Below are 72,089 nucleotides of genomic sequence, written 5' to 3'. Positions count from 1 at the left end.
TGATTTCGGATCGAGCCCAAAACTTGGGCAACATCATAATATGGTGGGAGGAGTCGTTTGGTGAGTTTTGGGTGAAATCCAATCGCTAGAAGTGTGCAATACACCAACCACTCTAATTAGGAACGAACTGCCGTTGAACTTGAATTGTCCAATTTGGAACACCTATTGATTTCGGATCGAGCCCAAAACTTGGGCAACATCATAATATTGTGGGAGGAGTCATTTTGAGAGTTGTGATTGAAATCCAATCGCTAGAAGTATGGAATACACCAACCACTCCAATTAGGAACGAACTGCCGTTGAACTTGAATTGTCCAATATCTCACACCTATTGATTTCGGATCGAGCCCAAAACTTGGGCAACCTCATAATACGGTGGGAGGAGTCATTTGGTGAGTTTTGAGTGAAATCCAATCGCTAGAAGTATGGAATACACAAACCACTCCAATTAGGAACGAACTGCCGTTGAACTTGAATTGTCCAATTTGGAACAAATATTGATTTCGGATCGAGCCCAAAACTTGGGCAACAACATAATATGGTGGGAGGAGTCATTTGGTGAGTTTTGAGTGAAATCCAATCGCTAGAAGTATGGAATACACCAACCACTCCAATTAGGAACGAACTGCCGTTGAACTTGAATTGTCCAATTTCTCACATCTATTGATTTCGGATCGAGCCCAAAACTTGGGCAACATCATAATATGGTGGGAGGAGCCATTTGGTGAGTTTTGAGTGAAATCCAATTGCTAGAAGTATGGAATACACCAACCACTCCAATTAGGAACGAACTGCCGTTGAACTTGAATTGTCCAATTTCTCACACCTATTGATTTCGGATCGAGCCCAAAACTTGGGCAACATCATAATATGGTGGGAGGAGTCATTTGGTGAGTTTTAATTGAAATCCAATCGCTAGAAGTATGGAATACACCAACCACTCCAATTAGGAACGAACTGCCGTTGAATTTGAATTGTCCAATTTGGAACACCTATTGATTTCGGATCGAGCCCAAAACTTGGGCAACATCATAATATGGTGGGAGGAGTCATTTGGTGAGTTTTGAGTGAAATCCAATCGCTAGAAGTATGGAATACACCAACCACTCCAATTAGGAACGAAATGCCGTTGAAATTGAATTGACCAATTTCTCACACCTATTGATTTCGGATCGTGCCCAAAACTTGGGCAACATCATAATATGGTGGGAGGAGTCCTTTGGTGAGTTTTGAGTGAAATCCAATCGCTAGAAGTGTGGAATACACCAACCACTCCAATTAGGAACGAACTGCCGTCGAACTTGAATTGTCCAATTTCTCATACCTATTGATTTCGGATCGAGCCCAAAACTTGGGCAACATCATAATATGGTGGGAGGAGTCATTTGGTGAGTTTTGACTGAAATCCAATCGCTAGAAGTATGGAATACACCAACCACTCCAATTAGGAACGAACTGCCGTTGAACTTGAATTGTCCAATTTGGAACACCTATTGATTTCGGATCGAGCCCAAAACTTGGGCAACATCATAATATGGTGGGAGGAGTCATTTGGAGAGTTTTGATTGAAATCCAATCGCTAGAAGTATGGAATACACCAATCACTCCAATTAGGAACGAACTGCCGTTGAACTTGAATTGTCCAATATCTCACACCTATTGATTTCGGATCGAGCCCAAAACTTGGGCAACATCATAATACGGTGGGAGGAGTCATTTGGTGAGTTTTGAGTGAAATCCAATCGCTAGAAGTATGGAAAACACCAACCACTCCAATTAGGAACGAACTGCCGTTGAACTTGAATTGTCCAATTTGGAACAAATATTGATTTCGGATGGAGCCCAAAACTTGGGCAACAACATAATATGGTGGGAGGAGTCATTTGGTGAGTTTTGAGTGAAATCCAATCGCTAGAACTATGGAATACACCAACCACTCCAATTAGGAACGAACTGCCGTTGAACTTGAATTGTCCAATTTCTCACATCTATTGATTTCGGATCGAGCCCAAAACTTGGGCAACATCATAATATGGTGGGAGGAGCCATTTGGTGAGTTTTGAGTGAAATCCAATTGCTAGAAGTATGGAATACACCAACCACTCCAATTAGGAACGAACTGCCGTTCAACTTGAATTGTCCAATTGTGAACACCTATTGATTTCGGATCGAGCCCAAAACTTGGGCAACATCATAATATGGTGGGAGGAGTCGTTTGGTGAGTTTTGAGTGAAATCCAATCGCTAGAAGTATGGAAGACACCAACCACACCAATTTAGAACGAACTGCCGTTGAACTTGAATTGTCCAATTTGGAACACCTATTGATTTCGGATCGAGCCCAAAACTTGGGCAACATCGTAATATGGTGGGAGGAGTCATTTGGTGAGTTTTGAGTTAAATCCAATCGCTAGAAGTATGGAATACACCAACCACTCCAATTAGGAACGAACTACCGTTGAACTTGAATTGTCCAATTTGGAACACCTATTGATTTCGGATCGAGCCCAAAACTTGGGCAACATCATAATATGGTGGGAGGAGTCATTTGGTGAGTTTTGAGTGAAATCCAATCGCTAGAAGTATGGAATACACCAACCACTCCAATTAGGAACGAAATGCCGTTGAAATTGAATTGACCAATTTCTCACACCTATTGATTTCGGATCGAGCCCAAAGCTTGGGCAACATCATAATATGGTGGGAGGAGTCATTTGGTGAGTTTTGAGTGAAATCCAATCGCTAGAAGTATGGAATACACCAACCACTCCAATTAGGAACGAAATGCCGTTGAAATTGAATTGACCAATTTCTCACACCTATTGATTTCGGATCAAGCCCAAAACTTGGGCAACATCATAATATGGTGGGAGGAGTCATTTAGTGAGTTTTGAGTGAAATCCAATCGCTAGAAGTATGGAATACACCAACCACTCCAATTAGGAACGAACTGCCGTTGAACTTGAATTGTCCAATTTGGAACACCTATTGATTTCGGATCGAGCCCAAAACTTGGGCAACATCATAATATGGTGGGAGGAGTCATTTGGGGAGTTTTGAGTGAAATCCAATCGCTAGAAGTATGGAATACACCAACCACTCCAATTAGGAACGAACTGCCGTTGAAATTGAATTGTCCAATTTGGAACAAATATTGATTTCGGATCGAGCCCAAAACTTGGGCAACAACATAATATGGTGGGAGGAGTCATTTGGTGAGTTTTGAGTGAAATCCAATCGCTAGAAGTATGGAATACACCAACCACTCCAATTAGGAACGAACTGCCGTTGAACTTGAATTGTCCAATTTCTCACATCTATTGATTTCGGATCGAGCCCAAAACTTGGGCAACATCATAATATGGTGGGAGGAGCCATTTGGTGAGTTTTGAGTGAAATCCAATTGCTAGAAGTATGGAATACACCAACCACTCCAATTAGGAACGAACTGCCGTTGAACTTGAATTGTCCAATTTCTCACACCTATTGATTTCGGATCGAGCCCAAAACTTGGGCAACATCATAATATGGTGGGAGGAGTCATTTGGTGAGTTTTAATTGAAATCCAATCGCTAGAAGTATGGAATACACCAACCACTCCAATTAGGAACGAACTGCCGTTGAATTTGAATTGTCCAATTTGGAACACCTATTGATTTCGGATCGAGCCCAAAACTTGGGCAACATCATAATATGGTGGGAGGAGTCATTTGGTGAGTTTTGAGTGAAATCCAATCGCTAGAAGTATGGAATACACCAACCACTCCAATTAGGAACGAAATGCCGTTGAAATTGAATTGACCAATTTCTCACACCTATTGATTTCGGATCGTGCCCAAAACTTGGGCAACATCATAATATGGTGGGAGGAGTCCTTTGGTGAGTTTTGAGTGAAATCCAATCGCTAGAAGTGTGGAATACACCAACCACTCCAATTAGGAACGAACTGCCGTCGAACTTGAATTGTCCAATTTCTCATACCTATTGATTTCGGATCGAGCCCAAAACTTGGGCAACATCATAATATGGTGGGAGGAGTCATTTGGTGAGTTTTGACTGAAATCCAATCGCTAGAAGTATGGAATACACCAACCACTCCAATTAGGAACGAACTGCCGTTGAACTTGAATTGTCCAATTTGGAACACCTATTGATTTCGGATCGAGCCCAAAACTTGGGCAACATCATAATATGGTGGGAGGAGTCATTTGGAGAGTTTTGATTGAAATCCAATCGCTAGAAGTATGGAATACACCAATCACTCCAATTAGGAACGAACTGCCGTTGAACTTGAATTGTCCAATATCTCACACCTATTGATTTCGGATCGAGCCCAAAACTTGGGCAACATCATAATACGGTGGGAGGAGTCATTTGGTGAGTTTTGAGTGAAATCCAATCGCTAGAAGTATGGAAAACACCAACCACTCCAATTAGGAACGAACTGCCGTTGAACTTGAATTGTCCAATTTGGAACAAATATTGATTTCGGATGGAGCCCAAAACTTGGGCAACAACATAATATGGTGGGAGGAGTCATTTGGTGAGTTTTGAGTGAAATCCAATCGCTAGAACTATGGAATACACCAACCACTCCAATTAGGAACGAACTGCCGTTGAACTTGAATTGTCCAATTTCTCACATCTATTGATTTCGGATCGAGCCCAAAACTTGGGCAACATCATAATATGGTGGGAGGAGCCATTTGGTGAGTTTTGAGTGAAATCCAATTGCTAGAAGTATGGAATACACCAACCACTCCAATTAGGAACGAACTGCCGTTCAACTTGAATTGTCCAATTGTGAACACCTATTGATTTCGGATCGAGCCCAAAACTTGGGCAACATCATAATATGGTGGGAGGAGTCGTTTGGTGAGTTTTGAGTGAAATCCAATCGCTAGAAGTATGGAAGACACCAACCACACCAATTTAGAACGAACTGCCGTTGAACTTGAATTGTCCAATTTGGAACACCTATTGATTTCGGATCGAGCCCAAAACTTGGGCAACATCGTAATATGGTGGGAGGAGTCATTTGGTGAGTTTTGAGTTAAATCCAATCGCTAGAAGTATGGAATACACCAACCACTCCAATTAGGAACGAACTACCGTTGAACTTGAATTGTCCAATTTGGAACACCTATTGATTTCGGATCGAGCCCAAAACTTGGGCAACATCATAATATGGTGGGAGGAGTCATTTGGTGAGTTTTGAGTGAAATCCAATCGCTAGAAGTATGGAATACACCAACCACTCCAATTAGGAACGAAATGCCGTTGAAATTGAATTGACCAATTTCTCACACCTATTGATTTCGGATCGAGCCCAAAGCTTGGGCAACATCATAATATGGTGGGAGGAGTCATTTGGTGAGTTTTGAGTGAAATCCAATCGCTAGAAGTATGGAATACACCAACCACTCCAATTAGGAACGAAATGCCGTTGAAATTGAATTGACCAATTTCTCACACCTATTGATTTCGGATCGAGCCCAAAACTTGGGCAACATCATAATATGGTGGGAGGAGTCATTTAGTGAGTTTTGAGTGAAATCCAATCGCTAGAAGTATGGAATACACCAACCACTCCAATTAGGAACGAACTGCCGTTGAACTTGAATTGTCCAATTTGGAACACCTATTGATTTCGGATCGAGCCCAAAACTTGGGCAACATCATAATATGGTGGGAGGAGTCATTTGGGGAGTTTTGAGTGAAATCCAATCGCTAGAAGTATGGAATACACCAACCACTCCAATTAGGAACGAACTGCCGTTGAACTTGAATTGTCCAATTTGGAACACCTATTGATTTCGGATCGAGCCCAAAACTTGGGCAACATCATAATATGGTGGGAGGAGACATTTGGTGAGTTTTGAGTGAAATTCAATCGCTAGAAGTATGGAATACACCAACCACTCCAATTAGGAACGAATTGCCGTTGAACTTGAATTGTCCAATTTGGAACACCTATTGATTTCGGATCGAGCCCAAAACTTGGGCAACATCATAATATGGTGGGAGGAGTCATTTGGTGAGTTTCGATTTAAATCCAATCGCTAGAAGTACGGAATACACCAACCACTCCCATTAGGAACGAACTGCCGTTGAACTTGAATTGTCCAATTTGGAACACCTATTTATTTCGGATCGAGCCCAAAACTTGGGCAACATCATAATATGGTGGGATGAGTTATTTGTTGAGTTTTGAGTGAAATCCAATCGCTAGAAGTACGGAATACACCAACCACTCCAATTAGGAACGAACTGCCGTTGAACTTGAATTGTCCAACTTGGAACACCTATTGATTTCGGATCGAGCCCCAAACTTGGGCAACAACATAATATGGTGGGAGGAGTCATTTGGGGAGTTTTGCGTCAAATCCAATCGCTAGAAATACGGAATACACCAACCACTCCAATTAGGAACGAACTGCCGTTGAACTGGAATTGACCAAATTCTCACACCTATTGATTTCGGATCGAGCCCAAAACTTGGGCAACATCATAATATGGTGGGAGGAGTCGTTTGGTGAGTTTTGAGTGAAATCCAATCACTAGAAGTATGGAATACACCAACCACTCCAATTAAGAACGAACTGCCGTTGAACTTGAATTGTCCAATTTGGAACGCCTATTGATTTCGGATCGAGCCCAAAACTTGGCCAACATCATAATATGGTGGGAGGAGTCATTTGGGGAGTTTTGCGTCAAATCCGATCGCTAGAAATACGGAATACACCAACCACTCCAATTAGGAACGAACTGCCGTTGAACTTGAATTGACCAAATTCTCACACCTATTGATTTCGGATCGAGCCCAAAGCTTGGGCAACATCATAATATGGTGGGAGGAGTCATTTGGTGAGTTTTGAGGGAAATCCAATCGCTAGAAGTATGGAATACACCAACCACTCCAATTAGGAACGAACTGCCGTTGAACTTGAATTGTCCAATTTGGAACACCTATTGACTTCGGATCGAGCCCAAAACTTGGGCAACATCATAATATGGTGGGAGGAGTCATTTGGTGAGTTTTGAGTGAAATCCAATCGCTAGAAGTATGGTATACACCAACCACTCCAATTAGTAACGAACTGCCGTTCAACATGAATTGTCCAATTTTGAACACCTATTGATTTCGGATCGAGCCCAAAACTTGGGCAACATCATAATATGATGGGAGGAGTCGTTTGGTGAGTTTTGAGTGAAATCCAATCGCTAGAAGTATGGAATACACCAACCACTCCAATTAAGAACGAACTGCCGTTGAACTTGAATTGTCCAATTTGGAACACCTATTGATTTCGGATCGAGCCCAAAACTTGGGCAACATCATAATATGGTGGGAGGAGTCATTTAGTGAGTTTTGAGTGAAATCGAAACGCTAGAAGTATGGAAAACACCAACCACTGCAATTAGGAACGAACTGCCGTTGAACTTGAATTGTTCAATTTGGAACACCTATTGATTTCGGATCGAGCCCAAAACATGGGCAACATCATAATATGGTGGGAGGAGTCATTTGGTGAGTTTTGAGTGAAATCCAATCGCTAGAAGTATGGAATACACCAACCACCCCAATTAGGAACGAACTGCCATTGAACTTGAATTGTCCAATTTCTCGCACCTATTGATTTCGGATCGAGCCCAAAACTCGGGCAACATCATAATATGGTGGGAAGAGTCGTTTGGTTCGTTTTGAGAAAAATCCAATCGCTAGAAGTATGGAATACACCAACCACTCCAATTAGGAACGAACTGCCGTTGAACTTGAATTGTCCAATTTCTCACACCTATTGATTTCGGATCGAGCCCAAAACTCGGGCAACATCATAATATGGTGGGAGGAGTCTTTTGGTTCGTTTTGAGTGAAATCCAATCGCTAGAAGTATGGAATACACCAACCACTCCAATTAGGAACGAACTGCCGTTGAACTTGAATTGTCCAATTTCTCACACCTATTGATTTCGGATCGAGCCCAAAACTCGGGCAACATCATAATATGGTGGGAGGAGTCATTTGGTTCGTTTTGAGTGAAATCCAATCGCTAGAACTATGGAATACACCAACCACTCCAATTAGGAACGAACTGCCGTTGAACGTGAATTGTCCAATTTGGAACACCTATTGATTTCGGATCGAGCCCAAAACTTGGGCAACATTATAATATGGTGGGAGGAGTCATTTGGTGAGTTTTGAGAGAAATCCAATCGCTAGAAGTATGGAATACACCAACCCCTCCAATTAGGAACGAAATGCCGTTGAAATTGAATTGACCAATTTCTCACACCTATTGCTTTCAGATCGATCCCAAAACTTGGGCAACATCATAATATGGTGGGAGTAGTCATTTGGTGAGTTTTGAGTGAAATCCAAACGCTAGAAGTATGGAATACACCAACCACTCCAATTAGGAACGAACTGCCGTTGAACGTGAATTGTCCAATTTGGAACACCTATTGATTTCGGATCGAGCCCAAAACTTGGGCAACATCATAATATGGTGGGAGGAGTCATTTGGTGAGTTTTGAGTGAAATCCAATCGCAAGAAGTATGGAATACACCAACCACCCCAATTAGGAACAACATGCCGTTGAAATTGAATTGACCCATTTCTCACACCTATTGATTTCGGATCGATCCCAAAACTTGTGCAACATCATAATATGGTGGGAGGAGTCATTTGGTTCGTTTTGAGTGAAATCCAATCGCTAGAAGTATGGAATACACCAACCACTCCAATTAGGAACGAACTGCCGTTGAACTTGAATTGTCCAATTTGGAACACCTATTGATTTCGGATCGAGCCCAAAACTTGGGCAACATCATAATATGGTGGGAGGAGTCATTTGGTGAGTTTTGAGTGAAATCGAAACGCTAGAAGTATGGAAAACACCAACCACTGCAATTAGGAACGAACTGCCGTTGAACTTGAATTGTTCAATTTGGAACACCTATTGATTTAGGATCGAGCCCAAAACATGGGCAACATCATAATATGGTGGGAGGAGTCATTTGGTGAGTTTTGAGTGAAATCCAATCGCTAGAAGTTTGGAATACACCAACCACTCCAATTAGGAACGAACTGCCGTTGAACTTGAATTGTCCAATTTCTCACACCTATTGATTTCGGATCGAGCCCAAAACTTGGGCAACATCATAATATGGTGGGAGGAGTCATTTGGTGAGTTTTGAGTGAAATCCAATCGCTAGAAGTATGGAATACACCAACCACTCCAATTAGGAACGAACTGCCGTTGAACTTGAATTGTCCAATTTGGAACACCTATTGATTTCGGATCGAGCCCAAAACTTGGGCAACATCATAATATGGTGGGAGGAGTCATTTGGTGAGGTTTGAGTGAAATCGAAACGCTAGAAGTATGGAATACACCAACCACTGCAATTAGGAACGAACTGCCGTTGAACTTGAATTGTCCAATTTGGAACACCTATTGATTTCGGATCGAGCCCAAAACATGGGCAACATCATAATATGGTGGGAGGAGTCATTTGGTGAGTTTTGAGTGAAATCCAATGGCTAGAAGTATGGAATACACCAACCACTCCAATTAGGAACGAACTGTCGTTGAAGTTGAATTGTCCAATTTCTCACACCTATTGATTTCGGATCGAGCCCAAAACTTGGGCAACATCATAATATGGTGGGAGTCATTTGGTGAGTTTTAGGTGAAATCCAATCGATAGAAGTATGGAATACACCAAGCACTCCAATTTGGAACGAACTGCCGTTCAACTTGAATTGTCCAATTTCTCACACCTATTGATTTCGGATCGAGCCCAAAACTTGGGCAACAACATAATACGGTGGGAGGAGTCATTTGGTGAGTTTTGAATGAAATACAATCGCAAGAAGTAAGGAATACACCAACCACTCCAATTAGGAACGAACTGCCGTTGAACTTGAATTGTCCAATTTGGAACACCTATTGATTTCGGATCGAGCCCAAAACTTGGGCAGCAACATAATATGGTGGGAGGAGTCATTTGGTGAGTTTTGAGTGAAATCCAATCGCTAGAAGTCTGGAATACACTAACCACTCCAATTAGGAACGAACTGCCGTTGAACTTCAATTGTCCAATTTCTCACACATATTGATTTCGGATCGAGCCCCAAACTTGGGCAACATCATAATATGGTGGGAGGAGTCATTTGGTTAGTTTTGAGTGAAATCCAATCGCTAGAAGTATGGAATACACCAACCACTCCAATTAGGAACGAACTGCCGTTGAACTTGAATTGTCCAATTTCTCACACCTATTGATTTCGGATCGAGCCGAAAACTTGGGCAACATGATAATATGGTGGGAGGACTCATTTGGTTAGTTTTGAGTGAAATCCAATCACTAGAAGTATGGAATACACCAACCACTCCAATTAGGAACGAACTGCCGTTGAAATTGAATTGTCCAATTTCTCACACCTATTGATTTCGGATCGAGCCCAAAACTTGGGCAACATAATAATATGGTGGGAGGAGTCATTTGGTGAGTTTTGAGTGAAATCCAATCGCTAGAAGTATGGAATACACCAACCACTCCAATTAGGAACGAACAGTCGTTGAACTTGAATTGTCCAATTTGGAACACCTATTGATTTCGGTTCGAGCCCAAAACTTGGGCAACATCATAATATGGTGGGAGGAGTCATTTGGTGAGTTTTGAGTGAAATCCAATCGCCACCAACCACTGCAATTAGGAACGAACAGCCGTTGAACTTGAATTGTCCAATTTGGAACACCTATTGATTTCGGATCGAGCCCAAATCTTGGGCAACAACATAATATGGTGGGAGGAATCATTTCGTGAGTTTTGAGTGAAATCCAATCGCTAGAACTATGGAATACACCAACCACTCCAATTACGAACGAACTGCCGTTGAACTTGAATTGTCCAATTTCTCACACCTATTGATTTCGGATCGAGCCCAAAACTTGGGCAACACCATAATATGGTGGGAGGAGTCATTCGGTGAGTTTTGAGTGAAATCCAATCGCTAGAACTATGGAATACACCAACCACTCCAATTACGAACGAACTGCCGTTGAACTTGAATTGTCCAATTTGGAACACCTATTGATTTCGGATCGAGCCCAAATCTTGGGCAACATCATAATATGGTGGGAGGAATCATTTCGTGAGTTTTGAGTGAAATCCAAACGCTAGAAGTATGGAATACACCAACCACTCCAATTGGGAACGAACTGCCGTTGAACTTGAATTGTCCAATTTCTCACACCTATTGATTTCGGATCGAGCCCAAAACTTGGGCAACGTCATAATATGGTGGGAGGAGTCATTTGGTGAGTTTTGAGTGAAATCCAATCGCTAGAAGTATGGAATTCACCAGCCACTCCAATTAGGAACAAACTGCCGTTGAACTTGAATTGTCCAATTTTGAACACCTATTGATTTCGGATCGAGCCCAAAACTTGGGCAACATCATAATATGGTGGGAGGAGTCATTTGGTGAGTTTTGAGTGAAATCCAGTCGCTAGAAGTATGGAATACACTAACCACTCCAATTAGGAACGAACTGCCGTTGAACTTAAATTGTCCAATTTCTCACACCTATTGATTTCGGATCGAGCCCCAAACTTGGGCAACATCATAATATGGTGGGAGGAGTCATTTGGTTAGTTTTGAGTGAAATCTAATCGCTAGAAGTATGGAATACACCAACCACTCCAATTAGGAACGAACTGCCGTTGAACTTGAATTGTCCAATTTCTCACACCTATTGATTTCGGATCGAGCCCAAAACTTGGGCAACGTCATAATATGGTGGGAGGAGTCATTTGGTGAGTTTTGAGTGAAATCCAATCGCTATAAGTATGGAATCAACTAACCACTCCAATTAGGAACGAACTGCCGTTGAACTTGAATTGTCCAATTTCTCACACCTCTTGATTTCAGATCGAGCCCAAAACTTGGGCAACATCATAATATGGTGGGAGGAGTCATTTGGTGAGTTTTGAGTGAAATCCAATCGCTAGAAGTATGGAATACACCAACCACTCCAATTAGGAACGAACTGCCGTTGAACTTGAATTGTCCAATTTCTCACACCTATTGATTTCGGATCGAGCCCAAAACTTGGGCTACATATTAATATGGTAGGAGGAGTCATTTGGTGAGTTTTGAGTGAAATCCATTCGCTAGAAGTATGGAATACACCAACCACTCCAATTAGGAACGAACTGCCGTTTGGTAGTATAGCATATGTAAGTGCGAGGTCGATCCCACGAGGATTGGTGATTGAATGATCCAATTCATTTTTCCTACACAAAACAGAAATGAAAAAGAAAGGAAATAAATAAAACAAGGAAGAAAGAAATAACTAACTCAAGCAGATAAGTTCCCAAGTTCAATTAGATTAATGGATTGATTCTAGCTAAAGTATGATTAAGCCATGGTGTGTGGTCATAACCTTGTGTTCCTAATTCCCTAATTTGATCATTTGTTGTCTAACCTAAAATTAAGCATTAGGAACCCATTAAGCATAGAAGAACATTTTAAACAACCAAGTATGTATCTAATCCCTGTTGTTGAATGTCCATACATACTCTTCCTATTCATAGTTCAATTCGAATTAAAGCATGGTGTCTACTCTTAATTCAAACCAAGATAGCTAACATGCAAGCCTAAATGGTGATCAATCATTCAAACTAGCATATTAACTTATAAGCATAATGAATAAGAACAAAAACCATAATTGAAACTTGGAAACTAATCAAACTTGAAACTAAAGAAAAGAATTTACATAACAATGAAAATTAAGTAGAACTTGGAAAAACTTAAGGAGAATTTCAGCACAAAGATCTCATTATAACAATTGAAAACTAGAAAGAGAAACTAAGAGAATTTGAGGGAGAGAAGGGAAGGGAGCTCTAGAGAAGTGTTTGAGAGCTTCCCCCCCTTGGGGTGTGTTTACAAGCTTAGAGAACTTCTCTATTTATAGGCCTAGGGGAAGTGAAAATCTGAATTTGATATGGCTAATGCATACAACACTTGTATTAGAAAATATGAATTGGTTGATACACTTGACCAATAAATCCCACCAGCAGCCCTAGCTCATTTTCATGTCACCATGACCAAGCTTCCAACCAGCTACAATAGCTCATGCCTAGCTCACCATGACCAAGCTTCCAACCAGAAACAATAGCTCATCCTGAGGTCAGCATGACCAGCAACTTCAAGGGCTTACAAATTGGGCTTCACTTAAGCAAATTAAGACTTTAAGCACTCAAACGTGAAGTTCAAAATGTCTTCTTTCCAGCCATATATCATTTGGGCCAATCCAAGGTCGGAGGAGGAAGTTAAGGCCAAAACAAATTGCTAACTCATTTTGCACGCTGATAAAATCCATCCTGAGCATGGCTCTGTGTTTGCTAGGTAATAGACTCCATATTTATCCAATGGGGCTGAATGTTGGATATATTATAGTATACACCCATTGGAACAACTTTCATGAAGAATGCTGCCTCATCCGAGCTGTGTAGGTTGCTGAAACAAAGCTTGCAATATGACCTACGGAACTGGACTGGCAGGGGCTGTAGCCAAAATGAGTTTGTCTTTTAAGCTCTTCATCCATTCATCCAAATTAGGCCTTAACATGCTTGAATTGCATGAATTATGCTCTCTTGCTCTATTTGGCTACAAAACACACCAAGGGAGGCAAATAACTTAGAAATCTAAGAAACTAAGCAAAAGAAGTAAGTAAATAGGGCATGTATATGTATGAAATTATGAGCTTAACAACCAACCACTCCAATTAGGAACGAACTGCCGTTGAACTTGAATTGTCCAATTTCTCACACCTATTGATTTCAGATCGAGCCCAAAACTTGGGCAACATCATAATACGGTGGGAGGAGTCATTTGGTTAGTTTTGAGTGAAATCCAATCACAAGAAATATGGAATACACCAACCACTCCAATTAGGAACGAACTGCCGTTGAACTTGAATTGCCCAATTTGGAACACCTATTGATTTCGGATCGAGCACAAAACTTGGGCAACATCATAATATGGTGGGAGGAGTCATTTGGTGAGTTTTGAGTGAAATCCAATCGCTAGAAGTATGGAATACACCAACCACTCCAATTAGGAACGAACTGCCATTGAACTTATATTGTCCAATTTCTCACACATATTGATTTCGGCTCGAGCCCAAAAGTTGGGCAACATGATAATATAGTGGGAGGAGTCATTTGCTGAGTTTTGAGTGAAATCCTATCGCTAGAAGTATGGAATACACCAACCACTCCAATTAGGAACGAACTGCCGTCGAACTTGAATTGTCCAATTTCTCACACCTATTGATTTCGGATCGAGCCCAAATCTTGGGCAACATCATAATATGGTGGGAGGAATCATTTGGTGAGTTTTGAGTGAAATCCAATCGCTAGAAGTATGGAATACACCAACCACTCCAATTAGGAACGAACAGCCGTTGAACTTGAATTCTCCAATTTGGAACACCTATTGATTTCGGTTCGAGCCCAAAACTTGGGCAACATGATAATATGGTGGGAGGAGTCATTTGGTGAGTTTTGGGTGAAATCCAATCGCTAGAAGTATGGAATACACCAAGCACTCCAATTAGGAACGAACTGCCGCTGAACTTGAATTGTCCAATTTCTCACACCTATTGATTTCGGATCGAGCCCAAAACTTGGGCAACATCATAATATGGTGGGAGGAGTCATTTGGTGAGTTTTGAGTGAAATCCAACTGCTAGAAGTATGGAATACACCAACCAATCCAATTAGGAACGAACTGCCATTGAACTTGAATTGTCCAATTTCTCACACCTATTGATTTCGGATCGGGCCCAAAACTTGGGCAACATGATAATATGGTGGGAGGAGTCATTTGGGGAGTTTTGAGTGAAATCCAATCGCTAGAAGTATGGAATAAACTAACCACTCCAATTAGGAACGAACTGCCGTTGAACTTGAATTGTCCAATTTCTCACACCTATTGATTTCAGATCGAGCCCAAAACTTGGGCAACATCATAATATGGTGGGAGGAGTCATTTCTTTAGTTTTGAGTGAAATCCAATCACTAGAAGTATGGAATACACCAACCACTCCAATTAGGAACGAACTTCCGTTGAACTTGAATTGCCCAATTTGGAACACCTATTGATTTCGGATCGAGCCCAAAACTTGGGCAACATCATAATATGGTGGGAGGAGACATTTCGTGAGTTTTGAGTGAAATCCAATCGCTACAAGTATGGAATACACCAACCACTCCAATTATGAACGAACTGCCATTAAACTTGAATTGTCCAATTTCTCACACCTACTGATTTCGGATCGAGCCCAAAAGTTAGGCAACGTGATAATATGGTGGGAGGAGTCGTTCGGTGAGTTTTGAGTGAAATCCAATCGCTAGAAGTATGGAATACACCAACCACTCCAATTAGGAACGAATTGCCGTTGCACTTGAATTGTCCAATTTCTCACACCTATTCATTTCGGATCGAGCCACAAACTTGGGCAACATCATAATATGGTGGGAGGATTCCGTTACTGAGTTTTGAGTGAAATCCAGTCGCTAGAAGTATGGAATACACCAACCACTCCAATTAGGAACGAACTGCCGTTGAACTTGAATTGTCCAATTTCTCACACCTATTGATTTCGGATCGAGCCCCGAACTTGGGCAACATCATAATGTGGTGGGAGGAGTGATTGGGTAAGTTTTGAGTGAAATCCAATCGCTAGAAGTATGGAATACACCAACCACACCAATTAGGAACGAACTGCCGTTGAACTTGAATTGTCCAATTTCTCACACCTATTGATTTCGGATCGATTCCCAAACTTGGGCAACATCATAATATGGTGTCAGGAGTCATTTGGTGAGTTTTGAGTGAAATCCAATCGCTTGAAGTATGGAATACACCAACCACACCAATTAGGAATGAAATGCCGTTGAACTTGAATTGTCCAATTTCTTTCACCTATTGGTTTCGGATCGAGCCCAAAACTTGGGCAACACCATAATATGGTGGGAGGAGTCATTTGGTGAGTTTTGAGAGAAATCCAATCGCTAGAGGTATGGAATACACCAACCACTCCAATTAGGAACGAACTACCGTTGAACTTGAATTGTCCAATTTCTCACACCTATTGATTTCGGATCGAGCCCCAAACTTGGGCAACATCATAATATGGTGGGATGAGTCATTTGGTGAGTTTTGAGAGAAATCCAATCGCTAGAGGTATGGAATACATCAACCACTCCAATTAGGAACGAACTGCCGTTGAACTTGAATTGTCCAATTTCTCACACCTATTGATTTCGGATCGAGCCCCAAACTTGGGCAACATCATAATATGGTGGGAGGAGTCATTTGTTGAGTTTTGAGAGAAATCCAATCGTGAGAGGTATGGAATACACCAACCACTCCAATTAGGAACGAACTGCCGTTGAACTTGAATTGTCCAATTTCTCACACCTATTGATTTCGGATCGAGCCCCAAACTTGGGCAACATCATAATATGGTGTCAGGAGTCATTTGGTGAGTTTTGAGTGAAATCCAATCGCTAGAAGTATGGAATACATCAACCACTCCAATTAGGAACGAACTGTCGTTGAACTTGAATTGTCCAATTTCTCACACCTATTGATTTCGGATCGAGCCCCAAACATGGGCAACATTATAATATGGTGTTAGGAGTCATTTGGGGAGTTTTGAGTGAAATCCAATCGCTAGAAGTATGGAACACACCAACCACTCCAATTAGGAACGAATTGCCGTTGCACTTGAATTGTCCAATTTCTCACACCTATTGATTTCGGATCGAGCCACAAACTTGGGCAACATCATAATATGGTGGGAGGATTCCGTTACTGAGTTTTGAGTGAAATCCAGTCGCTAGAAGTATGGAATACACCAACCACTCCAATTAGGAACGAACTGCCGTTGAACTTGAATTGTCCAATTTCTCACACCTATTGATTTCGGATTGAGCCCCAAACTTGGGCAACATCATAATATGGTGGGAGGAGTCATTGGGTAAGTTTTGAGTGAACACAATCGCTAGAAGTATGGAATACACCAACCACACCAATTAGGAACGAACTGCCGTTGAACTTGAATTGTCCAATTTCACACACCTATTGATTTTGGATCGATTCCCAAACTTGGGCAACATCATAATTTGGTGTCAGGAGTCATTTGGTGAGTTTTGAGTGAAATCCAATCGCTTGAAGTATGGAATACACCAACCACACCAATTAGGAATGAAATGCCGTTGAACTTGAATTGTCCAATTTCTTTCACCTATTGGTTTCGGATCGAGCCCAAAACTTGGGCAACACCATAATATGGTGGGAGGAGTCATTTGGTGAGTTTTGAGAGAAATCCAATCGCTAGAGGTATGGAATACACCAACCACTCCAATTAGGAACGAACTGCCGTTGAACTTGAATTGTACAATTTCTCACACCTATTGATTTCGGATTGATCGAGCCCAAAACTTGGGCAACATCATAATATGGTGGGAGGAGTCATTTGGTAAGTTTTGAGTGAAATCCAGTCGCTAGAAGTATGGAATACACCAACCACTCCAATTAGGAATGAACTGCCGTTGAACTTGAATTGTCCAATTTCTCACACCTATTGATTTCGGATTGATCGAGCCCAAAACTTGGGCAACATCATAATATGGTGGGAGGAGTCATTTGGTGAGTTTTGAGTGAAATCCAGTCGCTAGAAGTATGGAATACACCAACCACTCCAATTAGGAACGAATTGCCGTTGCACATGAATTGTCCAATTTCTCACACCTATTGATTTCGGATCGAGCCACAAACTTGGGCAACATCATAATATGGTGGGAGGATTCCGTTACTGAGTTTTGAGTGAAATCCAGTCGCTAGAAGTATGGAATACACCAACCACTCCAATTAGGAACGAACTGCCGTTGAACTTGAATTGTCCAATTTCTCACACCTATTGATTTCGGATTGAGCCCCAAACTTGGGCAACATCATAATATGGTGGGAGGAGTCATTGGGTAAGTTTTGAGTGAACACAATCGCTAGAAGTATGGAATACACCAACCACACCAATTAGGAACGAACTGCCGTTGAACTTGAATTGTCCAATTTCACACACCTATTGATTTTGGATGGATTCCCAAACTTGGGCAACATCATAATTTGGTGTCAGGAGTCATTTGGTGAGTTTTGAGTGAAATCCAATCGCTTGAAGTATGGAATACACCAACCACACCAATTAGGAATGAAATGCCGTTGAACTTGAATTGTCCAATTTCTTTCACCTATTGGTTTCGGATCGAGCCCAAAACTTGGGCAACATCATAATATGGGGGGAGGAGTCATTTGGTGAGTTTGGAGTCAAATCCAATCGCTAGAAGTATGGAATACACCAACCACTCCAATTAGGGAAGAACTGCCGTTGAACTTGAATTGTCCAATTTCTCACACCTATCGATTTCTGATCGAGCCCAAAACTTGGGCAACATCATAATATGGTGGGAGGAGTCATTTGATGAGTTTTGAGTGAAATCCAATCGCTAGAAGTATGGAATACACAAACCACTCCAATTAGGAACGAAATGCCGTTGAAATTGAATTGACCAATTTCTCACACCTACTGATTTCGGATCGAGCCCAAAACTTGGGCAACAACATAATATGGTGGGAGTAGTCATTTGGTGAGTTTTGAGTGAAATCCAATCGCTTGAAGTATGGAATACACCAACCACTCCAATTTGGAAAGAACTGTCGTTGAAATTAAATTGACCAATTTCTCACACTTATTGATTTCGGATCGAGCCCAAAACTTGGGCAACATCATAATATGGTGGATGGAGTAATTTGGTGAGTTTCGAATGAAATCCAATCGCTAGAAGTATGGAATACACCTACCACTCCAATTAGGAACGAACTGCCGTTGAACTTGAATTGTCCAATTTGGAACACCTATTGATTTCGGATCGAGCCCAACACTTGGGCAAAATCACAACATGGTGGGAGGAGTCATTTGGTGAGTTTTGAGTGAAATCCAATCGCTAGAAGTATGGAATATACCAACCACTCCAATTAGGAACGAACTGCCGTTGAACTTGAATTGTCCAATTTCTAACACCTATTGATTTCGGATCGAGCCCAAAACTTGGGCAACATCATAATATGGTGGGAGGAGTCCTTTGGTTAGTTTTGAGTGAAATCCAATCGCTAGAAGTATGGAATCCACCAACCACTCCAATTAGGAATGAACTGCCGTTGAACTTGAATTGTCCAATTTCTCACACCTATTGATTTCGGATCGAGCCCAAAACTTGGGCAACATCATAATATGGTGGGAGGAGTCATTTGGTGAGTTTTGAGTGAAATCCAATCGCTTGATGTATCTAATACACCAACCACTCCAATTAGGAAAGAACTGTCGTTGAAATTGAACTGACCAATTTCTCACACCTATTGATTTCGGATCGAGCCCCAAACTTGGGCAACATATAAATATGGTGGGAGGAGGCCTTTGGTGAGTTTTGAGTGAAATCCAATCGGTAGAAGTATGGAATACACCAACCACTCCAGCTAGGAACGAGCTGCCGTTGAACTTGAATTGTCCAATTTGGAAAACATATTGATTTCGGATCGAGCCCAAAACTTGGGCAACATCATAATATGGTGGGAGGAGTCATTTGGTTAGTTTTGAGTGAAATCCAATCGCTAGAAGTATGGAATGTACACCAACCACTCCAATTTGGAACGAACTGCCGTTGAAGTTGAATTGTCCAATTTCTCACACCTATTGATTTCGGATCGAGCCCCAAACTTGGGCAACATCATAATATGGTGGGAGGAGTCATTTGGTGAGTTTTGAGTGAAATCCAATTTCTAGAAGTTTGGAATACACCAACCACTCCAATTTGGAATGAACTGCCGTTGAACTTGAATTGTCCAATTTGGAACACGTATTGATTTCGGATCGAGCCGAAAACTTGGGCAACATCATAATATGGTGGGAGGAGTCATTTGGTGAGTTTTGAGTGAAATCCAATCGCTAGAAGTATGGAATACACCGACCACTCAAATTAGGAACGAACTTTCGTTGAAATTGAATTGACCAATTTCTCACACCTATTGATTTCGGATCGAGCCCCAAACTTGGTCAACATCATAATATGGTGGGAGGAATCATTTGGTGAGTTTTGAGTGAAATCCAATTGCTAGAAGTATGGAATACACCAACCACTCCAATTAGGAACGAACTGCCGTTGAAATTGAATTGTCCAATTTGGAACACCTATTGATTTTGGATCGAGCCCAAAACTTGGGCAACATCATAACATGGTGGGAGGAGTCATTTGGTGAGTTTTGAGTGAAATCCAATCGCTAGAAGTATGGAATACACCAACCACTCCAATTGGGAACGAACTGCCGTTGAACTTGAATTGTCCAATTTCGAACACCTATTGATTTCGGATCGAGCCCAAAACTTGGGCAAGATCATATTATGGTGGGAGGAGTCATTTGGTGAGTTTTGAGTGAAATCCAATCGCTAGAAGTATGGAATACACCAACCACTCCAGTTAGGAACGAACTGCCATTATACTTGAATTTTCCAATTTGGAACACCTATTGATTTCGGATCGAGCCCAAAACTTGGGCAACATCATAATATGGTGTGGAGTCATTTGGTGAGTTTTGAGTGAAATCCAATCGCTAGAAGTGTGGAATACACCAACCACTCCAATTAGGAACGAACTGCCGTTGAAATTGAATTGTCCAATTTCTCACACCTATTGATTTCGGATCGAGCCCAAAACTTGGGCAACATCATAATATGGTGGGAGGAGTCATTTATTGAGTTTTGAGTGAAATCCAATCGCTAGAAGTATGGAATACACCAACCACTCCAATTTGGAACGAACTGCCGTTATACTTGAGTTTTCCAATTTGGAACACCTATTTATTTCGGATCGAGCCCAAAACTTGGGCAACATCATAATACGGTGGGAGGAGTCATTTGGTGAGTTTTGAGTGAAATCCAATCGCTAGAGGTATGGAATACACCAACTACTCCAATTGGGAACGAACTGCCGTTGAACTTGAATTCTCAATTTGGAACACCGATTGATTTCGGATCGATCCCAAAACTTTGGCAACATCGTAATGTGGTGGGAGGAGTCATTTGGTGAGTTTTGAGTGAAATCCAATCGCTAGAAGTATGGAATACACCAACCACACCAATTAGGAACGAACTGCCGTTGAAATTGAATTGTCCAATTTCTCACACGTATTGATTTCTGATCGAGCCCAAAACTTGGGCAACATCATAATACGGTTGGAGGGGTCATTTGGTGAGTTTTGAGTGAAATCCAATCGCTAGAAGTATGGAATACACCAACCAATCCAATTAGGAACGAACTGCCGTTGAACTTGAATTGTCCAATTTGGAACACCTATTGATTTCGGATCGAGCCCAAAACTTGGGCAAGATCATATTATGGTGGGAGGAGTCATTTGGTGAGTTTTGAGTGAAATCCAATCGCTAGAAGTATGGAATACACCAACCACTCCAGTTAGGAACGAACTGCCATTATACTTGAATTTTCCAATTTGGAACACCTATTGATTTCGGATCGAGCCCAAAACTTGGGCAACATCATAATATGGTGGGAGTCATTTGGTGAGTTTTGAGTGAAATCCAATCGCTAGAAGTGTGGAATACACCAACCACTCCAATTAGGAACGAACTGCCGTTGAAATTGAATTGTCCAATTTCTCACACCTATTGATTTCGGATCGAGCCCAAAACTTGGGCAACATCATAATATGGTGGGAGGAGTCATTTATTGAGTTTTGAGTGAAATCCAATCGCTAGAAGTATGGAATACACCAACCACTCCAATTTGGAACGAACTGCCGTTATACTTGAGTTTTCCAATTTGGAACACCTATTTATTTCGGATCGAGCCCAAAACTTGGGCAACATCATAATACGGTGGGAGGAGTCATTTGGTGAGTTTTGAGTGAAATCCAATCGCTAGAGGTATGGAATACACCAACTACTCCAATTGGGAACGAACTGCCGTTGAACTTGAATTCTCAATTTGGAACACCGATTGATTTCGGATCGATCCCAAAACTTTGGCAACATCGTAATGTGGTGGGAGGAGTCATTTGGTGAGTTTTGAGTGAAATCCAATCGCTAGAAGTATGGAATACACCAACCACACCAATTAGGAACGAACTGCCGTTGAAATTGAATTGTCCAATTTCTCACACGTATTGATTTCTGATCGAGCCCAAAACTTGGGCAACATCATAATACGGTTGGAGGAGTCATTTGGTGAGTTTTGAGTGAAATCCAATCGCTAGAAGTATGGAATACACCAACCAATCCAATTAGGAACGAACTGCCGTTGAACTTGAATTGTCCAATTTGGAACACCTATTGATTTCGGATCGAGCCCAAAACTTGGGCAACATCATAATATGGTGGGAGGAGTCATTTGGTGAGTTTTGAGTGAAATCCAATCGCCACCAACCACACCAATTAGGAACGAACTGCCATTGAACTTGAATTGTCCAATTTCTCACACCTATTGATTTCGGATCGAGCCCCAAACTTGGACAACATTGTAATATGGTGGGAGGAGTCATTTGGTGAGTTTTGAGTGAAATCCAATCGCTAGAAGTATGGAATCCACCAACCACTCCAATTAGGAATGAACTGCCGTTGAACTTGAATTGTCCAATTTCTCACACCTATTGATTTCGGATCGAGCCCAAAACTTGGGCAACATCATAATATGGTGGGAGGAGTCATTTGGTGAGTTTTGAGTGAAATCCAATCGCTAGAAGTATGGAATACACCGACCACTCCAATTAGGAACGAACTTTCGTTGAAATTGAATTGACCAATTTCTCACACCTATTGATTTCGGATCGAGCCCCAAACTTGGGCAACATCATAATATGGTGGGAGGAATCATTTGGGGAGTTTTGAGTGAAATCCAATCGCTAGAAGTATGGAATACACCAACCACTCCAATTAGGAACGAACTGCCGTTGAACTTGAATTGTCCAATTTGGAATACCTACTGATTTCGGATCGAGCTCAAAACTTGGGCAACATCATAATATGGTGGGAGGAGTCATTTGGTGAGTTTTGAGTGAAATCCAAACACTAGAAGTATGGAATACACCGACCACTCCAATTAGGAACGAACTTTCGTTGAAATTGAATTGACCAATTTCTCACACCTATTGATTTCGGATCGAGCCCCAAACTTGGGCAACATCATAATATGGTGGGAGGAATCATTTGGTGAGTTTTGAGTGAAATCCAATCGCTAGAAGTACGGAATACACCAACCACTCCAATTAGGAACGAACTGCCGTTGAACTTGAATTGTCCAATTTGGAACACCTATTGATTTCGGATCGAGCCCGAAACTTGGGCTACATCAGAATATGGTGGGAGGAGTCATTTGGTGAGTTTTGAGTGAAATCCAATCGCTAGAAGTACGGAATCCACCAACCACTCCAATTGGGAATGAACTGCCGTTGAACTTGAATTGTCTAATTTCTCACACCTATTGATTTCGGATCGAGCCCAAAACTTGGGCAACATCATAATATGGTGGGAGGAGTCATTTGGTGAGTTTTGAGTGAAATCCAATCACTAGAAGTATGGAATACACCAACCACACCAATTAGGAACGAACTGCCGTTGAACTTGAATTGTCCAATTTGTCACACCTTTTGATTTCGAATCGAGCCCAAAACTTGGGCAACATCATAATATGGTGGGAGGAGTCATTTATTGAGTTTTGAGTGAAATCCAATCGCTAGAAGTATGGAATACACCAACCACTCCAATTGGGAACGAACTGCCGTTGAACTTGAATTGTCCAATTTAGAACACCTATTGATTTCGGATCGAGCCCAAAACTTGGGCAAGATCATAATATGGTGGGAGGAGTCATTTGGTGAGTTTTGAGTGAAATCCAATCGCTAGAAGTATGGAATACACCAACCACTCCAGTTAGGAACGAACTGCCGTTATACTTGAATTTTCCAATTTGGAACACCTATTGATTTCGGATCGAGCCCAAAACTTGGGCAACATCATAATATGGTGGGAGTCATTTGGTGAGTTTTGAGTGAAATCCAATCGCTAGAAGTGTGGAATACACCAACCACTCCAATTAGGAACGAACTGCCGTTGAACTTGAATTGTCCAATTTGGAACACCTATTGATTTCGGATCAAGCCCAAAACTTGGGCAATATCATAATATGGTGGGAGGAGTCATTTGGTGAGTTTTGAGTGAAATCCAATCCCTAGAAGTATGGAATACACCAACCACTCCAATTAGGAACGAACTGCCGTTGAAATTGAATTGTCCAATTTCTCACACCTATTGATTTCGGATCGAGCCCAAAACTTGGGCAACATCATAATATGGTGGGAGGAGTCATTTATTGAGTTTTGAGTGAAATCCAATCGCTAGAAGTATGGAATACACCAACCACTCCGATTTGGAACGAACTGCCGTTATACTTGAGTTTTCCAATTTGGAACACCTATTGATTTCGGATCGAGCCCAAAACTTGGGCAACATCATAATATGGTGGGAGGAGTCATTTGGTGAGTTTTGAGTGAAATCCAATCGCTAGAGGTATGGAATCCACCAACCACTCCAATTAGGAATGAACTGCCGTTGAACTTGAATTGTCCAATTTCTCACACCAATTGATTTCGGATCGAGCCCAAAACTTGGGCAACATCATAATATGGGGGGAGGAGTCATTTGGTTAGTTTTGGGTGAAATCCAATCGCTAGAAATATGGAATACACCAACCACTCCAATTAGGAACGAACTGCCGTTCAACTTGAATTGTCCAATTTGGAACACCTATTGATTTCGGATCGAGCCCAAAACTTGGGCAACATCATAATATGGTGGGAGGAGTCGTTTGGTGAGTTTTGAGTGAAATCCAATCGCTAGAAGTATGGAATACACCAACCACTCCAGTTAGGAACGAACTGCCGTTGAACTTGAATTGTCCAATTTCTCACACCTATTGATTTCGGATCGAGCCAAAACTTGGGCAACATCATAATATGGTGGGAGGAGTCATTTGGTGAGTTTTGAGTGAAATCCAATCGCTAGAAGTATGGAACACACCAACCACTCCAATTAGGAACGAAATGCTGTTGAAATTGAATTGACCAATTTCTCACACCTATTGATTTCGGATCGATCCCAAAACTTGGGCAACATCATAATATGGTGGAAGGAGTCATTTGGTGAGTTTTGAGTGAAATCCAAATGCTAGAAGTATGTAATACACCAACCACTCCAATTAGGAACGAACTGCCGTTGAACTTGAATTGTCCAATTTCTCACACCTATTGATTTCGGATCGAGCCCAAAACTTGGGCAACATCATAATATGGTGGGAGGAGTGATTTGGTGAGTTTTGAGTGAAATCCAATCGCTAGAAGTATAGAATACACCAACCACTCCAATTAGGAACGAACTGCCGTTGAACTTGAATTGTCCAATTTGGAACACCTATTGATTTCGGATCGAGCCCAAAACTTGGGCAACATCATAATATGGTGGGAGGAGTCATTTGGTGCGTTTTGAGTGAAATCCAATCGCTAGAAGTATGGAATACACCAACCACTCCAATTAGGAACGAACTGCCGTTGAACTTGAATTGTCCAATTTCTCACACCTATTGATTTCGGATCGAGCCCAAAACTTGGGCAACATCATAATATGGTGAGAGGAGTCATTTGGTGCGTTTTGAGTGAAATCCAATCGCTAGAAGTATGGAATACACCAACCACTCCGATTAGGAACGAACTGCCGTTGAACTTGAATTGTCCAATTTCTCACACCTATTGATTTCGGATCGAGCCCAAAACTTGGGCAACATCATAATATGGTGGGAGGAGTCATTTGGTGAGTTTTGAGTGAAATCCAATCGCTAGAAGTATGGAATACACCAACCACTCCAATTAGGAACGACATGCCGTTGAAATTGAATTGACCAATTTCCCACACCTATTGATTTCGCATCGATCCCAAAACTTGGGCAACATCAAAATATGGTGGGAGGAGTCATTTGGTGAGTTTTGAGTGAAATCCAAACGCTAGAAGTATGGAATACACCAACCACTCCAATTAGGAACGAACTTCCGTTGAACTTGAATTGTCCAATTTCGAAAACCTATTGATTTCGGATCGAGCCCAAAACTTGGGCAACATCATAATATGGTGGGAGGAGTCATTTGGTGAGTTTTGAGTGAAATCCAATCGCCAGAAGGATGGAATACACCAACCACTCCAATTAGGAACGACATGCCGTTGAAATTGAATTGACCAATTTCCCACACCTATTGATTTCGCATCGATCCCAAAACTTGGGCAACATCATAATATGGTGGGAGGAGTCATTTGGTGAGTTTTGAGTGAAATCCAATCGCTAGAAGTATGGAACACACCAACCACTCCAATTAGGAACGAAATGCTGTTGAAATTGAATTGACCAATTTCTCACACCTATTGATTTCGGATCGATCCCAAAACTTGGGCAACATCATAATATGGTGGGAGGAGTCATTTGGTGCGTTTTGAGTGAAATCCAATTGCTCGAAGTATGGAATACACCAACCACTCCAATTAGGAACGAACTGCCGTTGAACTTGAATTGTCCAATTTGGAACACCTATGGATTTCGGATCGATCCCAAAACTTGGGCAACATCAAAATATGGTGGGAGGAGTCATTTGGTGAGTTTTGAGTGAAATCCAAACGCTAGAAGTATGGAATACACCAACCACTCCAATTAGGAACGAACTGCCGTTGAACTTGAATTGTCCAATTTGGAAAACCTATTGACTTCGGATCGAGCCCAAAACTTGGGCAACATCATAATATGGTGGGAGGAGTCATTTGGTGAGTTTTGAGTGAAATCCAATCGCTAGAAGTATGGAATACGCCAACCACTCCAATTAGGAACGACATGCCGTTGAAATTGAATTGACCAATTTCTCACACCTATTGATTTCGGATCGATCCAAAACTTGGGCAACATCATAATATGGTGGGAGGAGTCATTTGGGGAGTTTTGAGTGAAATTCAATCTCTAGTAGTATGGAATACACCAACCACTCCAATTAGGAACGAAATGCCGTTGAAATTGAATTGACAAATTTTTCACACCTATTGATTTCGGATCGATCCCAAAACTTGGGCAACATCATAATATGGTGGGAGGAGTCATTTGGTGCGTGTTGAGTGAAATCCAATCGCTAGAAGTTTGGAATACACCAACCACTCCAATTAGGAACGAACTGCCGTTGAACTTGAATTGTCCAATTTGGAACACCTATTGACTTCGGATCGAACCCAAAACTTGGGCAACATAATAATATGGTGGGAGGAGTCATTTGGTGCGTTTTGAGTGAAATCCAATCGCTAGAAGTATGGAATACACCTACCACTCCAATTAGGAACGAATTGCCGTTGAACTTGAATTGTCCAATTTCTCACACCTATTGATTTCGGATCGAGCCCAAAACATGGGCAACATCATAATATGGTGGGAGGAGTCATTTGGTGAGTTTTGAGTGAAATCCAATCGCTAGAAGTATGGAATACAACAACCACTCCAATTAGGAACGAACTGCCGTTGAACTTGAATTGTCCAATTTCTCACACCTATTGATTTCGGATCGAGCCCAAAACTTGGGCAACATCATAATATGGTGGGAGGAGTCATTTAGTGCGTTTTGAATGAAATCCAATCGCTAGAAGTATGGAATACACCAACCACTCCAATTAGGAACGACATGCCGTTGAAATTCAATTGACCAATTTCTCACACCTATTGATTTCGGATCGATCCCAAAACTTGGGAAACATCATAATATGGTGGGAGGAGTCATTTGGTGAGTTTTGAGTGAAATCCAATCGCTATAACTATAGAATACACCAACCACTCCAACTAGGAACGAACTGCCGTTGAACTTGAATTGTCCAATTTTTCACACCTATTGATTTCGGATCGAGCCCAAAACTTGGGCAACATCATAATATGGTGGGAGGAGTCATTTGGTGAGTTTTGAGTGAAATACAAACGCTAGAATGTGGAATACACCAACCACTACAATTAGGAACGAACTGCCGTTGAACTTGAATTGTCCAATTTCTCAGACCTATTGATTTCGGATCGAGCCCAAAACTTGGGCAACATCATAATATGGTGGGAGGAGTCATTTGGTGCGTTTTGAGTGAAATCCAATTGCTAGAAGTATGGAATACACCAACCACTCCAATTAGGAACGAACTGCCGTTGAAGTTGAATTGTCCAATTTCTCACACCTACTGATTTGGGATCGAGCCCAAAACATGGGCAACATCATAATATGGTGGGAGGATTCATTTGGTGAGTTTTGAGTGAAATCCAATCGCTAGAAGTATGGAATACACCAACCACTCCAATTAGGAACGACATGCCGTTGAAATTGAATTGACCAATTTTTCACACCTATTGATTTCGGATCGATCCAAAACTTGGGCAACATCATAATATGGTGGGAGGAGTCATTTGGTGAGTTTTGAGTGAAATTCAATCGCTAGTAGTTTGGAATACACCAACCACTCCAATTAGGAACGAACTGCCGTTGAAATTGAATTGACCAATTTCTCACACCTATTGATTTCGGATCGATCCCAAAACTTGGGCAACATCATAATATGGTGGGAGGAGTCATTTGGTGAGTTTTGAGTGAAATCCAATCGCTATAAGTATGGAATACACCAACCACTCCAATTAGGAACGAACTGTCGTTGAACTTGAATTGTCCAATTTTTCACACCTATTGATTTCGGATCGAGCCCAAAACTTGGGCAACATCATAATATGGTGGGAGGAGTCATTTTATGAGTTTTGAGTGAAATCCAAACGCTAGATGTATGGAATACACCAACCACTACAATTAGGAACGAACTGCTGTTGAACTTGAATTGTCCAATTTGGAACACCTATTGATTTCGGATCGAGCCCAAAACTTGGGCAACATCATAATATGGTGGGAGGAGTCATTTGGTGCGTTTTGAGTGAAATCCAATTGCTAGAAGTATGGAATACACCAACCACTCCAATTAGGAACGAACTGCCGTTGAAGTTGAATTGTCCAATTTCTCACACCTACTGATTTGGGATCGAGCCCAAAACTTGGGCAACATCATAATATGGTGGGAGGATTCATTTGGTGAGTTTTGAGTGAAATCCAATTGCTAGAAGTATGGAATACACCAACCACTCCAATTAGGAACGTCATGCCGTTGAAATTGAATTGACCAATTTTTCACACCTATTGATTTCGGATCGATCCAAAACTTGGGCAACATCATAATATGGTGGGAGGAGTCATTTGGCGAGTTTTGAGTGAAATTCAATCGCTAGTAGTTTGGAATACACCAACCACTCCAATTAGGAACGAAATGCCGTTGAAATTGAATTGACCAATTTCTCACACCTATTGATTTCGGATCGATCCCAAAACTTGGGCAACATCATAATATGGTGGGAGGAGTCATTTGGTGAGTTTTGAGTGAAATCCAATTGCTATAAGTATGGAATACACCAACCACTCCAATTAGGAACGAACTGTCGTTGAACTTGAATTGTCCAATTTTTCACACCTATTGATTTCGGATCGAGCCCAAAACTTGGGCAACATCATAATATGGTGGGAGGAGTCATTTTATGAGTTTTGAGTGAAATCCAAACGCTAGAAGTATGGAATACACCAACCACTACAATTAGGAACGAACTGCCGTTGAACTTGAATTGTCTAATTTGGAACACCTATTGATTTCGGATCGAGCCCAAAACTTGGGCAACATCATAATATGGTGGGAGGAGTCATTTGGTGCGTTTTGAGTGAAATCCAATTGCTAGAAGTATGGAATACACCAACCACTCCAATTAGGAACGAACTGCCGTTGAAGTTGAATTGTCCAATTTCTCACACCTACTGATTTGGGATCGAGCCCAAAACTTGGGCAACATCATAATATGGTGGGAGGAGTCATTTGGTGAGTTTTGAGTGAAATCCAATCGCTAGAAGTATGGAATACACCAACCACTCCAATTAGGAACGACATGCCGTTGAAATTGAATTGACCAATTTCCCACACCTATTGATTTCGCATCGATCCCAAAACTTGGGCAACATCAAAATATGGTGGGAGGAGTCATTTGGTGAGTTTTGAGTGAAATCCAAACGCTAGAAGTATGGAATACACCAACCACTCCAATTAGGAACGAACTTCCGTTGAACTTGAATTGTCCAATTTCGAAAACCTATTGATTTCGGATCGAGCCCAAAACTTGGGCAACATCATAATATGGTGGGAGGAGTCATTTGGTGAGTTTTGAGTGAAATCCAATCGCTAGAAGGATGGAATACACCAACCACTCCAACTAGGAACGAGCTGTCGTTGAACTTGAATTGTCCAATTTCTCACACCTACTGATTTTGGATCGAGCCCAAAACTTGGGCAACATCATAATATGGTGGGAGGATTCATTTGGCGAGTTTTGAGTGAAATCCAATCGCTAGAAGTATGGAATACACCAACCACTCCAATTAGGAACGACATGCCGTTGAAATTGACTTGACCACTTTCTCACACCTATTGATTTCGGATCGAGCCCAAAACTTGGGCAACATCATAATATGGTGGGAGGAGTCATTTGGTGAGTTTTGAGTGAAATCCAATCGCTATAAGTATGGAATACACCAACCACTCCAATTAGGAACGAACTGTCGTTGAACTTGAATTGTCCAATTTTTCACACCTATTGATTTCGGATCGAGCCCAAAACTTGGGCAACATCATAATATGGTGGGAGGAGTCATTTTATGAGTTTTGAGTGAAATCCAATCGCTAGAAGTATGGAATACACCAACCACTACAATTAGGAACGAACTGCCGTTGAACATGAATTGTCCAATTTGGAACACCTATTGATTTCGGATCGAGCCCAAAACTTGGGCAACATCATAATATGGTGGGAGGAGTCATTTGGTGCGTTTTGAGTGAAATCCAATTGCTAGAAGTATGGAATACACCAACCACTCCAATTAGGAACGAACTGCCGTTGAAGTTGAATTGTCCAATTTCTCACACCTACTGATTTGGGATCGAGCCCAAAACTTGGGCAACATCATAATATGGTGGGAGGAGTCATTTGGTGAGTTTTGAGTGAAATCCAATCGCTAGAAGGATGGAATACACCAACCACTCCAACTAGGAACGAGCTATCGTTGAACTTGAATTGTCCAATTTCTCACACCTACTGATTTTGGATCGAGCCCAAAACTTGGGCAACATCATAATATGGTGGGAGGATTCATTTGGCGAGTTTTGAGTGAAATCCAATCGCTAGAAGTATGGAATACACCAACCACTCCAATTAGGAACGACATGCCGTTGAAATTGACTTGACCACTTTCTCACACCTATTAATTTCGGATCGAGCCCAAAACTTGGGCAACATCATAATATGGTGGGAGGAGTCATTTGGTGAGTTTTGAGTGAAATTCAATCGCTAGTAGTTTGGAATACACCAACCACTCCAATTAGGAACGAAATGCCGTTGAAATTGAATTGACCAATTTCTCACACCTATTGATTTCGGATCGATCCCAAAACTTGGGCAACATCATAATATGGTGGGAGGAGTCATTTGGTGAGTTTTGAGTGAAATTCAATCGCTAGTAGTTTGGAATACACCAACCACTCCAACTAGGAACGAGCTGTCGTTGAACTTGAATTGTCCAATTTCTCACACCTACTGATTTTGGATCGAGCCCAAAACTTGGGCAACATCATAATATGGTGGGAGGAGTCATTTGGTGAGTTTTGAGTGAAATCCAAACGCTAGAAGTACGGAATACACCAACCACTCCAATTAGGAACGAACTGTCGTTGAACTTGAATTGTCCAATTTGGAACACCTATTGATTTCGGATCGAGCCCAAAACTTGGGCAACATCATAATATGGTCGGAGGAGTCATTTGGTTCGTTTTGAGTGAAATCCAATCGCTAGAAGTATGGAATACACCAACCCCTACAATTAGGAACGAACTGCCGTTGAACTTGAATTGTCCAATTTGGAACACCTATTGATTTCGGATCGAGCCCAAAACTTGGGCAACATCATAATATGGTGGGAGGAGTCATTTGGTGAGTTTTGAGTGAAATCCAATCGTTAGAAGTATGGAATACACCAACCACTCCAATTATGAACGAACTGCCGTTGAACTTGAATTGTCCAATTTGGAACACCTATTGATTTCGGATCGAGCCCAAAACTTGGGCAACATCATAATATGGTGGGAGGAGTCATTTGGTGCGTTTTGAGTGAAATCCAATTGCTAGAAGTATGGAATACACCAACCACTCCAATTAGGAACGAACTGCCGTTGAAGTTGAATTGTCCAATTTCTCACACCTACTGATTTGGGATCGAGCCCAAAACTTGGGCAACATCATAATATGGTGGGAGGATTCATTTGGTGAGTTTTGAGTGAAATTCAATCGCTAGTAGTTTGGAATACACCAACCACTCCAATTAGGAACGAAATGCCGTTGAAATTGAATTGACCAATTTCTCACACCTATTGATTTCGGATCGATCCCAAAACTTGGGCAACATCATAATATGGTGGGAGGAGTCTTTTGGTGAGTTTTGAGTGAAATCCAATCGCTAGAAGTATGGAATACACCAACCACTCCAATTAGGAACGACATGGCGTTGAAATTCAATTGACCAATTTCTCACACCTATTGATTTCGGATCGATCCCAAAACTTGGGAAACATCATAATATGGTGGGAGGAGTCATTTGGTGAGTTTTGAGTGAAATCCAAACGCTAGAAGTACGGAATACACCAACCACTCCAATTAGGAACGAACTGTCGTTGAACTTGAATTGTCCAATTTGGAACACCTATTGATTTCGGATCGAGCCCAAAACTTGGGCAACATCATAATATGGTGGGAGGAGTCATTTGGTTCGTTTTGAGTGAAATCCAATCGCTAGAAGTATGGAATACACCAACCCCTACAATTAGGAACGAACTGCCGTTGAACTTGAATTGTCCAATTTGGAACACCTATTGATTTCGGATCGAGCCCAAAACTTGGGCAACATCATAATATGGTGGGAGGAGTCATTTGGTGAGTTTTGAGTGAAATCCAATCGTTAGAAGTATGGAATACACCAACCACTCCAATTATGAACGAACTGCCGTTGAACTTGAATTGTCCAATTTGGAACACCTATTGATTTCGGATCGAGCCCAAAACTTGGGCAACATCATAATATGGTGGGAGGAGTCATTTGGTGCGTTTTGAGTGAAATCCAATTGCTAGAAGTACGGAATACACCAACCACTCCAATTAGGAACGAACTGCCGTTGAAGTTGAATTGTCCAATTTCTCACACCTACTGATTTGGGATCGAGCCCAAAACTTGGGCAACATCATAATATGGTGGGAGGATTCATTTGGTGAGTTTTGAGTGAAATCCAATCGCTAGAAGTATGGAATACACCAACCACTCCAATTAGGAACGACATGCCGTTGAAATTGAATTGACCAATTTTTCACACCTATTGATTTCGGATCGATCCAAAACTGGGGAAACATCATAATATGGTGGGAGGAGTCATTTGGTGAGTTTTGAGTGAAATCCAAACGCTAGAAGTACGGAATACACCAACCACTCCAATTAGGAACGAACTGTCGTTGAACTTGAATTGTCCAATTTGGAACACCTATTGATTTCGGATCGAGCCCAAAACTTGGGCAACATCATAATATGGTGGGAGGAGTCCTTTGGTGAGTTTTGAGTGAAATCCAATCGCTATAAGTATGGAATACACCAACCACTCCAATTAGGAACGAACTGCCGTTGAACTTGAATTGTCCAATTTTTCACACCTATTGATTTCGGATCGAGCCCAGAACTTGGGCAACATCATAATATGGTGGGAGGAGTCATTTGGTGAGTTTTGAGTGAAATCCAATCGCTAGAAGTATGGAATACACCAACCACTACAATTAGGAACGAACTGCCGTTGAACCTGAATTGTCCAATTTGTAACACCTATTGTTTTCGGATCGAGCCCAAAACTTGGTCAACATCATAATTTGGTGGGAGGAGTCATTTGGTGAGTTTTGAGTGAAATCCAATCGCTAGAAGTATGGAATACACCAACCACTCCTATTGGGAACGAACTGCCGTTGAACTTGAATTGTCCAATTTGGAACACCTATTGATTTCGGATCGAGCCCAAAACTTGGGCAACATCATAATATGGTGGGAGGAGTCATTTGGTTCGTTTTGAGTGAAATCCAATCGCTAGAAGTATGGAATACACCAACCACTCCAATTAGGAACGAACTGCTGTTGAACTTGAATTGTCCAATTTGGAACACGTATTGATTTCGGATCGAGCCCAAAACTTGGGCAACATCATAATATGGTGGGAGGAGTCATTTGGTGAGTTTTGAGTGAAATCCAATCGCTAGAAGTATGGAATACACCAACCACTCCAATTAGGAACGAACTGCCGATGAACTTGAATTGTCCAATTTCTCACACCTATTGATTTCGGATCGAGCCCAAAACTTGGGCAACATCATAATATGGTGGGAGGAGTCATTTGGTGCGTTTTGAGTGAAATCCAATTGCTAGAAGTATGGAATACACCAACCACTCCAATTAGGAACGAACTGTGATCGGTTCATAATTGTATATCATTTTGTACCCTTCTAGCTTATGATTTGGTTATGTGTTTGAGTTAAACTTGTGCTTTTAATCCTTTTTGTGTTTATCTTTCAGTTAATTGATATTTAGGTAACAATGATGACTTTGGATAGGAAAACATGCAATCCATGCATGTTAAGGCTTGATTTGGGTGAATGGAAGAAGGGCTTAAAGACAAACACATTTTGGCTACAACTCCTTTCCAGCCCAATTTCGTAGGTCAGCTTCTTGGCCTTGGATCAGCATGCTATGGGGCTTGGATGAGGTGAAGATCTTCATGAAACTTGTTCCAATGGGTGTCTAGTACAACATATCCAAATGTCAGCCCAATTGGACATTTGTGGAGTGCTCAGCCCGCCCAACACTCAACCCTGCTCAGGAGGATTTGCAGCTGCCAGCTTTGTCATGTGCCTCCATGTGCCTCACCCATGCTGCAACTGACTTTGGATCCAACATAATGAGTGAAGTGGGGAGGCATTCCAGCTATGAAAGTCTAAAGGATCAAGTTGGTACATGCTGGAGTTATTATTGAGAAAGCATGTGCATGCATGTAAAGCATAAATGAAATGAAGTCAATTCCAGTCTCTGTTCGGCAGCCAAATTGCAAGGCCCAAAACGCATACTTCTACTGCTCCGATGGGAATACTTTCTTCATAGAAGTTGTTCCAATGGGTGTCTACTATAATATATCCAAATTTGAGCCCCATTGGATAAGTTTTGAAACCTCTGGCCTTCCTACACCAAGTCTGGTTCAGAAGACTCGTTTTTGTTCAACAACCAAAAGAAGACCACATGGGTTGGCAGCAAAAGGCAGCCACAATTGATCACCTTTGATCCCATGTGAAGAAAGCTTGAGGTGCAGCAAAAGAAGTATGGGATGGGATTGATTCCAACCACACTAACATAGACAAGATGAAGTGGGAGTTATGGGTTGTATTAAATGAGGAATGGTGGTGTTGGATTTCATCATGATGTTCCTCCCTCTTAGCCCTATAAATAGAGGAGTCTTCAAGCTACAAAATTCACTTCAGCCATCCTCCACACTTCCATCATCCAGAAATCATCCTCATACATTACCACAACCCCAAACACTCAAGCAATCAACCCAATACTCTAAACTGCCCCAAAATCACCAAAACAGCTCCAGAAAACCTCCCTTCCATTTCCCTACGAATTTCCTCTTTCTCAGCCATCACCACTCACTCAAGCTCATCTCAAATCACCTCCATATCCTTCATACATCCTTCTAGACGTGGAGAAGCTCTTGGAGAAGCATTGGACACTACAAGAACTTCAGAAAAGGGTTTTTCTACTCTTATGGCATTCATTATGTTTTCCCATTTCTATTTTAGTTTCTTTTCCATTATGAGTAGCTAAATCCATAACTAGGGCTTCGATGTAACCTAACATGAATATTCTGGGTTTATAAGTTTGGAGTTTCAAGTTTGATTCATGATTCATGTTCTTATTCATTATGCTTATAAGTTAACATGCTTGTTTGAATGATTGATCACCATTAGAACTTGTTTGTTAACTATCTTGGTTTGAATTAAGAGTAGACACCATGCTTTAATTCGAATTGAACTATGAATAGGAAGAGTATGTATGGACATTCGACAACAGGGATTAGATACATGCTTGGTTGTTTAAATTGTTCTTCTATGCTTAATGGGTTCCTAATGCTTAATTTTAGGTTAGACAACAAATGATCAAATTAGGGAATTAGGAACACAAGGTTAGGACCAAACACCATGGCCTAATCATACTTTAGCTAGAATCAATCTTTGAATCTGAATTAGACTTGTTACTTGACTCCATATAACCCAGAATTGAATTGTTATGGTGATTCGAATGCCCTAGTCTCCAAATCTGTTTTCCAACTCTTAAAACCACTCTTTGTTACACTTGTTTATTTGCTTTCATTTGCAATTTCAGTTTGCTCACTTCCTTTCACAATCACAATCACTCTCACTTTAATTTCTGTTTTAGACTTAACTTCCTAACTTCTTGAATTCGGTAATCTACGTACATAACTAATTTGAACTTCACAGTCTTCGTGGGTACGACCTCGTACTTGTCTTGCTATATTACTAATTGCCCCGTACAATTGCGAGTTAACATAATAATTAACAACAAATTTTGGCGCCGTTGCCGGGGACTGAACGAAAGTTCTTCCCTGGTTATGTTCCCAAGGTTACCCTATTTTTTTAGTGTTTCTAATTAATCTAATTTTCTGTTTCAGGTAGTTTATGTCTAAAAGACCGTTCCTTGAACAAGTGAGGTCTTCGTTCCAACGCTCCAGATCTTTGAATGCAGGACCATCGTTGCAACCCAACCGGGTGATCTCTGAAGTTCATAATCGTCTAGAAAGAGAGTTGTCAACTGCAAAAGAGCAAGCTCTTGCCACATTTACAAGTATTGCTCTCCACACTGAACTTCCTGGTTCTTCACCTTCAAATTCGGAAGCAAGTTCAGACCAAGAAGAAGAAGAAGAGATGGCTGCCAATGAGTTCATGGGAGAACTTGATATCCCAACAATTCCAGCATCTCCTTCAAGCATTTTGCTGCCCACTGTAGCTCGAAATTATGAGCTTAAATCTTCTCATCTTAATATGCTGCCTTCCTTTTATGGTTTACCTAATGAAGATCCATTAACTCATATAAAGGATATTTTTAATGTTGTGAGTTCTTTTCCCTTGACAGGTGTGACAGAAGATCAACTTCGAATGAGAGTGTTTCCATACACTTTGAAGGATAAGGCGAAATATTGGTTGAATTCTTTAAAGCCTGGTTCACTCACTACATGGGCTGCCATTCAAAAGAAGTTCTTGGAGAAATACTTCTCCACGCAAAAGACCGACATGCTTAGGAATACACCAACCACTCCAAATAGGAACGAACTGCCGTTGAACTTGAATTGTCCAATTTGGAACACCTATGGATTTCGGATCGATCCCAAAACTTGGGCAACATCAAAATATGGTGGGAGGAGTCATTTGGTGAGTTTTGAGTGAAATCCAAGCGCTAGAAGTATGGAATACACCAACCACTCCAATTAGGAACGAACTGCTGTTGTACTTGAATTGTCCAATTTGGAACACGTATTGATTTCGGATCGAGCCCAAAACTTGGGCAACATCATAATATGGTGGGAGGAGTCATTTGGTGAGTTTTGAGTGAAATCCAATCGCTAGAAGTATGGAATACACCAACCCCTCCAATTAGGAACGAACTGCCGTTGAACTTGAATTGTCCAATTTGGAACACCTATTGATTTCGGATCGAGCACAAAACTTGGGCAACATCAAAATATGGTGGGAGGAGTCATTTGGTGAGTTTTGAGTGAAATCCAATCGCTAGAAGTATGGAATACACCAACCACTCCAATTAGGAACGAACTGCTGTTGTACTTGAATTGTCCAATTTGGAACACGTATTGATTTCGGATCGAGCCCAAAACTTGGGCAACATCATAATATGGTGGGAGGAGTCATTTGGTGAGTTTTGAGTGAAATCCAATCGCTAGAAGTATGGAATACACCAACCCCTCCAATTAGGAACGAACTGCCGTTGAACTTGAATTGTCCAATTTGGAACACCTATTGATTTCGGATCGAGCACAAAACTTGGGCAACATCATAATATGGTGGGAGGAGTCATTTGGTGAGTTTTGAGTGAAATCCAATCGCTAGAAGTATGGAATACACCAACCACTCCAATTAGGAACGAACTGCCGTTGAAATTGAATTGAAAAATTTCTCACACCTATTGATTTCGGATCGATCCCAAAACTTGGGCAACATCATAATATGGTGGGAGGAGTCATTTTTTGAGTTTTGAGTGAAATCCAATCGCTAGACGTATGGAATACACCAACCACTCCAATTAGGAACGACATGCCGTTGAAATTGAATTGACCAATTTCCCACACCTATTGATTTCGGATCGATCCCAAAACTTTGGCAACATCAAAATATGGTGGGAGGAGTCATTTGGTTAGTTTTGAGTGAAATCCAAACGCTAGAAGTATGGAATACACCAACCACTCCAATTAGGAACGAACTGCCGTTGAACTTGAATTGTCCAATTTCGAAAACCTATTGATTTCGGATCGAGCCCAAAACTTGGGCAACATCATAATATGGTGGGAGGAGTCATTTGGTGAGTTTTGAGTGAAATCCAATCGCTAGAAGGATGGAATACACCAACCACTCCAACTAGGAACGAGCTGTCGTTGAACTTGAATTGTCCAATTTGGAACACCTATTGATTTCGGATCGAGCCCAAAACTTGGGCAACATCATAATATGGTGGGAGGAGTCATTTGGTTCGTTTTGAGTGAAATCCAATCGCTAGAAGTATGGAATACACCAACCCCTCCAATTAGGAACGAACTGCCGTTGAACTTGAATTGTCCAATTTGGAACACCTATTGATTTCGGATCGAACCCAAAACTTGGGCAACATCATAATATGGTGGGAGGAGTCATTTGGTGAGTTTTGAGTGAAATCCAATCGTTAGAAGTATAGAATACACCAACCACTCCAATTAGGAACGAACTGCCGTTGAACTTGAATTGTCCAATTTGGAACACCTATTGATTTCGGATCGAGCCCAAAACTTGGTCAACATCATAATTTGGTGGGAGGAGTCATTTGGTGAGTTTTGAGTGAAATCCAATCGCAAGAAGTATGGAATACACCAACCACTCCAATTAGGAACGAACTGCCGTTGAACTTGAATTGTCCAATTTGGAACACCTATTGATTTCGGATCGAGCCCAAAACTTGGGCAACATCATAATATGGTGGGAGGAGTCATTTGGTTCGTTTTGAGTGAAATCCAATCGCTAGAAGTATGGAATACACCAACCACTCCAATTAGGAACGAACTGCTGTTGAACTTGAATTGTCCAATTTGGAACACGTATTGATTTCGGATCGAGCCCAAAACTTGGGCAACATCATAATATGGTGGGAGGAGTCATTTGGTGAGTTTTGAGTGAAATCCAATCGCTAGAAGTATGGAATACACCAACCACTCCAATTAGGAACGAACTGCCGTTGAACTTGAATTGTCCAATTTCTCACACCTACTGATTTTGGATCGAGCCCAAAACTTGGGCAACATCATAATATGGTGGGAGGATTCATTTGGCGAGTTTTGAGTGAAATCCAATCGCTAGAAGTATGGAATACACCAACCACTCCAATTAGGAACGACATGCCGTTGAAATTGACTTGACCACTTTCTCACACCTATTGATTTCGGATCGAGCCCAAAACTTGGGCAACATCATAATATGGTGGGAGGAGTCATTTGGTGAGTTTTGAGTGATATCCAATCGCTAGAAGTATGGAATACACCAACCACTCCAATGAGGAACGACATGCCATTGAAATTGAATTGACCAATTTTTCACACCTATTGATTTCGGATCGATCCAAAACTTAGGCAACATCATAATATGGTGGGAGGAGTCATTTGGTGAGTTTTGAGTGAAATCCAATAGCTAGTAGTTTGGAATACACCAACCACTCCAATTAGGAACGAAATGCCGTTGAAATTGAATTGACCAATTTCTCACACCTATTGATTTCGGATCGATCCCAAAACTTGGGCAACATCATAATATGGTGGGAGGAGTCATTTGGTGCGTTTTGAGTGAAATCCAATCGCTAGTAGTTTGGAATACACCAACCACTCCAATTAGGAACGAAATGCCGTTGAAATTGAATTGACCAATTTCTCACACCTATGGATTTCGGATCGATCCCAAAACTTGGGCAACATCATAATATGGTGGGAGGAGTCATTTGGTGAGTTTTGAGTGAAATCCAATCGCTATAAGTATGGAATACACCAACCACTCCAATTAGGAACGAACTGCCGTTGAACTTGAATTGTCCAATTTTTCACACCTATTGATTTCGGATCGAGCCCAAAACTTGGGCAACATCATAATATGGTGGGAGGAGTCATTTGGTGAGTTTTGAGTGAAATCCAATCGCTAGAAGTATGGAATACACCAACCACTACAATTAGGAACGAACTGCCGTTGAACTTGAATTGTCCAATTTGGAACACCTATTGATTTCGGATCGAGCCCAAAACTTGGTCAACATCATAATTTGGTGGGAGGAGTCATTTGGTGGGTTTTGAGTGAAATCCAATCGCAGGAAGTATGGAATACACCAACCACTCCAATTAGGAACGAACTGCCGTTGAACTTGAATTGTCCAATTTGGAACACCTATTGATTTCGGATCGAGCCCAAAACTTGGGCAACATCATAATATGGTGGGAGGAGTCATTTGGTTCGTTTTGAGTGAAATCCAATCGCTAGAAGTATGGAATACACCAACCACTCCAATTAGGAACGAACTGCTGTTGAACTTGAATTGTCCAATTTGGAACACGTATTGATTTCGGATCGAGCCCAAAACTTGGGCAACATCATAATATGGTGGGAGGAGTCATTTGGTGAGTTTTGAGTGAAATCCAATCGCTAGAAGTATGGAATACACCAACCACTCCAATTAGGAACGAACTGCCGTTGAACTTGAATTGTCCAATTTCTCACACCTATTGATTTCGGATCGAGCCCAAAACTTGGGCAACATCATAATATGGCGGGAGGAGTCATTTGGTGAGTTTTGAGTGAAATCCAAACGCTAGAAGTATGGAATACACCAACCACTCCAATTAGGAACGACATGCCGTTGAAATTGAATTGACCAATTTCCCACACCTATTGATTTCGGATCGATCCTAAAACTTGGGCAACATCAAAATATGGTGGGAGGAGTCATTTGGTGAGTTTTGAGTGAAATCCAAACGCTAGAAGTACGGAATACACCAACCACTCCAATTAGGAACGAAATGCCGTTGAAATTGAATTGACCAATTTCTCACACGTATTGATTTCGGATCGAGCCCAAAACTTGGGCAACATCATAATATGGTGGGAGGAGTCATTTGGTGAGTTTTGAGTGAAATCCAATCGCTAGAAGTATGGAATACACCAACCACTCCAATTAGGAACGAACTGCCGTTGAACTTGAATTGTCCAATTTCTCAAACCTATTGATTTTGGATCGAGCCCAAAACTTGGGCAACATCATAATATGGTGGGAGGAGTCATTTGGTGCGTTTTGAGTGAAATCCAATTGCTAGAAGTATGGAATACACCAACCACTCCAATTAGGAACGAACTGCCGTTGAACTTGAATTGTCCAATTTCTCACACCTACTGATTTTGGATCGAGCCCAAAACTTGGGCAACATCATAATATGGTGGGAGGATTCATTTGGCGAGTTTTGAGTGAAATCCAATTGCTAGAAGTATGGAATACACCAACCACTCCAATTAGGAACGAACTGCCGTAGAACTTGAATTGTCCAATTTGGAACACCTATTGATTTCGGATCGAGCCCAAAACTTGGGGAACATCATAATATGGTGGGAGGAGTCATTTGGTGAGTTTTGAGTGAAATCCAATCGCTATTAGTTTGGAATACACCAACCACTCCAATTAGGAACGAAATGCCGTTGAAATTGAATTGACCAATTTCTCACACCTATGGATTTCGGATCGATCCCAAAACTTGGGCAACATCATAATATGGTGGGAGGAGTCATTTGGTGCGTTTTGAGTGAAATCCAATCGCTAGAAGTATGGTATACACCTACCACTCCAATTAGGAACGAACTGCCGTTGAAGTTGAATTGTCCAATTTGGAACACCTACTGATTTCGGATCGAGCCCAAAACTTGGGCAACATCATAATATGGTGGTAGGATTCATTTGGTGAGTTTTGAGTGAAATCCAATCTCTAGAAGTATGGAATACACCAACCACTCCAATTAGGAACGACATGCCGTTGAAATTGAATTGACCAATTTTTCACACCTATTGATTTCGGATCGATCCAAAACTTGGGCAACATCATAATATGGTGGGAGGAGTCATTTGGTGAGTTTTGAGTGAAATCCAAACGCTGGAAGTATGGAATACACCAACCACTCCAATTAGGAACGAACTGCCGTTGAACTTGAATTGTCCAATTTGGAACACCTATTGATTTCGGATCGAGCCCAAAACTTGGGCAACATCATAATATGGTGGGAGGAGTCATTTGGTGAGTTTTGAGTGAAATCCAAACGCTGGAAGTATGGAATACACCAACCACTCCAATTAGGAACGAACTGCCGTTGAACTTGAATTGTCCAATTTGGAACACCTATTGATTTCGGATCGAGCACAAAACTTGGGCAACATCATAATATGGTGGGAGGAGTCATTTGGTGAGTTTTGAGTGAATTCCAATCGCTAGAAGTATGGAATACACCAACCACTCCAATTAGGAACGAACTGCCGTTGAAATTGAATTGAAAAATTTCTCACACCTATTGATTTCGGATCGATCCCAAAACTTGGGCAACATCATAATATGGTGGGAGGAGTCATTTTGTGAGTTTTGAGTGAAATCCAATCGCTAGAAGTATGGAATACACCAACCACTCCAATTTGGAACGACATGCCGTTGAAATTGAATTGACCAATTTCCCACACCTATTGATTTCGGATCGATCCCAAAACTTGGGCAACATCAAAATATGGTGGGAGGAGACATTTGGTTAGTTTTGAGTGAAATCCAAACGCTAGAAGTATGGAATACACCTACCACTCCAATTAGGAACGAACTGCCGTTGAACTTGAATTGTCCAATTTGGAACACCTATGGATTTCGGAACGAGCCCAAAACTTGGGGAACATCATAATATGGTGGGAGGAGTCATTTGGTGAGTTTTGAGTGAAATCCAATCGCTAGAAGTATGGAATACACCAACCACCCCAATTAGGAACGAACTGCCGTTGAACATGAATTGTCCAATTTCTCACGCCTATTGATTTCGGATCGAACCCAAAACTTGGGCAACATCATAATATGGCGGGAGGAGTCATTTGGTGCGTTTTGAGTGAAATCCAATCGCTAGAAGTATGGAATACACCAACCACTCCGATTAGGAACGAACTGTCTTTGAACTTGAATTGTCCAATTTCTCACACCTATTGATTTCGGATCGAGACCAAAACTTGGGCAACATCATAATATGGTGGGAGGAGTCATTTGGTGAGTTTTGAGTGAAATCCAATCGCTAGAAGTATGGAATACACCAACTACTCCAATTAGGAACGAACTGCTGTTGAACTTGAATTGTCCAATTAGGAACACGTATTGATTTCGGATCGAGCCCAAAACTTGGGCAACATCATAATATGGTGGGAGGAGTCATTTGGTGAGTTTTGAGTGAAATCCAATCGCTAGAAGTATGGAATACACCAACCACTCCAATTAGGAACGAACTGCCGTTGAACTTGAATTGTCCAATTTCTCAAACCTATTGATTTTGGATCGAGCCCAAAACTTGGGCAACATCATAATATGGTGGGAGGAGTCATTTGGTGCGTTTTGAGTGAAATCCAATTGCTAGAAGTATGGAATACACCAACCACTCCAATTAGGAACGAACTGCCATTGAACTTGAATTGTCCAATTTCTCACACCTACTGATTTTGGATCGAGCCCAAAACTTGGGCAACATCATAATATGGTGGGAGGATTCATTTGGCGAGTTTTAAGTGAAATCCAATCGCTAGAAGTATGGAATACACCAACCACTCCAATTAGGAACGACATGCCGTTGAAATTGACTTGACCAATTTCTCACACCTATTGATTTCGGATCGAGCCCAAAACTTGGGCAACACCATAATATGGTGGGAGGAGTCATTTGGTGAGTTTTGAGTGAAATCCAATCGCTAGTAGTATGGAATACACCAACCACTCAAATTAGGAACGAAATGCCGTTGAAATTGAATTGACCAATTTCTCACACCTATTGATTTCGGATCGATCCCAAAACTTGGGCAACATCGTAATATGGTGGGAGGAGTCATTTGGGGAGTTTTGAGTGAAATCCAATCGCTAGAAGTTTGGAATACACCAACCACTCCAATTAGGAACGAACTGCCGTTGAACTTGAATTGTCCAATTTCTCACACCTATTGATTTCGGATCGAGCCCAAAACTTTGGCAACATCATAATATGGTGGGAGGAGTCATTTGGTGCGTTTTGAGTGAAATCCAATTGCTAGAAGTATGGAATACACCAACCACTCCAATTAGGAACGAACTGCCGTTGAAGTTGAATTGTCCAATTTCTCACACCTACTGATTTCGGATCGAGCCCAAAACTTGGGCAACATCATAATATGGTGGGAGGATTCATTTGGTGAGTTTTGAGTGAAATCCAATCTCTAGAAGTATGGAATACACCAACCACTCCAATTAGGAACGACATGCCGTTGAAATTGAATTGACCAATTTTTCACACCTATTGATTTCGGATCGATCCAAAACTTGGGCAACATCATAATATGGTGGGAGGAGTCATTTGGTGAGTTTTGAGTGAAATCCAAACGCTGGAAGTATGGAATACACCAACCACTCCAATTAGGAACGAACTGCCGTTGAACTTGAATTGTCCAATTTGGAACACCTATTGATTTCGGATCGAGCCCAAAACTTGGGCAACATCATAATATGGTGGGAGGAGTCATTTGGTGAGTTTTGAGTGAAATCCAAACGCTGGAAGTATGGAATACACCAACCACTCCAATTAGGAACGAACTGCCGTTGAACTTGAATTGTCCAATTTGGAACACCTATTGATTTCGGATCGAGCACAAAACTTGGGCAACATCATAATATGGTGGGAGGAGTCATTTGGTGAGTTTTGAGTGAAATCCAATCGCTAGAAGTATGGAATACACCAACCACTCCAATTAGGAACGAACTGCCGTTGAAATTGAATTGAAAAATTTCTCACACCTATTGATTTCGGATCGATCCCAAAACTTGGGCAACATCATAATATGGTGGGAGGAGTCATTTTGTGAGTTTTGAGTGAAATCCAATCGCTAGAAGTATGGAATACACCAACCACTCCAATTTGGAACGACATGCCGTTGAAATTGAATTGACCAATTTCCCACACCTATTGATTTCGGATCGATCCCAAAACTTGGGCAACATCAAAATATGGTGGGAGGAGTCATTTGGTTAGTTTTGAGTGAAATCCAAACGCTAGAAGTATGGAATACACCAACCACTCCAATTAGGAACGAACTGCCGTTGAACTTGAATTGTCCAATTTGGAACACCTATGGATTTCGGATCGAGCCCAAAACTTGGGGAACATCATAATATGGTGGGAGGAGTCATTTGGTGAGTTTTGAGTGAAATCCAATCGCTAGAAGTATGGAATACAACAACCACCCCAATTAGGAACGAACTGCCGTTGAACATGAATTGTCCAATTTCTCACGCCTATTGATTTCGGATCGAACCCAAAACTTGGGCAACACCATAATATGGTGGGAGGAGTCATTTGGTGCGTTTTGAGTGAAATCCAATCGCTAGAAGTATGGAATACACCAACCACTCCAATTAGGAACGAACTGCCGTTGAACTTGAATTGTCCAATTTCTCACACCTATTGATTTCGGATCGAGACCAAAACTTGGGCAACATCATAATATGGTGGGAGGATTCATTTGGTGAGTTTTGAGTGAAATCCAATCGCTAGAAGTATGGAATACACCAACCACTCCAATTAGGAACGAACTGCCGTAGAACTTGAATTGTCCTATTTGGAACACCTTTTGATTTCGGATCGAGCCCAAAACTTGGGCAACATCATAATATGGTGGGAGGAGTCATTTGGTTCGTTTTGAGTGAAATCCAATCGCTAGAAGTATGGAATACACCAACCACTCCAATTAGGAACGAACTGCCGTTGAACTTGAATTGTCTAATTTGGAACACCTATTGATTTCGGATCGAGCCCAAAACTTGGGCAACATCAGAATATGGTGGGAGGAGTCATTTGGTGAGTTTTGAGTGAAATCCAATCGCTAGAAGAATGGAATACACCAACCACTCCAATTAGGAACGAACTGCTGTTGAACTCGAATTGTCCAATTTCTCACACCTATTGATTACGGATCGAGCCCAAAACTTGGGCAACATCATAATACGGTGGGAGGAGTCATTTGGTGCATTTTGAGTGAAATCCAATTGCTAGAAGTATGGAATACACCAACCACTCCAATTAGGAACGAACTGCCGTTGAACTTGAATTGTCCAATTTCTCACACCTATTGATTTCGGATCGAGCCCAAAACTTGGGCAACATCATAATACGGTGGGAGGAGTCATTTGGTGCGTTTTGAATGAAATCCAATTGCTCGAAGTATGGAATACACCAACCAATCCAATTAGGAACGAACTGCCGTTGAACTTGAATTGTCCAATTTCTCACACCTACTGATTTCGGATCGAGCCCAAAACTTGGGCAACATCATAATATGGTGGGAGGATTCATTTGGTGAGTTTTGAGTGAAATCCAATAGATAGACGTATGGAATACACCAACCACTCCAAATAGGAACGACATGCCGTTGAAATTGAATTGACCAATTTCTCACACCTATTGATTTCGGATCGATCCAAAACTTGGGCAACATCATAATATGGTGGGAGGAGTCATTTGGTGAGTTTTGAGTGAAATCCAATCCTTAGTAGTATGGAATACACCAGCCACTCCAATTAGGAACGAAATGCCGTTGAAATTGAATTGACCAATTTCTCACACTTATTGATTTCGGATCGACCCAAAACTTGGGCAACATCATAATATGGTGGGAGGAGTCATTTGGTGAGTTTTGAGTGAAATCCAATCCTTAGTAGTATGCAATACACCAACCACTCCAATTAGGAACAAAATGCCGTTGAAATTGAATTAACCAATTTCTCACACTTATTGATTTCGGATCGATCCGAAAACTTGGGCAACATCATAATATGGTGGGAGGAGTCATTTGGTGAGTTTTGAGTGAAATCCAATCGCTAGAAGTGTGGAATACACCAACCACTCCAATTTGGAACGAACTGCCGTTGAAATTGAATTGACCAATTTCTCACACCAATTGATTTCGGATTGATCCCAAAACTTGGGCAACATCATAATATGGTGGGAAGAGTCATTTGGTGAGTTTTGAGTGAAATCCAAACGCTAGAAGTATGGAATACACCAACCACTCCAATTTGGAACGACATGCCGTTGAAATTGAATTGACCAATTTCCCACACCTACTGATTTCGGATCGATCCCAAAACTTGGGCAACATCAAAATATGGTGGGAGGAGTCATTCGGTGAGTTTTGAGTGAAATCCAATCGCTAGAAGTATGGAATACACCAACCATTCCAATTAGGAACGAACTGCCGTTGAACTTGAATTGTCCAATTTGGAACACCTATTGATTTCGGATCGAGCCCAAAACTCGGGCAACATCATAATGTGGTGGGAGGAGTCATTTGGAGAGTTTTGAGTGCAATCCAATCGCTAGAAGTATGGAATACACCAACCACTCCAATTAGGAACGAACTGCCGTTGAACTTGAATTTTCCAATTTGGAACACCTATAGATTTCGGATCGAGCCCAAAACTTGGGCAACGTCATACTATGGTGGGAGGAGTCATTTGGTGAGTTTTGAGTCAAATCCAATTGCTAGAAGTATGGAATACACCGACCACTCCAATTAGGAACGAACTGCCGTTGAACTTGAATTGTCCAATTTGGAACACCTATTGATTTCGGATCGAGCCCAAAACTTGGGCAACATCATAATATGGTGGGAGGAGTCATTTGGTGAGTTTTGAGTGAAATCCAATCGCTAGAAGTATGGAATACACCAACCACTCCAATTAGGAACGAACTGCCGTTGAACTTGAATTGTCCAATTTCTCACACCTATTGATTTCGGATCGAGCCCAAAACTTGGGCAACATCATAATATGGTGGGAGGAGTCATTTGGTGCGTTTTGAGTGAAATCGAATCGCTAGAAGTATGGAATAGACAAACCACTCCAATTAGGAACGAACTGCCGTTGAACTTGAATTGTCCAATTTGGAACTCCTATTGATTTCGGATCGAGCCCAAAACTTGGGCAACATCATAATATGGTGGGAGGAGTCATTTGGTGAGTTTTGAGTGAAATCCAATCGCTAGAGGTACGGAATACACCAACCACTCCAATTAGGAACGAACTGCCGTTGAACTTGAATTGTCCTATTTGGAACACCTACTGATTTCAGATCGAGCCCAAAACTCGGGCAACACCATAATTTGGTGGGAGGAGTCATTTGGAGAGTTTTGAGTGAAATCCACTCGCTAGAAGTATGGAATACACCAACCACTCCAATTAGGAACGAACTGCCGTTGAACTTGAATTGTCCAATTTGAAACAACTATTGATTTCGGATCGAGCCCAAAACTTGGGCAACATCATAATATGGTGGGAGGAGTCATTTGGTGAGTTTTGAGTGAAATCCAATCGCTAGAGGTACGGAATACACCAACCACTCCAATTAGGAACGAACTGCCGTTGAACTTGAATTGTCCAATTTGGAACACCTATTGATTTCGGATCGAGCCCAAAACTTGGGCAATATCATAATATGGTGGGAGGAGTCATTTGGTGAGTTTTGAGTGAAATCCAATCGCTAGAAGTATGGAATACACCAACCACTCCAATTAGGAACGAACTGCCGTTGAACTTGAATTGTCCAATTTGGAACTCCTATTGATTTCGGATCGAGCCCAAAACTTGGGCAACATCATAATATGGTGGGAGGAGTCATTTGGTGAGTTTTGAGTGAAATCCAATCGCTAGAAGTATGGAATACACCAATCACTCCAATAAGGAACGAACTGCCGTTGAACTTGAACTGTCCAATTTCTCACACCTATTGATTTCGGATCGAGCCCAAAACCTGGGCAACATGATAATATAGTGGGAGGGGTCATTTCGTGAGTTTTGGGTGAAATCCAATCGCTAGATGTCTGGAATACACCAACCACTCCAATTTGGAACGAACTGCCGTTGAACTTGAATTGTCCAATTTCTCACACCTATTGTGTCCGATCGAGCCCAAAACTTGTGCAACATGATAATATGGTGGGAGGAGTCATTTGGTGAGTTTTGAGTGAAATCCAATCCCTAGAAGTATGGAATACACCAACCACTCCAATTAGGAACGAACTGCCGTTGAACTTGAATTGTCCAATGTCTCACACCTATTGTTTCCGATTGAGCCCAAAACTTGGGCAGCAACATAATATGGTGGGAGGAGTCATTTGGTGAGTTTTGAGTGAAATCCAATCGCTAGAAGTATGGAATACACCAACTACTCCAATTAGGAACGAACTGCCGTTGAACTTGAATTGTCCAATTTCTTTCACCTATTAATTTCGGATCGAGCCCAAAACTTGAGCAACTTCATAATATGGTGGGAGGAGTCATTTGGTGAGTTTTGAGTGAAATCCAATCGCTAGAAGTATGGAATATACCAAGCACTCCAATTAGGAACGAACTGTCGTTGAACTTGAATTGTCCAATTTCTCACACCTGTTGAATTCGGATCGAGCCAAAAACTTGGGCAACATCATAATATGGTGGGAGGAGTCATTTGGTGAGTTTTGAGTAAAATCCAATTGCTAGACGTATGGAATACAGCAACAACTCCAATTAGGAACGAACTGCCGTTGAACTTGAATTGTCCAATTTCTTTCACCTATTAATTTCGTATCGAGCCCAAAACTTGAGCAACTTCATAATATGGTGGGAGGAGTCATTTGGGGAGTTTTCAGTGAAATCCAATCGCTAGAAGTATGGAATACACCAAGCACTCCAATTAGGAACGAACTGCCGTTGAACTTGAATTGTCCAATTTCTCACACCTATTGATTTCGGATCGAGCCCCAACCTTCGGCAACATCATAATATGGTGTCAGGAGTCATTTGGTGATTTTTGAGTGGAATCCAATCGCTAGAAGTATGGAATACACCAACCACACCAATTAGGAAGGAACTGCCGTTGAACTTGAATTGTCCAATTTCTCACACCTATTGATTTCGGATCGAGCCCCAAACATGGGAACATCATCATATGGTGTCAGGAGTCATTTGGTGAGTTTTGGGTGAAATCCAATCGTTAGAAGTATGGAATACACCAACCACACCAATTAGGAATGAACTGCCGTTGAACTTGAGTTGTCCAATTTCTTTCACCTATTGAGTTCGGATCGAGCCCCAAACTTGGGCAACATCATAATACGGTGTCAGGAGTCATTTGGTGAGTTTTGAGTGAAATCCAGTCGCTAGAAGTATGGAATACACCAACCTATCCAAGTAGGAACGAACTGCCGTTGAACTTGAATTGTCCAATTTCTCACCCCTATTGATTTCGGATCGAGCCCCAAACTTGGGCAACATCATAATATGGTGGGAGGAGTCTTTGGTGAGTTTTGAGTGAAATCCAGTCGCTAGAAGTATGGAATACACCAACCACTCCAATTAGGAACGAACTGCCGTTGAACTTGAATTTTCCAATTTCTCACACCTATTGATTTCGGATCGAGCCCCAAACTTCGGCAACATAATAATATGGTGTCAGGAGTCATTTGGTGAGTTTTGAGTGAAATCCAATCGCTAGAAGTATGGAATACACCAACCACAACAATTAGGAACGAACTGCCGTTGAACTTGAATTGTCCAATTTCTCACACCTATTGATTTCGGATCGAGCCCCAAACTTGGGCAACATCATCATATGGTGTCAGGAGTCATTTGGTGAGTTTTGAGTGAAATCCAATCGCTAGATGTATGGAATACACCAACCCCACCAATTAGGAACGACCTGCCGTTGAACTTGAATTGTCCAATTTCTTTCACATATTGGTTTCGGATCGATCCCAAAACTCGGGCAACACCATAATATGGTGGGAGGAGTCATTTGGTGAGTTTTGAGTGAAATCCAATCGCTAGAAGTATGGAATACACCAACCACTCCAATTAGGAACGAACTGCCGTTGAACTTGAATTGTCCAATTTCTCACGCCTGTTGATTTCGGATCGAACCCAAAACATGGGCAACATCAAAATATGGTTTTAGAAGTCATTTGGTGAGTTTTGAGTGAAATCCAATCGCTAGAAGTATAGAATACACTCCAATTAGGAACGAACTGCCATTGAAGTTGAATTGTCCAATTTCTCACACCTATTGATTTCGGAACGAGCCCAAAACCTGGGCAACATGATAATATGGTGGGAGGAGTCATTTGGTGAGTTTTGAGGGAAATCCAATCGCTAGAAGTGTGGAATACACCAACAACTCCAATTAGGAATGAACTGCCGTTGAACTTGAATTGTCCAATTTCTTTCACCTATTGATTTCGGATCGAGCCCAAAACTTGGGCAACATCATAATATGGTGGGAGGAGTCATTTGGTGAGTTTTGAGGGAAATCCAATCGCTAGAAGTATGGAATACACCAACCACTCCAATTGGGAACGAACTGCCGTTGAACTTGAATTGTCCAATTTCTCACACCTATTGATTTCGGATCGAGGCCCAAACTTGGGCAACATCAGAATGTGGTGGGAGGAGTCATTTGGTGAGTTTTGAGTGAAATCCAATCGCTAGAAGTATGGAATACACCAACCACTCCAATTAGGAACGAACTGCCGTTGAACTTGAATTGTCCAATTTCTTTCACCTATTGATATCGGATCGAGCCCAAAACTTGGGCAACATCATAATATGGTGGGAGGAGTCATTCGGTAAGTTTTGAGTGAAATCCAATCGCTAGAAGTACGGAATACACGAACCACTCCAATTAGGAACGAACTGCCGTTGAACTTGAATTGTCCAATTTCTCACGCCTATTGATTTCGGATCGAGCCCCAAACTTGGGCGACATCATAATATGGTGGGAGGAGTCATTTGGTGAGTTTTGAGTGAAATCCAATCGCAAGAAGTATGGAATACACCAACCACTCCAATTAGGAACGAACTGCCGTTGAACTTGAATTGTCCAATTTCTTTCACCTATTGATTTCGGATCGAGCCCAAAATTTGGGCAACATCATAATATGGTGGGAGGAGTCATTTGGTGAGTTTTGAGTGAAATCCAATCGCTAGAAGTATGGAATACACCAACCACTCCAATTTAGAACGAACTGCCGTTGAACTTGAATTGTCCAATTTCTGTCACCTATTGATTTCGGATCGAGCCCAAAACTTGGGCAACATCAGAATATGGTGGGAGGAGTCATTTGGTGAGTTTTGAGTGAAATCCAACTGCTAGAAGTATGGAATACACCAACCACTCCAATTAGAAACGAACTGCCGTTGAACTTGAATTGTCCAATTTCTCACACCTATTGATTTCGGATCGAGCCCAAAACTTGGGCAACATGATAATATGGTGGGGGGAGTCATTTGGTGAGTTTTGAGTGAAATCCAATCGCTAGAAGTATGGAATACACCAACCACTCCAATTAGGAACGAACTGCCGTTGAACTTGAATTGTCCAATTTCTCACACCTATTGATTTCAGATCGAGCCCAAAACTTGGGCAACATGATAATATGGAGTCAGGAGTCATTTGGTGAGTTTTGAGTGAAATCCAATCGCTAGAAGTATAGAATACACCAACCACTCCAATTAGGAACGAACTGCCGTTGAACTTGAATTGTCCAATTTCTCACATCTATTGATTTCAGATCGAGGCCCAAACTTGGGCAACATCATAATATGGTGGGAGGAGTCATTTGGGGAGTTTTGAGTGAAATCCTATCGCTAGAAGTATGGAATACACCAACCACTCCAATTAGGAACGAACTGCCGTTGAACATGAATTGTCCAATTTCTCACACCTATTGATTTCGGATCGAGGCCCAAACTTGGGCAACATCATAATATGGTGGGAGGAGTCATTTGGTGAGTTTTGATTGAAATCCAATCGCTAGAAGTATGGAATACACCAACCACTCCAATTAGGAACGAACTGCCGTTGAACTTGAATTGTCCAATTTCTTATAACTATTGATTTTGGAACGAGCCCAAAACTTGGGCAACATCATAATATGTTGGGAGGAGTCATTTTGTGAGTTTTGAGTGAAATCCAATCGCTAGAAGTATGGAATACACCAACCACTCTAATTTGGAACGAACTGCCGTTGAACTTGAATTGTCCAATTTCTCACACCTATTGATATCGGTTCAAGCCCAAAACTTGGGCAACGTCATAGTATGGTGGGAGGAGTCATTTGGCGTGTCTTGAGTGTAATCCAATCTTTAGAAGTATGGAATAAACCAACCACTCCAATTAGGAACGAACTGCCGTTGAACTTGAATTGTCCAATTTCTCACACCTATTGATTTCGGATCGAGCCCCAAACTTGGGCAACATCAGAATATGGTGGGAGGAGTCATTTGGTAAGTTTTGAGTAAATTCCAATCACTAGAAGTATGGAATACACCAACCACTCCTATTAGGAGCGAACTGCCGTCGAACTTGAATTGTCCAATTTCTCACACCTATTGATTTCGGATCGAGCCCAAAACTTGGGCAACATCAGAATATGGTGGGAGGAGTCATTTGGTGAGTTTTGAGTGAAATCCAATCGCTAGAAGTATGGAATACACCTACCACTCCAATTAGGAACGAACTGCCGTTGAACTTGAATTGTCCAATTTCTGACACTTATTGATATCGGTTCAAGCCCAAAACTTGGGCAACATCATAATATGGGGGGCGGAGTCATTTGGTGAGTCTTGAGTGTAATCCAATCTTTAGAAGTATGGAATACACCAACCACTCCAATTAGCAACGAACTGCCGTTGAACTTGAAATGTCCAATTTCTCACACCTATTAATTTCGGATCGATCCCCAAACTTGGGAAACATCAGAATATGGTGGCAGGAGTTATTTCGTGAGTTTTGAGTGCAATCCAATCGCTAGAAGTATGGAATACACCGATCACTCCAATTAGGAACGAACTGCCGTTGAAATTGAATTGTCCAATTTCTTTCACCTATTGATGTCGGATCGAGCCCAAAACTTGGGCAACATCATAATATGGTGGGCGAAGTCATTTGGTGAGTTTTGAGTGAAATCCAATCGCCAGAAGTATGGAATACACCAACCACTCCAATTAGGGACGACCTGCCGTTGAACTTGAATTGTCCAATTTCTCACACCTATTGATTTCGGATCAAGCCCAAAACTTGGGCAACGTGATAATATGGTGTTAGGAGTCATTTGGTGACTTTTGAGGGAAATCCAATCGCTAGAAGTATAGAATACACTCCAATTTGGAACGAACTGCCGTTGAACTTGAATTGTCCAATTTCTCACACCCATTGATATCGGATCGAGCTCAAAACTTGGACAACATGATAATATGGTGGGAGGAGTCATTTGGTGAGTTTTGAGGGAAATCCAATCGCTAGAAGTATGGAATACACCAACAATTCCAATTAGGAACGAACTGCCGTTGAACTTGAATTGTCCAATTTCTTTCACCTATTGATTTCGGATCGAGCCCAAAACTTGGGCAACATCATAATATGGTGGGATGAGTCATTTGGTGAGTTTTGAGTGAAATCCAATCGCTAGAAGTATGGAATACACCAACCACTCCAATTAGGAACGAACTCCCGTTGAACTTGAATTGTCCAGTTTCTCACACCTATTGATTTCGGATCGAGCCCAAAACTTGGGCAACAAGATAATATGGTGTTAGGAGTCGTTTGGTGAGTTTTGAGTGAAATCCAATCGCTAGAAGTATAGAATACAGCAACCACTTCAATTTGGAATGAACTGTCGTTGAACTTGAATTGTCCAATTTCTCACACCTATTGAATTCAGATCGAGCCCAAGACTTGGGCAACATCATAATATGGTGGGAGGAGTCATTTGGTGAGTTTTAAGTGAAATCGAATCGCTAGAAGTTGGGAATGCACCAACCGTTCCAATTCGGAACAAACTGCCATTGAACTTGAATTGACCAATTTCTCACACCTAATTCGGATCGAGCCCAAAACGTGGGCAACAACATAATATTGTGGGAGGAGTCATTTGGTGAGTTTTGAGTGAAATCCAATCGCTAGAAGTGTGGAATACACCAACTACTCCAATTAGGAACGAACTGCCGTTCAACTTGAATTGTCCAATTTCTCAGACCTATTGATTTTAGATCGAGCCCAAAACTTGGCCAACATCATAATATGGTGGGAGGAGTCATTTGGTGAGTTTTGAGTGAAATCGAATCGCTAGAAGTTGGGAATGCACCAACCGTTCCAATTAGGAACAAATTGCCATTGAACTTGAATTGACCAATTTCTCACACCTAATGATTTCGGATCGAGCCCAAAACGTGGGGAACAACATAATATTGTGGGAGGAGTCATTTGGTGAGTTTTCATTGAAATCCAATCGCTAGAAGTATGGAATGCACCAACCACTCCAATTAGGTACGAACTGCCGTTGTACTTGAATTGTCCAATTTCTCACACCAATTGATTTCGGATCGATCCCAAAACTTGGGCAACAAGATAATCTGGTGTTAGGAGTCAGTTGGTGAGTTTTGAGTGAAATCCAATCGCTAGATGTATGGAGACCACTCCAATTAGGAACAAACTGCCGTTGAACTAGAATTGTCCAATTTCTCACACCTATTGATTTCGGATCGAGCCCAAAACTTGGGCAACATCATAATATGGTGGGAGGAGTCATTTGGTGAGTTTTGAGGGAAATCCAATCGCTAGATGTATGGAATACACCAACCACTCCAATTAGGAACGAACTGCCGTTGAACTTGAATTGTCCAATTTCTCACACCTATTGATTTCGGATCGAGCCCAAAACTTGGGTAACTTCATATTATGATGGGAGGAGCCATTTGGTGAGTTTTGAGTGAAATCCAATCTTTAGAAGTTCAGAATACACCAACCACTCCAATTAGGAACGAACTGCCGTTGAACTTGAATTGTCCAATTTCTCACACCTATTGATTTCGGATAGAGCCCAGAACTTGGGCAACATCATAATCTGGTGTTAGGAGTCATTTGGTGAGTTTTGAGTGAAATCTAGTCGCTAGAAGTATGGAATACACCAACCACTCCAATTTGGAACGAACTGCCGTTGAACTTGAATCGTCCAATTTCTCACACCTATTGAATTCGGATCGAGGCCCAAACTTGGGCAACAACATAATATGGTGGGAGGTGTCATTTGGTGAGTTTTCAGTGAAATCCAATCGCTAGATGTATGGAATACACCAACCACTCCAATTTGGAACGAACTGCCGTTGAACTTGAATTCTCCAATTTCTCACACCTATTGATTTCGGATCGAGCCCAAAACTTGGGCAACATCAAAATATGGTGGGAGGAGTCATTTGGTGAGTTTTGAGTGAAATCCAATCGCTAGCGGTATGGAATACACCAACCACTCCAATTAGGAACGAACTGCCGTTGAACTTGAGTTGTCCAATTTCTCACACATATTGATTTCGGATCGAGCCCAAAACTTGGGCAACATCATAATATGGTGGGAGGAGTCATTCGGCTAGTTTTGAGTGAAATCCAATCGCTAGAAGTATGGAATACAGCAACCAGTCCAATTACGAACGAACTGCCGTTGAACTTGAATTGTCCAATTTCTCACACCTATTGATTTCGGATCGAGCCCAAAACTTGGGCAACATCATAATATGGTGGGAGGAGTCATTTGGTGAGTTTTGAGTGAAATCCTATCGCTAGAAGTAAGGAATACAACAACCACTCCAATTAGGAACGAACTGCCATTGAACTTGAATTGTCCAATTTCTCACACCTATTGATTTCGGATCGAGCCCAAAACTTGGGCAACATCATAATATGGTGGGAGGAGTCATTTGGTTAGTTTTGAGTGAAACCCAATCGCTAGAAGTATGGAATACACCATCCACTCCAATTAGGAACGAACTGCCGTTGAACTTGAATTGTTCAATTTCTCACACCTATTGATTTCGGATCGAGCCCCAAACTTGGGCAACATCATAATATGGTGGGAGGAGTCATTTGGTGAGTTTTGAGTGAAATCCAATCGCTAGAAGTATGGAATACACCAACCACTCCAATTTGGAACGAACTGCCGTTGAACTTGAATTGTCCAATTTCTCACACCTATTGATTTCGGATCAAGCCCAAAACTTGGGCAACATCATAATATGGTGGGAGTAGTCATTTGGTGAATTTTGAGTGAAATCGAATCGCTAGAAGTATGGAATACAGCAACCACTCCAATTAGGAAGGAACTGCCTTTGAACTTGAATTGTCCAATTTCTCACACCTATTGATTTCGGATAGAGCCCAAAACTTGGGCAACATCATAATATGGTGGGAGGAGTCATTTGGTGAATTTTGAGTGAAATCCAATTGCAAGAAGTATGGAATACACCAACCACTCCAATTGGGAACGAACTGCCGTTGAACTTGAATTGTCCAATTTGGAACATCTATTGATTTCGGATCGAGCCCAAAACTTGAGCAACATCATAATATGGTGGGAGGAGTCATTTGGTGAGTTTTGGTGGAAATCCAATTGCAAGAAGTGTGGAATACACCAACCACTCCAATTGGGAACGAACTGCCGTTGAACTTGAATTGTCCAATTTGGAACACCTATTGATTTCGGATCGAGCCCAAAACTTGAGCAACATCATAATATGGTGGGAGGAGTCATTTGGTGAGTTTTGGGTGAAATCCAATCGCTAGAAGTGTGGAATACACCAACCACTCCAATTAGGAACGAACTGCCTTTGAACTTGAAATGTCCAATTTCTCACACCTATTGATTTCGGATCGAGCCGCAAACTTGGGCAACATCAAAATATGGTGGGAGGAGTCATTTGGTGAGTTTTGAGTGAAATCCAATCGCTAGAAGTATGGAATACCACTCCAACGAGGAACGAACTGCCGTTGAACTTGAATTGTCCAATTTGGAACACCTATTGATTTCGGATCGAGCCCAAAACTTGGGCAACATCATAATATGGTGGGAGGAGTCATTTGGTGAATTTTGAGTGAAATCCAATCGCTAGAAGTATGGAATACACCAACGAATCTAATTACGAACGAACTGCCGTTGAACTTGAATTGTCCAATTTGGAACACCTATTGATTTCGGATCGAGCCCAAAACTTGGGCAACATCAAAATATGGTGGGAGGAGTCATTTGGTGAGTTTTGAGTGAAATCCAATCGCTAGCGGTATGGAATACACCAACCACTCCAATTAGGAACGAACTGCCGTTGAACTTGAATTGTCCAATTTCTCACACCTATTGATTTCGGATGGAGCCCAAAACTTGGGCAACATCATAATATGGTGGGAGGAGTCATTCGGTTAGTTTTGAGTGAAATCCAATCGCTAGAAGTATGGAATACACCAACCACTCCAATTAGGAACGAACTGCCGTTGAACTTGAATTGTCCAATTTGGAACACCTATTGATTTTGGATCGAGCCCAAAACTTGGGCCACATCATAATATGGTGGGAGGAGTCATTTGGGGAGTTTTGGGTGAAATCCAATCGCTAGAAGTATGGAATACACCAAGCACTCCAATTAGGAACGAACTGCCGTTGAACTTGAATTGTCCAATTTCTCACACCTATTGATTTCGGATCGAGCCGCAAACTTGGGCAACATCATAATATGGTGGGAGGAGTCATTTGGTGAGTTTTGGGTGAAATCCAATCGCTAGAAGTATGGAATACCACTCCAATGAGGAACGAACTGCCGTTGAACTTGAATTGTCCAATTTGGAACACCTATTGATTTCGGATCGAGCCCAAAACTTGGGCAACATCATAATATGGTGGGAGGAGTCATTTGGTGAATTTTGAGTGAAATCCAATCGCTAGAAGTATGGAATACACCAACGAATCCAATTAGGAACGAACTGCCGTTGAACTTGAATTGTCCAATTCGGAACACCTATTGATTTCGGATCGAGCCCAAAACTTGGGCAACATCAAAATATGGTGGGAGGAGTCATTTGGTGAGTTTTGAGTGAAATCCAATCGCTAGCGGTATGGAATACACCAACCACTCCAATTAGGAACGAACTGCCGTTGAACTTGAATTGTCCAATTTCTTACACCTATTGATTTCGGATCGAGCCCAAAACTTGGGCAACATCATAATATGGTGGGAGGAGTCATTCGGTTAGTCTTGAGTGAAATCCAATCGCTAGAAGTATGGAATACACCAACCACTCCAATTAGGAACGAACTGCCGTTGAACTTGAATTGTCCAATTTCTCACACCTATTGATTTCGGATCGAGCCCAAAACTTGGGCAACATCATAATATGGTGGGAGGAGTCATTTGGTCAGTTTTGAGTGAAATCCAATCTTTAGAAGTATGGAATACACCAACCACTCCAATTAGGAATGAACTGCCGTTGAACTTGAATTGTCCAATTTGGAACACCTATTGATTTCGGATCGAGCCCAAAACTTGGGCAACATCATAATATGGTGGGAGGAGTCATTTGGTGAGTTTTGAGTGAAATCCAATCGCTAGAAGTATGGAATACACCAACCACTCCAATTAGGAACGAACTGCCGTTGAACTTGAATTGTCCAATTTGGAACACCTATTGATTTCGGATCGAGCCCAAAACTTGGGCAACATCATAATATGGTGGGAGGAGTCATTTGGTGAATTTTGAGTGAAATCCAATCGCTAGCGGTATGGAATACACCAACCAGTCCAATTAGGAACGAACTGCCGTTGAACTTGAATTGTCCAATTTCTCACACCCATTGATTTCGGATCGAGCCCAAAACTTGGGCAACATCATAATATGGTGGGAGGAGTCATTTGGTTAGTTTTGAGTGAAATCCAATCGCTAGAAGTGCGGAATACACCAACGACTCCAATTAGGAACGAACTGCCGTTGAACTTGAATTGTCCAATTTGGAACACCTATTGATTTCGGATCGAGCCCAAAACTTGGGCAACATCATAATATGGTGGGAGGGGACATTTGGTGAGTTTTGGGTGAAATCCAATCTCTAGATGTGTGGAATACACCAACCACTCCAATTAGGAACGAACTGCCGTTGAACTTGAATTGTCCAATTTCTCACACCTATTGATTTCGGATAGAGCCCAAAACTTGGGCAACATAATAATATGGAGGGAGGAGTCATTTGGTTAGTTTTGAGTGAAATCCAATCGCTAGAAGTATGGAATACACCAACCACTCCAATAAGGAACAAACTGCCGTTGAACTTGAATTGTCCAATTTGGAACACCTATTGATTTCGGATCGAGCCCAAAACTTGGGCAACATCATAATATGGTGGGAGGAGTCATTTGGGGAGTTTTGGGTGAAATCCAATCGCTAGACGTATCGAATACAACAACCAATATATTAGGAACGAACTACCGTTGCCTTGAATTGTCCTATTTCTCACACCTATTGATTTCGAATCGAGCCCCAAACTTGGACAACATCATAATATGGTGGGAGGAGTCATTTGGTTAGTTTTGAGTGAAATCCAATCGCTAGAAGTATGGAATACGCCAACCACTCCAATTAGGAACGAACTGCCGTTGAACTTGAATTGTCCAATTTCTCACACCTATTGATTTCGGATTGAGCCCCAAACTTGGACAACATCATAATATGGTGGGAGGAGTCATTTGGTGAGTTTTGAGTGAAATGCAATCGCTAGAAGTGTGGAATACACCAACCACTCCAATTAGGAACGAACTGCCGTTGAACTTGAATTGTCCAATTTCTCACACCCATTGATTTCGGATCGAGCCCAAAACTTGGGCAACATCATAATATGGTGGGAGGAGTCATTTGGTTAGTTTTGAGTGAAATCCAATCGCTAGAAGTGCGGAATACACCAACGACTCCAATTAGGAACGAACTGCCGTTGAACTTGAATTGTCCAATTTGGAACACCTATTGATTTCGGATCGAGCCCAAAACTTGGGCAACATCATAATATGGTGGGAGGGGACATTTGGTGAGTTTTGGGTGAAATCCAATCTCTAGATGTGTGGAATACACCAACCACTCCAATTAGGAACGAACTGCCGTTGAACTTGAATTGTCCAATTTCTCACACCTATTGATTTCGGATAGAGCCCAAAACTTGGGCAACATAATAATATGGAGGGAGGAGTCATTTGGTTAGTTTTGAGTGAAATCCAATCGCTAGAAGTATGGAATACACCAACCACTCCAATTAGGAACAAACTGCCGTTGAACTTGAATTGTCCAATTTGGAACACCTATTGATTTCGGATCGATCCCAAAACTTGGGCAACATCATAATATGGTTGGAGGAGTCATTTGGTGAGTTTTGAGTGAAATCCAATCGCTAGAAGTATGGAATACAACAACCACTATATTAGGAACGAACTGCCGTTGAACTCGAATTGTCCAATTTCTCACACCTATTGATTTCGAATCGAGCCCAAAACTTGGGCAACATCATAATATGGTGGGAGGAGTCATTTGCTGAGTTTTGAGTGAAATGCAATCGCTAGAAGTATGGAATACACCAACCACTCCAATTTGGAACGAACTTCCTCTGAACTTGAATTGTCTAATTTCTCACACCTATAGATTTCGGATCGAGCCCAAAACTTGGGCAACAACAGAATATGGTGGGAGGAATCATTTGGTTAGTTTTGAGTGAAATCCAATCTTTAGAAGTATGGAATACACCAACCACTCCAATTAGGAACGAACTGCCGTTGAACTTGAATTGTCCAATTTCTCACACCTATTGATTTCAGATCGAGCCCAAAACTTGGGTAACATCATAATATGGTGGGAGGAGTCATTTGGTGAGTTTTGAGTGAAATCCAATCGCTAGAAGTATGGAATACACCAACCACCAACCACTCCAATTAGGAACGAACTGCCATTGAACTTGAGTTGTCCAATTTCGAACACCTATTGATTTCGGATCGAGCCCAAAACTTGGGCAACATCATAATATGGTGGGAGGAGTCATTTGGTGAGTTTTGTGTCAAATCCAATCGCTGGAAGTATGGAATACACCAACCACTCCAATTTGGAACGAACTGCCGTTGAACTTGAATTGTCCAATTTCTCAAACCTATTGATTTCGGATCGAGACCCAAACTTGGGCATCATCATAAGATGGTGGGAGGATTCATTTCGTTAGTTTTGAGTGAAATCCAATCGCTAGAAGTACGGAATACACAAACCACTCCAATTTGGAACGAACTGCCGTTGAACTTGAATTGTCCAATTTGGAACACCTATTGATTTCGGATCGAGCCCAAACCTTGGGCAACATCATAATATGGTGGGAGGAGTCATTTGGTGAGTTTTGAGTGAAATCCAATCTCTAGAGGTATGGAATACAACAACCACTCCAATTAGGAACGAACTGCCGTTGAACTTGAATTGTCCAATTTCTCACACCTATTGATTTCAGATCGAGCCCAAAACTTGGGTAACATCATAATATGGTGGGAGGAGTCATTTGGTGAGTTTTGAGTGAAATCCAATCGCTAGAAGTATGGAATACACCAACCACTCCAATTAGGAACGAACTGCCGTTGAACTTGAATTGTCTAATTTCTCACACCTATAGATTTCGGATCGAGCCCAAAACTTGGGCAACATCATAATATGGTGGGACGAGTCATTTGGTGAGTTTTGAGTGAAATCCAATCGCTAGACGTATGGAATACAACAACCACTATGTTAGGAACGAACTGCCGTTGAATTTGAATTGTCCAATTTCTCACACCTATTGATTTCGGACCGAGCCCAAAACTTGGGCAACATCATAATATGGTGGGAGGAGTCATTTGCTGAGTTTTGAGTGAAATCCAATCGCTAGAAGTACGGAATACACCAACCACTCCAATTAGGAACGAACTGCCGTTGAACTTGAATTGTCCAATTTCTCACACCTATTGATTTCGGATCGAGCCCAAAACTTGGGCAACATCACAATATGGGGCGAGGAGTCATTTGGTTAGTTTCGAGTGAAATCTAATCGCTAGAAATACGAAATACACCAACCACTCCAATTAGGAACGAACTGCCGTTGAACTTCAATTGTCCAATTTCTCACACCGATTGATTTCGGATCGAGCCCAAAACTTGGGCAACATCATAATATAGTGGGAGGAGTCTTTTGGTGAGTTTTGAGTGAAATCCAATCGCTAGAAGTATGGAATACACCAACCACTCCAATTAGGAACGAACTGCCGTGGAACTTGAATTGTTCAATTTCGAACACCTATTGATTTCGGATCAAGCCCCAAACTTGGGAAACATCATAATATGGTGGGACGAGTCATTTGGTGAGTTTTGAGTGAAATCCAATCGCCAGACGTATGGAATACAACAACCACTATGTTAGGAACGAACTGCCGTTGAACTTGAATTGTCCAATTTCTCACACCTATTGATTTCGGATCGAGCCCAAAACTTGGGCAACATCATAATATGGTGGGAGGAGTCATTTGGTGAGTTTTGAGTGAAATCCAATCGCTAGAAGTATGGAATACACCAACCACTCCAATTAGGAACAAACTGCCGTTGAACTCGAATTGTCCAATTTGGAACACCTATTCATTCCGGATCGAGCCCAAAACTTGGGCAACATCATAATATGGTGGGTGGAGTCATTTGGTGAGTTTTAAGAGAAATCCAATCGCTAGAAGTATGGAATACCCCAACCACTCCAATTAGGAACGAACTGCCGTTGAACTTGAATTGTCCAATTTCTCACACCTATTGATTTCGGATCGAGCCCCAAACTTGGGCAACATCATAATACGGTGGGAAGAGTCATTTGGTGCGTTTTGAGTGAAATCCAATCGCTAGAAGTATGGAATACACCAACCACTCCATTTAGGAACGAACTGCCGTTGCACTCGAATTGTCCAATTTGGAACACCTATTGATTTCGGATCGAGCCGAAAACTTGGGCAACATCATAATATGGTGGGAGGAGTCATTTGGTGAGTTTTGAGTGAAATCCAATCGCTAGAAGTATGGAATACACCAACCACTCCAATTAGGAACGAACTGTCGTTGAAATTGAATTGACCAATTTCTCACACCTATTGATTTCGGATCGAGCCCAAAACTTGGGCAACATCATAATATCGTGGGAGGAGTCATTTGGTGAGTTTTGAGTGAAATCCAATCTCTAGAAGTATGGAATACACCAACCACTCCAGTTAGGAACGAACTGCCGTTGTACTTGAATTGTCCAATTTGGAACACCTATTGATTTCGGATCGAGCCCAAAACTTGGGCAACATCATAATATGGTGGGAGGAGTCATTTGGTGAGTTTTGAGCGAAATCCAATCATTAGAAGTACGGAAAACACCAACGACTCCAATTAAGAATGAACTTTCGTTGAAATTGAATTGACCAATTTCTCACACCTATTGATTTCGGATCAAGCCGAAAACTTGAGCAACATCATAATATGGTGGGAGGAGTCATTTGGTGAGTTTTGAGTGAAATCCAATCGCTAGAAGTATGGAATACACCAACCACTCCAATTAGGAACGAACTGTCGTTGAAATTGAATTGACCAATTTCTCACACCTATTGATTTCGGATCGAGCCCAAAACTTGGGCAACATCATAATATCGTGGGAGGAGTCATTTGGTGAGTTTTGAGTGAAATCCAATCGCGAGAAGTATGGAATACACCAACCACTCCAATTAGGAACGAACTGCCGTTTTTCTTGAATTGGCCAATTTGGAACACCTATTGATTTCGGATCGAGCCAAAAACTTGGGCAACATCATAATATGGTGGGAGGAGTCATTTGGTGAGTTTTGAGTGAAATCCAATCGCTAGAAGTATGGAATACACCAACCACTCCAATTAGGAACGAACTGCCGTCGAACTTGAATTGTCCAATTTCTCACACCTATTGATTTCGGATCCAGCCCCAAACTTGGGCAATATCATAAAATGGTGGGAGGAGTCATTTGGTGAGTTTTGAGTGAAATCCAATCGCTAGAAGTATGGAATAAACCAACCACTCCAATTAGGAACGAACTGCCGTTGAACTTGAATTGTCCAATTTCTCACACCTATTGATTTCGGATCGAGCCCCAAACTTGGGCAACATCATAATATGGTGGGAGGAGTCATTTGGTGAGTTTTGAGTGAAATCCAATCGCTAGAAGTATGGAATACACCAACCACTCCAATTAGGAACGAACTGCCGTTGAACTTGAATTGTCCAATTTGGAACACCTATTGATTTCGGATCGAGCCCAAAACTTGGGCAACATCATAATGTGGTGGGAGGAGTCATTTGGTGAGTTTTGAGTGAAATCCAATCTCTAGAAGTATGGAATACACCAACCACTCCAATTAGGAACGACCTGCCGTTGAACTTGAATTGTCCAATTTGGAACACCTATTGATTTCGGATCGAGCCCAAAACTTGGGCAACATCATATAATGGTGGGAGGAGTCATTTGGTGAGTTTTGAGTGAAATCCAATCGCTAGAAGTATGGAATACACCAACCACTCCAATTTGGAACGAACTGCCGTTGAAATTGAATTGTCCAATTTCTCACACCTATTGATTTCGGATCGAGCCCAAAACTTGGGCAACATCATAATATGGTGGGAGGAGTCATTTGGTGAGTTTTGAGTGAAATCCAATCGCTAGAAGTATGGAATACACCAACCACTCCAATTAGGAACGAACTGCCGTTGAACTTGAATTCTCCAATTTCTCACACCTATTGATTTCGGATCGAGCCCCAGACTTGGGCAACATCATAATATGGTGGGAGGAGTTATTTGGTGAGTTTTGAGTGAAATCCAATCGCTAGAAGTATGGAATACACCAACCACTCCAGTTAGGAACGAACTGCCGTTGAACTTGAATTGTCCAATTTGGAACACCTATTGATTTCGGATCGAGCCCAAAACATGGGCAATATCATAATATGGTGGGAGGAGTCATTTGGTGAGTTTTGAGTGAAATATAAATCGCTAGAAGTATGGAATACACCAACCACTCCAGTTAGGAAGGAACTGCCGTTGAACTTGAATTGTCCATTTTGGAACACCTATTGATTTCGGATCGAGCCCCAAACTTGGGCAACATCATAATATGGTGGGAGGAGTGATTTGGTGAGTTTTGAGTGAAATCAAATCGCTAGAAGCATGGAATATCCCAACCACTCCAATTAGGAACGAACTGCCGTTGAACTTGAATTGTCCAATTGGAACACCTATTGATTTCGGATCGAGCCCAAAACTTGGGCAACATCATCATTATGGTCGGAGGAGTCATTTGGTTAGTTTTGAGTGAAATCCAGTGACTGGAAGTATGGAATACACCAACCACTCCAATTAGGAACGAACTGCCGTTGAACTTGAATTGTCCAATTTCTCACACCTATTGATTTCGGATCGAGCCCCAAACTTGGGCAACATCTTAATATGGTGGGAAGAGTCATTTGGTGAGTTTTGAGTGAAATCCAATCGCTAGAAGTATGGAATACACCAACCACTCCGTTTAGGAACGAACTGCCGTTGCACTCGAATTGTCAAATTTCGAACACCTATTGATTTCGGACCGAGCCCAAAACTTGGGCAACATCATAATATGGTGGGAGGAGTCATTTGGTGCGTTTTGAGTGAAATCCAATCGCTAGAAGTATGGAATACACCAACCACTCCATTTAGGAACGAACTGCCGTTGCACTCGAATTGTCCAATTTGGAACACCTATTGATTTCGGATCGAGCCGAAAACTTGGGCAACATCATAATATGGTGGGAGGAGTCATTTGGTGAGTTTTGAGTGAAATCCAATCGCTAGAAGTATGGAATACACCAACCACTCCAATTAGGAACCAACTGCCGTTGAACTTGAATTGTCCAATTTCGAACACCTATTGATTTCGGATCGAGCCCAAAACTTGGGCAACATCATAATATTGTGGGAGGAGTCCTTTGGTGAGTTTTGAGTGAAATGCAATCGCTAGAAGTGTGGAATACACCAACCACTCCAATTAGGAACGAATTGCTGTTGAACTTGAATTGTCGAATTTCTCACACCTATTGATTTCGGATCGAGCCCAAAACTTGGGCAACATCATAATATTGTGGGAGGAGTCCTTTGGTGAGTTTTGAGTGAAATGCAATCGCTAGAAGTGTGGAATACACCAACCACTCCAATTAGGAACGAATTGCTGTTGAACTTGAATTGTCCAATTTCTCACACCTATTGATTTCGGATCGAGCCCAAAACTTGGGCAACATCATAATATTGTGGGAGGAGTCCTTTGGTGAGTTTTGAGTGAAATCCAATCGCTTGAAGTATGGAATACACCAACCACTCCAATTAGGAACGAACTGCCGTTGAACTTGAATTGTCCAATTTGGAACACCGATTGATTTCGGATCGAGCCCAAATCTTGGGCAACATCATAATATGGTGGGAGGAGTCATTTGGTGAGTTTTGAGTGAAATCCAAACGCTAGAAGTATGGAATACACCAACCACTCCAATTAGGAACGAACTGCCGTTGAACTTGAATTGTCCAATTTGGAACACCTATTGATTTCGGATCGAGCCCAAAACTTGGGGAACAACATAATATGGTGGGAGGAGTCATTTGGTGAGTTTTGAGTGAAATCCAATCGCTAGAAGTATGGAATACACCAACCACTCCAATTAGGAACGAACTGCCGTTGAACTTGAATTGTCCAATTTGGAACACCTATTGATTTCGGATCGAGCCCAAAACTTGGGCAACATCATAATATGGTGGGAGGAGTCATTTGGTGCGTTTTGAGTGAAATCCAATCGCTAGAAGTATGGAATACACCAACCACTCCAATTAGGAACCAACTGCCGTTGAACTTGAATTGTCCAATTTGTCACACCTATTGATTTCGGATCGAGCCCAAAACTTGGGCAACATCATAATATGGTGGGAGGACTCATTTGGTGAATTTTGAGTGAAATCCAATCGCTAGAAGTATGGAATACACCAACCACTCCAATTAGGAACGAACTGCCGTTCAACTTGAATTGTCCAATTTGGAACACCGATTGATTTCGGATCGAGCCCAAATCTTGGGCAACATCATAATATGGTGGGAGGAGTCATTTGGTGAGTTTTGAGTGAAATCCAATCGCTAGAAGTGTGGAATACACCAACCACTCCAATTAGGAACGAAATGCCGTTGAAATTGAATTCACCAATTTCTCGCACCTATTGATTTCGGATCGAGCCCAAAACTTGGGCAACATCATAATATGGTGGGAGGAGTCATTTGGTGAGTTTTGAGTGAAATCCAATCCCTAGAAGTGTGGAATACACCAACCACTCGAATTAGGAACGAACTGCCGTTGAACTTGAATTGTCCAATTTGGAACACCTATTGATTTCGGATCGCGCCCAAAATTTGGCAACAACATAATATGGTGGGAGGAGTCCTTTGGTCAGTTTTGAGTGAAATCCAATCGCTAGAAGTATGGAATACACCAACCACTCCAATTAAGAACGAACTGCCGTTGAACTTGAATTGTCCGATTTGGAACACCTATTGATTTCGGATCGAGCCCAAAACTTGGGCAACATCATAATATGGTGGGAGGAGTCATTTGGTGCGTTTTGAGTAAAATCCAATTGCTAGAAGTATGGAATACACCAACCTCTCCAATTAGGAACGAACTGCCGTTGAACTTGAATTGTCCAATTTCTCACACCTACTGATTTCGGATCGAGCCCAAAACTTGGGCAACAACACAATATGGTGGGAGGATTCATTTCGTGAGTTTTGAGTGAAATCCAATCGCTAGAAGTATGGAATACACCAACCACTCCAATTAGGAACGACCTGCCGTTGAACTTGAATTGTCCAATTTGGAACACCCATTGATTTCGGATCGAGCATAAAACTTGGGCAACATCATAATATGGTGGGAGGAGTCATTTGGTGAGTTTTGAGTGAAATCCAATCGCTAGAAGTATGGAATACACCAACCACTCCAGTTAGGAACGAACTGCCGTTGAACTTGAATTGTCCAATTTCTCACACCTATTGATTTCGGATTGAGCCAAAAACTTGGGCAACATCATAATATGGTTGGAGGAGTCATTTGGTGAGTTTTGAGTGAAATCCAATCGCTAGAGGTATGGAATACACCAACCACTCCAATTAGAAACGACATGCCGTTGAAATTGAATTGACCAATTTCCCACACCTATTGATTTCGGATCGATCCCAAAACTTGGGCAACATCAAAATATGGTGGGAGGAGTCATTTGGTGAGTTTTGAGTGAAATCCAAACGCGAGAAGTATGGAATACACCAACCACTCCAATTAGGAACGAACTGCCGTTGAAATTGAATTGACCAATTTCGAACACCTATTGATTTCGGATCGATCCCAAAACTTGGGCAACATCAAAATATGGTGGGAGGAGTCATTTGGTGAGTTTTGAGCGAAATCCAAACGCTAGAAGTATGGAATACACCAACCACTCCAATTAGGAACGAACTGCCGTTGAACTTGAATTGTCCAATTTGGAACACCTATTGATTTCGGATCGAGCCCAAAACTTGGGCAACAACATAATATGGTGGGAGGAGTCATTTGGTGAGTTTTGAGTGAAATCCAACCGCTAGAAGTATGGAATACACCGACCACTCCAATTAAGAACGAACTGCCGTTGAACTTGAATTGTCCGATTTGGAACACCTATTGATTTCGGATCGAGCCCAAAACTTGGGGAACATCATAATATGGTGGGAGGAGTCATTTGGTGAGTTTTGAGTGAAATCCAATCGCTAGAAGTATGGAATACACCAATCACCCCAATTAGGAACGAACTGCCGTTGAACATGAATTGTCCAATTTCGAACACCTATTGATTTCGGATCGAGCCCAAAACTTGGGCAACATCATAATATGGTGGGAGGAGTCATTTGGTGCGTTTTGAGTGAAATCCAATCGCTAGAAGTATGGAATACACCAACGACTCCGATTAGGAACGAACTGCCGTTGAACTTGAATTGTCCAATTTCTCACACCTATTGATTTCAGATCGAGCCCAAAACTTGGGCAACATCATAATATGGTGGGAGGAGTCATTTGGTGAGTTTTGAGTGAAATCCAATCGCTAGAAGAATGGAATACACCAACCACTCCAATTAGGAACGAACTACCGTTGAACTTGAATTGTCCAATTTCTCACACCTATTGATTTCGGATCGAGCCCAAAACTTGGGCAACATCATAATATGGTGGGTGGAGTCATTTGGTGCGTTTTGAGTGAAATCCAATCGCTAGAAGTATGGAATACACCAACCACTCCGATTAGGAACGAACTGCCGTTGAACTTGAATTGTCCAATTTCTCACACCTATTGATTAAGAACGAACTGCCGTTGAACTTGAATTGTCCGATTTGGAACACCTATTGATTTCGGATCGAGCCCAAAACTTGGGCAACATCATAATATGGTGGGAGGAGTCATTTGGTGCGTTTTGAGTAAAATAAAATTGCTAGAAGTATGGAATACACCAACCACTCCAATTAGGAACGAACTGCCGTTGAACTTGAATTGTCCAATTTCTCACACCTACTGATTTCGGATCGAGCCCAAAACTTGGGCAACAACACAATATGGTGGGAGGATTCATTTAGTGAGTTTTGAGTGAAATCCAATCGCTAGAAGTATGGAATACACCAACCACTCCAATTAGGAACGACCTGCCGTTGAACTTGAATTGTCCAATTTGGAACACCTATTGATTTCGGATCGAGCATAAAACTTGGGCAACATCATAATATGGTGGGAGGAGTCATTTGGTGAGTTTTGAGTGAAATCCAATCGCTAGAAGTATGGAATACACCAACCACTCCAGTTAGGAACGAACTGCCGTTGAACTTGAATTGTCCAATTTCTCACACCTATTGATTTCGGATTGAGCCCAAAACTTGGGCAACATCATAATATGGTGGGAGGAGTCATTTGGTGAGTTTTGAGTGAAATCCAATCGCCAGAAGTATGGAATACACCAACCACTCCAATTAGAAACGACATGCCGTTGAAATTGAATTGACCAATTTCCCACACCTATTGATTTCGGATCGATCCCAAAACTTGGGCAACATCAAAAT

This window comes from Prunus avium, chromosome 1 (assembly GCF_965620075.1).
Source record: "Prunus avium chromosome 1, drPruAviu1.hap1.1, whole genome shotgun sequence".
Classification (NCBI taxonomy): domain Eukaryota; kingdom Viridiplantae; phylum Streptophyta; class Magnoliopsida; order Rosales; family Rosaceae; genus Prunus; species Prunus avium.
Note: the sequence above shows the minus strand (reverse complement) of the source record.